We start from the raw sequence: 72,089 nt of genomic DNA on the forward strand, positions 1-72,089 counted from the left end.
TGATAATTACCCGATAATTCTATGGGGGGAAAATAAAAGCCTTTTGAAGCGATCAACAAAACTGTCATTGTCAACTTATGTAACTAATATAAACTTCTACCCAATAAAATAAATTGACTACATAATCTTTTCAAATGTTTTTTTTTGTTTCTGTTAATGTCATGAAAGTGAAATGTTCCACTCTTTTTTCTCATTTTTGCATTATAATATCTCCAAATTGATCACTATTGGGATCCTTAATAGCTACTAAACTCTACTGCACAGACCCCACAAAAAGTTTGGCTTCAATATACGAAATTCTAAACAAAAGTAACATTAAAGTTACTGAGCATAAATGTCGGCCGCCACCCTCCAAATTGTTGCCCTAATCTGCATAAAACATTACATGTGTACCTTACGACACTACTGTAGATAAGTTAGGCTTCATGTCGTGGCCTATATATTGAAGGACAATATAGTTGCCATAGTTTTTCATACATAAACAAATGTCCACGGATATAACATCATTTATTAAGATTCCAGTATGATACTGGTTAAACTAATCAATACCCACCACTATCCTTTGCATGCCTGTTGTCCTTGCCACCACCAGCAGTTGATTGCTTCCTTCACCCAACCATTAGACTTAGTTTCACTTCCACTGCTGATCGTGTGTAATCTACCCATCTGCTACTTTAAGATAATAAATAGCAAAGGGTGTACTACATACTGCAATATTCCCATTGGAACTTAAATTTTATTTCTTTTATAATTTATACTTGCACCCAGTGGATCTTGAACCCAAGACCTTGCTCTTCACCCCCCTTCTTACAGGAGGGGGATATGCCATTCAAGCTAGAGGTTAATGACTCCATTGTGAATTAATTCCAAATTACAATAGCCCTTTCAATATGTTAACAAGAAAAAGAAAAATTCATCAGCAAACTTTGCCAGAATGTCCAATTGCCCCTTAATGTACTGAGCTTATTGTCAGCGCCTTGCCATAGCCAAAATTCTCATCTCTTTCCTCACTGAATGACCTACAAATCTCCCGATTTTGTTCTATTCAGAACAATTGATTGGATCTAAAGCCTTATCTTTCAAAGCGCAAACAACGCAAGGAGAAAGGAAGGGGGTTTTTTGAGGTAGACAATCAGATTATACCTTACATTTGAACTTCTATGGCCATTTTTTGATATCTATTTACCCAAGTAATGCTAAATGTCACCTCATCTCTGTTGTGTTCCACCAAAACTGAAGTAGCTTTTAAATCACCCTTGGATCAAAATCCAATATTGATCTATCGCAAATCCACAGGTGATTTTAAAAGCCATGTCAATTTTGGGGGGACACAAGGGACATGGGTCTTACATTTAGCATTACTCCTATTAACCCACATTTGCAGCCACACCTGTTACAAATTCCATGGACAAACTCTCAGTTTAAAACAAAATAGCCCTAAGTTGGCCAACTATCCTGACAAAACAAATAACACAAGCTCATTCACATTTTCCAACCTACAAATAATGCAGCAACAGCTGTCCTGGATCAGTAATTAAAGCCACCAAGGAGTGGAAGCCTTGTGCTGAACTCTATCTAATGGGTGAAAACTGACAGAGATGGTTTAGTACTGCAGATAAGTTCCACCATAAACACATAAATGGGTAATAATTTATAAAGGATTTACATGTGGTAAATAACAACCACCAACAAAGCCCAAAATTGCTAGTGATGTATTCACATACGGAGCATGGAGAGGTGTCTATATAACCCAGAGCTATAACCTAGTGTATAGTATTGAAACCGAGAAGTAAAATAGATTTTAGTCCTTACATCAGTAAATTAAGAACTTTCAGGACCTAAATTCTAGAGTATCTAAAACATAGTGATCAATATATAATACTGCAAATGGACATAGAACTTAGAAGGAATTATGATATTTAAAATTCTTAAATCCAGTTATACATGTTCTTTGATGGCAAAAAGAAAATGAAACCTAGGTTAATAAGATGTAATTCTACAACTATTTATCAGCAATGCCAGCAAAAAGTAGAAGGGGCAATTTGTAATTCCGAAACATTGTTATGTAATAGATGCCACTCATTACTATTTCGATTTAAAAAGATTATATGTATAATTTCTACAGTAAGTTGCATTAATGCAATTTTAAGTGCCTGAGCACCTAAAGAGCATCCCATGTAATGATATAAACATTACAAATAAAGAAGCAAGCAATGACAAAATTGCCAAAGTTAGGATAGAAACACCAACCAGAACACTTAAAATCTTCAAATGAAATTTCTATAAGTACCAGAAGAGAGAGAGAGAGAGAGAGAGAGAGGGAGAGAGAGTATAAAAGTTTTGACAGCTAAGGGGCCAAAAAGTCTTACGGAGCCATCCAGCGGTATGTCCCCGTCTCTGGTGTCATTCCTTCAGTCTGCACCTCAATGCGGGCAACTCCAAAATCTGCAATCTTGATGGACTTGTCTGCATTAATCAAAAGATTGTCAGATTTCAAATCCCTGTGAATCAACCCAGGACCATGCACATATGCCATCCCCCTTGCAACATCCAATGCCTGTTTGACTGCCAGTTTCAATGGAACAGCCCGATTCTGTCGCTTCATCAAAAACTGCCGAACAGAACCCCCCTTTGCATACTCAGTTACAATGCACCAAACCATTGGTTTCCTACAGGCACCAATAAACCGAACTATGTTGGGATGCTTCAATGTTGCCAGCATCTTTACTTCCTGCTGAAATTGTTGCTCCATCAATTGTGCCTTTTCTGGATCATTTTCTGGCCTCTCCAAGATCTTTATAGCAACATCCTCACCATTATAAGTACCTCTGTAGAGTTTCCCAAAAGCCCCTTGAGCAAAAGCAGCCCCCATATTAAGTTTCCTTAAATCAATTGTCCATTCATCATAATTCTCAAGCCCCAAAGTGGGGAAATTGCTATCCATTAACGCTTGGGCCAGTGCATCATCACTCAGAGCATGTGTAACTCTTCCTCGACGATTAACACTCAGTGCAACAGAGTGGTTGTCAGAAGCACGCCGCCGCAACCCTTGGTGATTCAAAATGCGAGTGTGGGAGTCATTTGAACCAACACTGCTGTTATCTATAGACATTGCCACAGAGCCTCCACCATTGCTTGTTTGCAGGCTTCCAAAACTATCAATGGACATGTTGGAATTCTCGCCAAGCTTATGGTAAAATACTTGTGACAAATCATCATAGTTGTTGCCATGGCTGTTCAGGTCTATTACTCCAGTGAATTTTGGACCACCTTCCAACATTTTCCCGCCCAGGCAGCAAAACCTTCAAGCCTCTTATTTCTTCAACATTAGAAATCCCAAACTGAAAACCCCCTCAGCAAAACCCTAAAACCACAATCATTCCACAAAATTTTAGCACCGAGTCTTGACTGTAATAAACAACAATCTTATATTTGCAAATAACTTAATTCTCTAAGGGTTCTCTAAATTATTACTTTCTGAGGAGAATTCAAATTTCAAAAAACAGATAACACACTGCTGGAACAGAATAAACAAAGGAAGAAGGAAATGCGAGTTTGAATTAAGCACCTCTATCCAACAGTCCATTATTTGATAAACAAAACAAAATGAAGCGTAAGATGCAAACTTCCATATTTGCTCTCCTGCCCTTGGTTCTTTCAGCAGCCAACTGGAGCTTAAGTTTTATTATCTTGAACACTTAATTCAATTCATTCTCATCCACAGCCTCTTTCAAATAATATTCTGAACCCTTCCATTACATGCCTATTTCTAAACCCAGCAAAAGGAACACCTTTTAAATATCATCATATTACCCGTGTTGTTCATAGCTATATATGGCTAGTAAATAAACAAATAGAAAATAGCAAATAAATAAAAAACGGATAGTTCTTTAAAAACCTTTAAAAAAAATTAAAACAAAACCGAACAGAACAATTAGCTCAACAAGACAATCTCATACTAAACGGTCAGGTTTTTGCTACATGTAGGGCCCAAAAGAATTTCCCCCTAAATTCTCATAAACCAAAATGAAAACGAAACTAATCATACAAAAAGACAATCTCATAATAAACGGTCAGATTTTAGCTACATGTTGGGCCCAAAAGAGTTTTCCCTCTAAATTCTCATAAGCCAAAATGAAAACGAAACTAATCATACTAAATAAATAAACCCTAAAGAGCTGAGACACCCGAAGCCCCAAAACGGAGTCGAATTCTCACCAAACCAAACAAAATCACACACGCTGATATGAACCGCTTTCAATATCAAGATTTCACGTCATTAAAGCTTCAATTTTCACATATTACAACGAAGCGTAAACAGGTCCAAAACCATAAATGTAAGAATTTTCGCCAAGCAAAGCACTGGAGAAACAGCATAGAACAAAAATTGAGAAAATCAACAAAACAAGAAGTCCATAAAACACAAAAACAAACCCTAAAATCTAAAATTTTTCTTCTTTTTCTTTCTACTATATCATTAAGAGCCTCAATCGACGAATACTCGCGAAACGTACCTCGATCAAGATGGACCGACCGCGCGACTGCGATTCCGATCGAATCGGAAAGCGAAAACCCAAGATGGACGGTCAAGATTGCACCTGAGCCCTCTCTCTCTCTCTCTCTTGCTCGCTCTATGCGTGGGTATGCAAAATGTAGAAGACGAAGACCGAGACGACCAACAGGAAGAAAGAAAATGGGGGTTTTATCGGTTAATTAATTACTATTTGTTTAGCTTTTGCTATTTCCACACACATCTACTTCTACTTCTACTGCTGTCTCTTATTCTTTTTAGTTTACTGCTCTACTATTTTACCGTGCTTTGTTTGTCTTACGTGGCACGCCTTGTGTGGGAACCCATGGCTGTTCTTGCAGACCGACCAGTTATTGACAGCCACGTGTGTGTTCATTTACTCATCCCGTCCTCTACTCCTCTTGTCGTTTTTACTTAGATTGGAAATCAACGCTTTTTTTTTTTTTTTATTCTCAACATCTTGTTCAAATAGTTTATCTTCAGTTTTAACCCATATAATAGATTTGAGTGTGCTTTAGGTTATTATAATTATTCTTATAAATTGAGGCAGCAGTTTACGTGATAATTATTATATTTGTCATTAAATAATTCGATTTAATTATGAATTATATTGCAGTGTCATGTACAATATTACATCAGTTTTCAAGTTCACACATCACTTTGTCACTTCAACCATTAAATAATTAAAAAAAAAGTTTAAATAGTAGACTTGGCTACGACCAAGTCGACATGGCATGACAGATTGCCTCAGCCGCATTAGCTTGGTCGTAGCCGAACATGTCTCATAATTAAATTCAATTGCAATTGATGTGGCACTTCTACGTGGACTATTATATTAATTTATAAAATAAATATAAAGTACCTCAAGTATTTTGTTAATGGATTACTAAATTAAATCATTAAAAAAAGTAAATAACAACATTTGGGGATTCAATTAAAAATACTATAAATTGCATTTTTATTCTATTTTGTTGATGTATAACCCCTGTGTAACCCTTTCAGGAGGTTTGATTGAAGTGGTGGTCTAACCCTAACGAGTTTGGTCCACTACCCATGGAAATGCTAGACCAATTTCTAAGCTAGCAACTTCAAATGGTGGTGTCACATCGCACTGTCATGCTAGTAAATTGTTTTAGACAGCTACGTCAAGAAATAAGGGAGAGGGTTATTAAATGCTAATGAGTCTTGAATTTTTCTTAAAACAATTTCGTTGCTTTTTGCTATATCATTTTTCTTTGTAATGGTGAAAAAGCTAAACGGCCGCTAACCGCTTAGGTGGTTAGTGGAAGCTATTAGCAAATTTTAATAATTACTAACCACTTAGGTGGTTAGTAAAAGCTATTAGCAAACTTTACTAACTATCTAGGTGGTTATGATTAGCAGTTTTAGTTATTAACAGTAACCGCATTTTCATCCCTATTTCATTGTGCTTCTTGTAGGTTTTTTTTTTATTATTATTGATTGTAATCTTTTTCTCTTTTTTGTTTTTATCATTATATACTAACACTAATTTCACTTTGAGCAATGTTATTTTTTTTTTTTAGAACGCTATTTAGTATATTGTTATACAACCGTCATATAATTGGGATGACGTCAATAGTGAAAATCAATTTGTACAATAATAAGGACTTGTAAAAAAAAAATTCAAGTGTTGATTTTCATTAGCACATCAATTTAGTTGCATATCAATAATATAGTGGCGTACTAAATAATATTTCTCTTTACTTTTTAATCATCATAAATTAAATTGAATGTTGTGTCACTTGAAACTATTATTTGTTTTCCATCATATTTTTACCGAATCTCAATCGATATTGTTGGCATTTATAGTCAAACATTGAATATTTAATAAAAACCGAGAAACATTTCTTGATGTCTACTTAGAGGGAAAAGAGCCTTCAAATACAGCAAGCTGTAAATATAGTCATGGTATCTCGGTAACATTTTGTCAAAAACTCTTTTAACACTATAAATTGGACAAAATAACTTATAAAATTATCATTATTGAGATCGAGTTTTGAAGGCTAATTTTTCATATTTTGTGCCTTCATATTTACATGCCTTTGTGACAATTTGACCCCCTATGTAAATAAAAAAAAAATAGTTTAGATACAAGATATATAAAAATGAATAAAAAAGAAAAAAGAAAAAATTACACTTTACCCCCAAAGTTTCACTCGATTTGCAATTTGACTTTTAATGTTTAAAAATTTGCAATGTACTTCAACAAAGTATCAAAAATTTATAATGTGACCATCCGTTAATAATTTCCGCTTTCTTTTACGGAAATGATAGAAAATATTAATTTGTAGTCGTATTATGATTATTGCAACTGTGCACACCTGATTGAGAGGCCAATTTGGCTACAAGCCAGTCAAAACAACCAAGGTATATTTTTATTAATTTGTTAATTGTAGGATTAGTGTGTGGGTTTGTATTTTGTCTAATTTTTTATTTTTTATATGTAGTGTAAATGATTCAATAGGACTGTGTCGGTGCAAAATCATCTTCCTTTAGAAATGATTCGATATGCAAAAAATGATAGGGAGTAGCAATTCTCACAATAAAATGTTGGGAAGCTCAACCAGCTCAACTTTTGTCTGTTGATAATTTAGTGGCAAGGACGGTAAATTTCTATCTTAGTTTTTTTTTTTTTATAGTTCTTAGTAAATATAAATAGCTAGAAATTAATTGTTTTACATTATTTATTTATTTATTTTTATGTTTTCAGAAAAATGGCACAATGATAGATTTTAATCTATGAACAAATTCTTGTTCAAGACCATGGCTGTGCTCCATGGATAAGGCTGATATCTGCAAACTTCTAGATATGGGAGGAGATGCTTTGAGAAAGGTCAAAAGAAATTTCTTTTGACTTTTTGCTTTTCTTGTAAAGAACTATGAAATTTGTTAGCCCCATATATACATAAAAAAAAAAAATTTAAATTTTTTTTTTTAAAAAAAAAAAGACTATGCATGTTTGCAATATATATATATATACAATATGTAAACATATTTTGCAAATGTCTACCAATATTCAAACTGTCTATACTAGCTCTCATTACCAATGAGATCTAAGGAAGAGCATCACATTAATTGTGAGTTGTGAATCTTTTGGTACTTGAAAAAGACTTTTTGCGAGCCTAACAATCTTTAAATAATATTTTTTCTAATCAGAAAATCTAGTTAAAGATAATTGTGGAAAATAAAATTTAGGTAAGATGCTTCTGATTCATCATATAATACATTTTTTTCCCCAGTGATAACAGTGACTTACATGCTTAGTATTACATGTGGAATGGCGGATGTCACAAGCATTGCAAAAATGCGTAAAACTATATTTCAATTGAGGTAAGGCTGTTTATTTTCTATATAGTATTATGATTATTATTATTATTATTATTGTTATTATCGCGAAATCTAATCAAACCAATTCTATGAGGTGAGATGCAACTGTGGACACCTGATTGAGAGGCCAATTTGGCTTCAATCCAGTCCTGTTTGCAAGCCAGTCAAAACAACCAAGGTATATTTTTATTCATTTTTTAATTTGTAGGATTAGTGTGTGGGGTTTGTATTTTGTCTAATTTATATAGTGCAAATGATTCAATAGGACTGTGTCGGTGCAAAAGCATCTTCCTTTAGAAATGATTCAATATGCAAAAAATGATAGGGATTAGCAATTCTCACAATAGAATGTTGGGGAGCTCAACCAGCTGAACTTTTGTCCGTTAATAATTTAGTGACGAGAACCATAAATTTCTATCTTAGTTAATTTTTTTTTTCTTTTTTAGTTATTAGTAAATATAAATAGGTAGAAATTAATTGTTTTACATTATTTATTTATTTTTATGTTTTCAGAAAAATGGCACAATGATAGATTTTAATCTATCATGGGAAGAACAAATTCTTGTTCAAGAACATGGTTGTGCTCCATGGATAAGGCTGGTATCTGCACACTTCTAGATATGGGAGGAGATGTTTTGAGAGATGAGTGTCTTAAATGAAATTTCTTTTTACTTTTTTGCTTTTCTTGTAAAGAACTATGAAATTTGTTACTCCCATATATACATAAAAATAAATAAATAAACTATGCATCGATTGCGCTATATATATATATAATTAAAATTATACAATATGGAAACATATATTGCAAATGTCTACCAATATTCAAATTTTTTATATTAGATTTAATCACCAATGAGATCTAAATAAGAGCTTATCACCAATGAGATCTGAGAAAAAGCATCACATCAATTTGAAGTTGTGAATGTTTAGGTATTCGAAAAAAGGCCTTTCGATTCATCCTATAATACATTTTTTGCCTTGGTGATGGCAGCAACTTACGTGCTTAGTATCACATGTGGAGTGGTGGATATCACAAGCTTTGCAAAAACGCCATCGACTCTATTCCAATTGAGGGTAAAGGCTGTTTATTTTATATATAGTATTACGATTATTATTATTATTGTGAAATCTAATCAAACAAATTCTATGAGGTGAGATGCAATTGTGGACACCCGATTGAGAGGTCAATTTGGCTTCAAGCTAGACCTGTCTGCAAGCCGGTCTAAACAACCAAGGTATATTTTTATTAATTTGTTAATGTGTAGGATTAGTGTGTAGGTTTGTATTTTGTCTAATTTTATTTTTTATTTTTTTCATATATAGTGCAAATGATGCAATAGGACTGTGTCGGTGCAAAAACGTCTTTCTTTAAAAATGATTCGATATGCAAAAAATGACAGGGAGTAGCAATTCTTACAATAGAATGCTGGGGAGCTCAACCAACTGAACTTTTGTCTGTTAGTAATTTAGTGGTGAGGACAGTAAATTTCTTAGTCAAATTTTTTTTTTTTTTTTAGTTATTAGTAAATATAAATACCTAAAAATTAATTGTTTTACATTATTTATTTATTTATTTATATGTTTTCAGAAAAAAATGACACAGTGATAGATTTTAATCTATCATGGGAAGAACAAATTCTTGTTCAAAACCATGGTTGTGCTCAATGGATAAGGTTGGTATCTGCACACTTCTAGATATGGGAGGAGATCCTTTGAGAGAGGAGTGTCTCAAATGAAATTTCTTTTCACTTTTTTGCTTTTCTGTAAGGAACTATGAAATTTGTTGGCCCCATATATACATAAAAAAAAAGACTATGCATCGTTTGCACTATATTAGTTTATTTTTTATTTTTTATTTTTTATAAGTAATGATTATATAACAAAAAGCGCAGAGGAGTGCGACTCTAGTACACATGAAGTAGACAAGAGGAACGCCGAACTAAAAGAAGAAAACAAAACAATAAAAATCAAAATAACTAATCACTAATGGAGCGAGCCAAGCTGCTGTCCAAGTGAAAAGAGTATAAAAGAAGAACGTTGTGAGTTCCTCAAACAGTCACTCATAATCCTTAAAGCATTTTGCATTCCTTTCTAGCCATAAGCACCACATGAGGCAGAGAGGAACCGTTTTCCACACAATAACACTCCTATAACGACCTCCTAACCACCACAATCAAACAAACCCGCCACACTACAAGGCATGACCCACGACAACTCAAACCGACTAAAAATAGCATGCCATAAAGAACATGCAATCTCACAATGAAGAAGAAGATGATCAATTGACTCCTCATCTGATTTGCACAAGCAACATCTATTAATCATAATAAGGTTTCTCTTTCTAAGATTGTCAATAGTAAGAATCTTCCCTAACATTGTTGTCCAGATGAAGAAAGCCACTCTCGAAGGGGCCTTTGCATGCCAAATACTCTTCCAAGGAAAAAGACTAGCCTCTTTGATTGCAAGAATATTATAGAATGATCTAACATCGAATTTCACCTTACTAGACGGAACCCACCAAATGTTGTCCTTCCCTTTCCCTTGTCATTCTATGGGAATACAGCAAAGTATAGAACGAAGCTAGCATTTCCAGTTTCCAATCGCGAACCAACCGAATGAAACTAACATTCCATTGAAGAGACCCACTTGTAAAATCCATGTTAGTAGCAATAAACGCCTCCTTCACACTAGCTATGTTGTATAGGCCTGTAAAAACTTCCTTGAGAGTCGAGGCTCCACACTACACATCATCCCAAAATTTGATTCTGGACCCATTACCTAGATCAAATCTAGTGTGGTTAGAAAACAACCATCACCCCTTACTAATATACCTCCAAAGCCCCACCCCATGCGACATAGATGTGTCAATGGAGTGCCAACCACCCCACTCTGAACAAAACTTGGTGTCCACTGCAATTCTCCACCAGGCCTCTCTCCCATGCGTATAATGCCAAAACTACTTCCCTAACAGAGCTCGGTTGAACACTCTCAGATTTCTTATCCCTAACCCACCTACAGAGATAGGGGAACAAACCTTGTCCCTACTAACCAAATGATACTCAAACTCTTCACTTAACCCACCCCATATAAAAATCACGTTGAAGCTTCTCTATGTGCTTGGCCACAAAAGTAGGTAAATGGAAGATAGATAAAAAATAAATAGGAAGATTCGAGAGAGTACTCTCAATAAGAGTGACCCTACCCCCCTTAGAAAGATACACAAATATTTCAAATGCAAAGAGGCCGTACTACAAGCCAAGACACTAGTCAAATCACCCACATTATCCACATCGCCTATTGGAACCAAAACGGATTTGGCCAAATTCACCTTCAAACCAGAAACAACTTCAAAGCATACAAGTAAAGCTTTAATTGAACAAATTTGATCAAAATTCGCCCCCACAAAAGACCAAAGTATCACTTGCAAACAAGATGTGAGAAATGTTAACCCTCTCATACAATATAGCTCCCACTGAAAAGCCCAAGATAAAACCACTCTCAATAGAAGCAGCAACCATCCTGCTAAACACCTCCATAACAATGACAAACAGAAAATGAGACAAATGATCAGCTTGCCTCACCCCTCGAGAGCTTCTAAAGAAATTGGAAGGAGTGCCATTAATCAAAATGGAGAAACGAACAGTCGATATACAACGCTTTATTCAAGAAGACCATTTCTCACCAAACCCACACCCCCTGAGTAAATACAAAAGAAACTTCCAATCAATATGAACATAGGCCTTCTCCATATCCATTTTACAAAGCAGCCCTGGTTCTCCAGATTTGATACGACTATCCAAGCACTCATTCGCAATAAGAACAGATTCCAAGATTTGCATACCATTAAGGAAGACATTATGAAGCTTATGGATCACCCTATCCACAACCCTTCTCATCCTATTAGTGAAAACTTTTGCAATAATCTTATAGATCCCACTCACCCAACTAATAGAATGAAACTCCTTAAGCTCATAAGCTCAGGCACCTTTGGAATGAGAGAGATAAAGTAGCATTAAGGCTCTTATCAAACTTACTACGAATATAAAAGTCTGAAAAAATGCTATAATGTCATCTTTGATCACTTCCTAGCAATCTTGGAAGAAAGCTATAGAGAAGTCATCCGGACTTGGAACCTTATCTTTATCCATGCCTTTCACCACCTCCAAAACCTCCATTTTCTCAAAAAGGAACTTCTAGCTGAGAGACCTCACCCGCCTCCAAAGAATCAAAAGCAAGATCATCAAACCTAGAGAATTGTCTTGAAATCACAATTTCAAACGGCCTTTTAGAGCATGTTTATGATTGTATTTGAGAAATATAGGTTTTAAGTAAAAAAAAACTCTTTTTGGCAAAAACTTAGTTTCATTTTTATGCTTTGCCAAAAGTGTATTTTGATCATTTTTAGGCTTTTTGTACCCTTAAAAGCGATTTCAAATTTTTTTTACCAAATATGTACTTTTTTCTTCAAATAAATTTTTTGAGTGATCCCTCAACGCTTAAACGCACACCCAAATAGAAAGGTTTACTAAATAATATGTCTCTTTTTCAATATACTATGTGATTGCTAATTAAAAAATAAATGAAGATTTCTAATATAATTTTTTAATAAATTTATAGATTTGGAGTTTAGAGGAAATTTTTGTATATAAAAAAAAAAAAAACAGAGCAAACTTTTTTTCTTCCTCAATGGATACATCTTATAACAAAGTATGAAAAAAATGTCGTTAACAGCAAATGGTTGTTCCTTTCCTGTCAGCTTGACTGTTGAACCATAGATATACAGTAGACTCAGTCCTCTCGTTCTCCAATCACAAGCTCTTACAGAGAGAAGTACTATGGCGGTGATTAATGCTTCCCTTCTTAGATCCCTATTCTCATTTCGCATTTCTTTATTTTTCTTTAATTAATTAATTTTCAAACGCACATTTGATTTTGATTTGTGTGTGTCGCAGGACTCGTCGGGGACGACGCTGATGGATCTTATAACAGCGGACCCGGCTCCGGCTCCGGCTCCGGCTTCGTCCGGAATTCCGGCGGCTGCGTCGATGTCTCCTTCGTCGGCGGCTCAGCCTACGGCGCTGGGGAAGCCGGCTGGCGAGAAGAGGTCCAAGAGGACCTCCCTTATGCAGATCCACAGCGACACCGTTTCTGCAGCCAAGGCCGCTCTGAATCCCGTCCGCGCCAACATCATCCCCCAGAAGCAGAAGAAAAAGGTCGGTTTGGTAGCTGAGAAAGTGTGGGAAAGTCCCAATGTGTTTTTAGTCTCTTTCTGATCGCTGAGAAAATGATGCAACAGATTAAGATAATTGAGATGAGACAGGATCACTGATTCGATATTTATTTGTAAATTAACGGTTTGGTTATTTTGAATTGGTGCTTAATGCAATTTGCTTCGTCTTTACAGCCCGTTTCGTATTCGCAACTGGCGAGGAGCATTCACGAACTGGCTGCAACGTCTGATCAAGTAGGATCGCCCTCTTTCTAATAATTCTCCTAAGCTGTTCTTTGTTTTGATTGGAAATTCCCTAATTTTTTGCTGTTCTCTTTCTTTACTGTGAAAATTTTTTGTATAGAAAAGCTCTCAGAAGCAGTTGGTGCATCATGTGTTTCCCAAACTTGCTGTGTACAATTCCGTTGATCCTTCATTGGCACCATCTCTTCTCATGGTATGAGTCTTCTTCTCGCTGTTTTCTCCTCATTTTAGATGTCATTTCTTGTTTCTATCTGTTGTAATTACTTCTTCATTTTAGCGTATCCTTTTTTTTTGGGGTAATCTTTGTCGTGAAACATAGGTCAATAGAAGTTTCTTTGATTGCCTATTCTGTCTGTTGTCGCGTGATACAGCCATGTTGAAAAACATATGGATATGGTGTACTATGAACTACTGTTCTATGTATTTTGGTAGGTTTGAACTTTCTGGGTATTAGATGGTCGAGGAATTTGACTATCTCTTGGTGCAGTGCTGGGATCTTTATACGGCATTTATAGAATGAAGTTTAGTAATACCTTAAGTTTGACATAACATGATCTTTTTAGAACATTTGGTTTGCTGGTTGTTTTAGTGTGATAGCTCTGGGTGCTAGTGACTAAATGGGAATGAGATGAAACTTAGGAAGAAAAAATGGGCATGAGATGAAGTCATCCTCTTTTATTCTATTGAAACCTCAGGCTATATGTAGTCACTTGGGCCATCTACTTCATTAGGTTCCAAATTAGTGACTTTTAATGTTGAAGCTAACCTCAGATGCGTTCTGTGTCTTAGTTTGAGATTATTTGGGAGTGAGTAGTTTGTGTTAAATCTTATTACTGCATGTTGAGGAGGTTGTGTTTCCGTTGAAAGCTTTTAGCGAGTTAGCATGCCTCCTAAGGTGAGTTTCTTTGTTCTAGATAGCTTCTTTGAATATGTTCCTTGTGGTGGAGGCTGTTATAAGGAGGAAACATATTTTGGTTGATTGGTGTTGTTTTTTTCAAGTGAAATTGGGACATGGTTGATCATTGTTTGCTGCTCTGCTTCATTGCTAGGAACTTGTTCCCCTGACTGCACTAGGTATTGTATCTCCTATGTTATGCCCAGAATGGTGGTTGAGCTGTTGGTCAGCTGGGAAGAAAAGGTTTAAAGGGCATAGGAGATTTTTTGTTTACATAGCTTTCTTGTTGTGCTTAATTTGGTGCATTTAGTGCTTCTGGTGTGCTGGCTGAAGCTTCCAGCATATCTGCCTCTCTCTCTCTCTCTCTCTCTCTCTCCCTCTCTCTCATTTTATTGATTGTTATGGATTTTAAGAGCTGGTTAGTGCTTACCTTTATCTATTGTCGTCACTTTTTCTTATTCTTTTGCGGGATGACAGCCAGGGGGGAGGGGGTATGGGGTTCTCCTGTATTTCCTGTGTGCATGGGTAACAACCCTTAGTGCGTATTCAGAATTTGAAGAGAGAATTAAAATTTCTAGGAGCGGCAAACAAAATATGAACAAAGGGTTCACGGTTAACAAGGATGAGGAATATCAGTTCTGCCTGTCATTCTAATGCCCTTATTTATGGATAGCACATAGGAAATCGCTGGTGCCACTTGATTTGGGAAGTGGAAAAATTGTGTATGATGCCATGCTGAATGTATAATTTCTTATTGAGTTTACACTACTAGCAGCTTTAACATCTGGCATTCATGTCTTTACCTTTTCATGGAACGGAGCAATCTTAATTACTGCCTAGATGATATATGTATTCTCTCTCTTTTTTCTGGCAGCTCAATCAGCAGTGTGAAGATAGGAGTGTTCTACGGTATGTGTATTATTACTTGGCCAGAATTTTATCAGACACTGGAGCACAAGGTTTAAGCACAGGTGGTGGGATTCCTACACCAAATTGGGATGCTCTAGCTGACATTGATGCTGTTGGAGGTGTGACTAGAGCTGATGTTGTACCCCGAATAGTAGAACAGCTTACAGCAGAGGCCTCAAATGCTGATGTTGAATGTAAAGTGGTTTCTTACTTTTAACCTTTCTTATTTTCAGCTTCTTGTTTCTCTGATTATTTCATCTAGCTCTTAATGATTGTTTATCCAATTGTTTGAGTACTAGATACCTGCATAGAATTGATTAGAGAAAAATTACCACATAATCTCTTTGTTTTGAGGGACACTCCATGGACAAATTAATTTATTGTAATATTTTTGTCTGTGCTTAGTTAGCTATCTCTCTTTATTAACTGCAAAATATTATAATCGAGCAATCTTTGAGTGTTGAGTGTTGATTTAAACTCGGTCTATTTAGGAATTATACATACAAGGTGCAATTATATAATGGATGCTAACTGATATCGTACATATTTGATATTTACTTCAGTTTATTTCTAAGCTTAGGCACCTGGCAGATAGATTGGAATTGGCGCTCTTGTTTTTTGAATGATCATCGGCTGTGTGAATCATTTGCTTGTTCAGAATCTAAAAGTCTTCTCAAGAATTTCCTTTGTTTGTTTGACAATTGATTTGTGTGAATTGTAATATAGGTTTGGTTCTAAGTTATGGTTCAAGATAGAAGCCGTTGCCTAAACGGAGAAAATGATTGCATTTTCTTTTTGAAATGTCCTTAACTGGTTGTTACTTTTAGGATTGGATATTGACTCATATTTGAAGTGGTTATAGATAATGAGTTGACTTTTTCATCCATCAATTTTGAAGTTCACGCACGGAGATTGCAAGCTTTGAAGGCTCTTACATATGCTCCTTCAAATAACTCTGATATTTTGTCCAGATTGTACGAAATTGTATTTGGCATATTTGATAAGGTTTGTCCTACTCTTATTTCTTCAACAAATATTTACCTGGAGAATGCTACTTTCTTTCTTATTCTTTTTAGTTAATAGAGATTAATATGTTTATAAAGGCGGAACCATGTTTATCGTTTCCACACTAACAATGTGTATGGTTCTTGGAGGGATGTGTTGTGTGGTTTGTCTTCTAGCTTGAGGCAACATAGGGATGTTTGATGAGTGTGAAAGGTAAATGGTAACTCGTGATTGAAAGAGACTGATTTTGTTATTCATGAATGTCAGAAGCTTTTGAATTGAGAAGTTAAGGTTTAATACCGACCAGTTGAGTCTTCTTGGATATGTATTCATACTCTTTGCCTTCCTAGAACACAACTTTGATATCTATTTGGGGAAATGTGATTCACAGGATCCAGGGGATGTGGGCTTCATTTAATGGAAGACATAGTTCGATAAAATATATGGTGAACAACTTAGGTATGCTGATGTAATCAGAAGTTGTAAAATAGTTGAAACACATTGAGCACCAACACCTGCTGAGTTGTCCATAAAAACCTGGGTTCCTTGTTTAATGTCACAATTAGGGTAGTGGTAGGCTCTAATTCGCTAAGACCCTTGAATGCTAAATTAGGACACATGTACCTGCAAAAATATGTGACATCTTATAAGCTCAGAATATGAAAGTCATGTGACAAACGTCACTTTGTGATGGGAAATAACTATGTAGCTGAGGAGAATGTTGAAATGCTTTTTTTTTTCGTTGAATATTCTTTTGTTTGTTACATTGTCCTAGTCAGAAGAAAATAATACTTTAATCTTCTTGTCTTTAATGTTCAGAAATTGATTTTCAGGTCGCTGATGGCCCACAAAAACGTAAGAAAGGCATGTTTGGAACTAAAGGTGCTGATAAGGAGGTAATTATAATTCATCTTAAATTCCTCCATTTGGGCTATGTCATTGTTTTGTGTGTTTCTTGGGACTTGCTAAATACCAGACTGATTATTATATCTTGCCAGCAAAAATGGATAATTATAGTATCTTGAGATTGCTAGCACCGATTATGACATGCACTTTGTCTATTCAGTTTCCCTGTGAAAGTTATGACTACTGAAAATGGATTACTGTAAAAATGTTAGTATGTTAATTCAACATTGCAATAAGTACCAAAAGGAGTCTGACTGCTACATATAGAACTTTGCTTTATGTGTGTGGAAAGTAGACTTTTGATTTGGTTTTCTATTACAGATTCTTGCTAGCTTTACTAGCTTAGGTCTGCTTCTCTTATTGAGTGGATAGGCAAACATTTTCATAGGCAACTTATGCTTTCCATTTCTTTGCTATACTTATTTTATAAGAAATGCTTTACCTGCTTAGTTTTTGAGTTTGGATCACTGGTTGTACAAATTTTAAGCATTTTTTATTTTTTTATTAGTTTGTCATTCGGAGTAATTTGCAATATGCTGCACTAAGTGCTTTGAGAAGACTTCCTCTAGATCCCGGAAATCCAGCTTTTCTGCATCGTGCTGCACAGGGGTAAGTTCTTCATTCTGGGCATTCTATTTTGATGGCATAGAGTTGTTGCATGGGAGCATCCTTTTGATTAGTTTCATTGTGCTGATGATGTAGCATATATGACAATCAAATGTTGGAAATTTGATTTAATGTACATTGATCAAGTTGTTTTCTTAATCTTCTTTTTGAACATATAGTTAAATTTCTTTCATCATTTTCCCTTAAATTTTAATCTTTTATAGGTGATTTGTTGTTATGGTTGTTATTGTTACATTATTTGTTTTTGTATCTTTTTGAATGTTTTCAATCGTCAGTGTGAAGTTAAATTATCTGTCTTGACTGTTTACTTGGTGTCTAAATTTGGTTGTACTAACTGGTTTAGCATAGATTGGTGAAGCCTAACTTTTCTTTGAAGTTAGTAAATTGTACAAGGTACTGAAGTTTTCAGAATACATCATAATATTGCAGATTGTTTTAATTTTTTAACTACCTATTAAGCAACTTTATGATTATTTGACTAGAAATGGTATGTTTAACCATTCCTCCTTTGTTTCATTTTCTGTTGTCAATAACAAGGGAGTATCATGTGGTTACAGGGTTTCATTTGCTGATCCTGTTGCTGTGAGGCATGCATTGGAAATCCTCTCTGAGTTAGCTACAAGAGATCCGTATGCAGTTGCAATGGCCTTAGGTTACATATTTAACTCTTTTTTTTTTTTGATAAGTAAACTCTTCCACATTCCCATGGCTTTTGCTGTCATGAAAGCATATTTGTTTCCATGATGTAACATTGGAACTAAAGTTTTATTGTTGTAATGTATTCTTACACTGTACTGCTATGATCTTTCTGCAGGAAAGCTTGCACAGCCTGGAGGTATTCTCCCAATCTGCATCGTTTCTCAGCTTTCTCCTTTTCTTACCATTATTGTAGATAGCTTTTGTTGTTTGAAGTTTCATAATTGAATACTTGAATATTTTTTTATGAAGTTTCTGGGTTTTGATTCCATATAATCCAAATCAAGAGAAAATGTAGTTACAAATTAAAAGGCTCTCTTCCTAGTTTGAGGTCTATGTGTATTTCTTCCATTGTTTTATCAAATTTCTTGAGTTGTATGGTTGCTAATTAGAAACACTCATGATTGTCTAACCCTTCGTTTCTGCATTCCGTGTCAGTTCTGTATAGCTATGGCATATCGATCAAATATGTTGCCATTAACAGAAAGGGATCCGAGTATAATATGAAATGAGAATCAATTTCTTTGACAAGATTTTATAGCATAATTCATCATTTTTGCTTGACTTTGCGGCCATCTTTTTGATCAGTGCCCCTTAATATGGACTTTGTGGAGGGAAGAGAATAATCAGATCTTCAATATAGTTGAGCTTTGTTCGAATTAGGTGAAATCCATTTTTTTGAGATCATTGTATGATCGGATGGCTGCATATGGCAGCATCTGTCTCTTCTTTTAAAGACGTTATTGATCTTTTGAATCTATAATTGCAATTTTTAGGAGCCTCTTTCTATACACTCTGCATACATGAGGTTTCTTGTCATTCAAATAATACTTCTTACATTAAAAAATAAAATTTCACCAATAGTATTGGTTACTTGGACAATGACTCTATTGCTCTTTCAAGAATTGCTTCTTCTGCTGCACACATAAGAAGGAAAGAAGGCTTAGTCTATTATAAGATGTGTGACATAATGACTTTTCAAATGAAAGAATTTTGAGTCTTAAGTTCACTATGTGAATATAAAATCTCTGTTTTTTGGTTCTCTCTGCTAAGCATGTATATTTTTCTCTATATGGGTTTACTTGCTTCTTCTAGAGGGAAGTTACTGTTATTATATTTTTATTTTTATTTTCTGGGTTGACGCTTGTTGAGTAACCTTAGCACATTTGGGTATTATATGAAGCAGGTGCTTTGCAGGATGTTCTCCATTTGCATGATGTTCTTGCTAGAGTTTCGCTAGCCAGGTTGTGCCATACAATATCGAGAGCTCGAGCACTAGATGGTAAATAATTTAAATTTTTATATCACACAACTAGTATTTCTGTCCCTCAATGTTTGAAATGGTTGGTTTGTTGAAAATTTTGTGTATAGAGAGGCCGGATATTAGAGCTTTGTTCAGCTCGGTGCTCTATCAACTCCTTCTAGATCCTAGTGAGAGAGTTTGTTTTGAGGCAATCTTGTGTGTATTGGGAAAGCATGATAACACAGAGAGGTTTGTTTTGTTATCTTAAAACATTTTTCTACCTGCACTTCTCTGCTGTGATATTTTCATCTTTCAAAGGGTAATCACAGCATGGCAAGCAGTTTTTGTCTCATTTCTGCTGGGATATAGTCTTCCTTACGTTTGCATAATGTAGGACTGAAGAACGCGCTGCTGGGTGGTACCGTTTAACCAGAGAGATTCTCAAGTTGCCAGAAGCACCATCTGTGGCATCAAAGGAAGCTACCAAAGATAAAGCTCAAAAGACCAGGCGTCCACAACCCCTTATTAAACTTGTTATGAGAAGGTAGAAACATCTCTTTCTCTCTATCTGTCAAATCTGGGGATTAGTTTGTCAGTGGCAGTCTTTCATATGCATGGGTTTCATAATTTTGAAGTTCACTTGTTTTTTAATTCCTGCTGTGATTCAGGTTGGAGACTTCTTTCCGTAGTTTCTCTAGGCCAGTGCTTCATGCAGCTGCAAGAGTTGTGCAGGAGATGGGGAAAAGTAGGGCTGCTGCTTTTGCTTTAGGCTTACAGGATATTGATGAAGGAGTTCATGTTAATACATTTGCTGAGACTGTAGACTCGCATGATTCAGATACCAATGAAAACCTGCACCCTGAAGGTATTTTTATTTTTTTATTTTTGCTTTCTGGTCTATGCTTTTATTAGCAATTATTTATATAACATCTTTATGGCACCTGAGTATCAAACTGTGATGTTCTCATTTGAATTGGCCCTAAATTGTTTTGGTTTGTGAAGGTTGTATATAGTGGTCATGGTCCATTACTGGAAATGTTTTTGGGTCAGTTTTGTATGGATCACTTGGTTTGTGCTCCATACTGAAGTTTAATTCCATTTGACTCTGAGGAATTTGATGTCAGTTACTGATATACCTGTGTTGCAGATTAACATGTCATGGAGGCAGGGAAACTAATCTTTCCAAAGTACTACATTTGTCTATAAATCAGCTTTCCCTCTTCCCTTGTAGTATCATTTTTTTTTGTGTCAGCAAGTTTATGTATTATTTAGTTTGCACTTAGGTTATGTTATCTTTGGGAAACCATAATGCTTTGAAAATATGGAGTTTGGCTCCTTTGTGTTTAATGTGGTGTATTTAGAAGCCCAATCCAAGGGTGTGGTAGTGGAAAAAACCCTAGAGGTTAGGGAAAATCTCCATCCTCAACATCTCAAAAATTGCCTCTCTGATCTCTCACCACCAGCTCCGACGACGGACCAAAACCAACCGGCTATCTTTAGTTGAAGGTTATGGTTTGTTCAGTACTTTCTTCACATTGTGGATAATTATGTTAAAATTATTAAATCACCACTTGTCCCTGATAGAAAGAGGTAAATTTAATAATTTTTATTCTAACACTTCCCCTCATGTGTGGGCTCAAACTCACCCTTAATTAGTGGGCCCAACATGTGGGATATTTAATTGAAATATGAGGTGAATTACAGAGTCAAGGTTTGAACTCAAGACCTTTGGCTCTAATACCATGTTAAATCACCAATTGTCGCAAAAACTTAAGTGAATAGGAAGAGGTTAATATAAGATCCTAAGAAAAACTGGCTATATCAATGAATTGGAACACTCTAGAGATTATATCTGGCATAAATTTGCTATTGATAAATAAGCTAAACTTTTATAGTTTGAAGAATTCTTTCTGCTATCCCCGCATGCACTTTTAAATAGTCAGATATATGGTTCTAATTTAGATTTCAATATTGACATCAGGTTGGGTAGGATACGTATCTTTGATTGAAGGATCATTTCTACAATAATATCTCATTCTCAGTGTATGTTACTTAAACTAATTTTTGGTGACGAAGTGTTCTGGATTATAAAGTATGACCTATATTCTTCATCTCATTCTCTAATAATTCTGTTTGAATGATTTTTTTGTTTGTTTGCGGGCTTGATTAGTGTATGTGGTGGATCATTATCTGATTGCATTCCATTTTCTCTCTCTCATAGGTACCCGAAGAACCTCTTCTATATCTAATGGAACAGGTGGCAAGGATACAATTGCAGGCTTATTAGCTTCATTGATGGAAGTAGTGCGTACAACTGTAGCATGCGAATGTGTATATGTTCGAGCAATGGTAATCAAGGCTCTGATCTGGATGCAAAGTCCACATGATTCATTTGGCGAACTAGAATCAATTATTGCATCAGAGCTCTCTGATCCAGCTTGGCCAGCAACACTATTGAATGATATCTTACTTACCCTGCATGCTCGTTTTAAGGTATGTAATTGGACATAAGTCATATTTCCTTTTGAAGCCATTCTTGTAATGCATTTATTTGATAATATTTAACTTCACCATCTTTTTCCTGTTGCTTTTTATAACAAACGGCAACATTTCTCTTTTATTAATAAGATATCTAGGTTACATTGTGAGTAGTGACTAGATATCATTTCTGAGTAATTAAGAGTCCTCGTAACTGGTGGAAGCTGGTTGTACTGATTTATAGTGGCCTTGATAGTCTCGGATGAATTCAAAGTAGTTATATCATGAGTGAGTTTTCATAACTTTATCATTTGCTTAAATTGCTACTTTTCTAGTTGTCCAGCTATTGTTTTACTTCATAGATGAATCTTAGTCTTTAGTGTATACTATGTGAAATATTCGTTGTCTTTAGATTAATTCCCCAACTTTTGTGCAATTTTTTTAATAATTGTAATTTTTTGGCTTGTTAGGCAACTCCAGATATGGCTGTCACTCTTCTTGAAATTGCAAGGATTTTTGCTACTAAAGTTCCTGGGAAGATTGATGCTGATGTTTTGCAACTACTATGGAAAGTAAGTTTTCATGCAATCCTCACCTAACATAGTTTAATCCCTTTCTTTGTAATTTTATTGTCTGTACATTTTCTAGTGCTTTTATGTGTTTAATGATATAAATTCATGCTTTTATTTGTTGGAAGAAAATTGATGAGAGATTCCCGTGTACTAACTCTATACCTGTGATTTTATTTTTTATTTTTTATTTTTTGTCTTGAATGAATTTTAATTGCTACCCCAAACATAAAATTGATGAAAAATATGAATGATGCAACCTAGGGCTATTCTCTCTCTCTAGGGGGGGGTTGGGGTTTGACATGTAAATTTTACTAACCTAACCTTGTGTGCTCACACTTTTCAAATTTTATATTCTGAAATGATAACACAATGAGCAATTCTGTATTGAAGATGTTAAGGGACAGTGCCATAAATAATTTGTTCAGCTTATAATTTTTTGGTGTATAGCTCCTTATTATAGAAGGATGTTTGAAATCCTTTCCCCATTAAGCATTATTGTACGCGAGCCAGCTGAATGAGTATACTTATGTCTTCTTCATCTCAAAGCAGTAAAATAGTTCAAATTTTGAGGACAGCCAAACACAATTCAAGATTTCCCACTGTGAAATTTTGCATGTTGATATGGTTGGTTATTCAAACTTTCATCTCGTTCATGCATATGCAATTGCTGGTAATAAATTGATCAATGGTCAGCCTGTGTGACGCAGTTATCCACATGGGAAAAGATGGTTTTAAGTCAATTGAAATGAAAGAAAGCATGGGGCTGAACTGGACACCTTTAAAAGGATTATGTAGAGCTGACTAATACAACTCCCTTATTAGTTAAAAAAATTATCTGACATTGGACAGATTTAGGAATCTGTCTATGTGTGCTTGTGGTGGGTTTTAGGATGAGGAAAAAATAGGCTTTCAGAATTTAGTATGGTAAGGGGAACACTTTAGGGTTTCTAGAAAGAATTAGTTATGGAAGGATACGGTGTTTATGGAGGGAAAGGAATAATAGAGGCTTTGAGATTTGGAGAGGACCTTGGAGGATATTTTATTCATGTATCTTTGGACTACGGCCTATGTGTCCCCTCTGTCGATTAGCTTTGATGATTTCTTTGTTCGTTTTTCTCTTTTTAGTTGGGTGATTCCTTTTGTATACTTCCGGTGTACTTAGTGGCGCTTTATGCTTTTAATAAAAGGGATTATTACTCATAAAAAAAAGAGGCGCAAATAGGTTTAAACACAGAATGATAGGTTCTACTGTCATATCTTTTCTTGTCTTTTTGAACTTGCCTCATGTCATTTTATTTAAATCTCTTCTGTATTAATGCAACATTTACTTTCTTTATTGACCTGGCTCATGTCTTTTGTTTATGATAGTTGCTTTGAAAGTACCCAGAAACGATGTTCATATGTTTTATGATTCTGTTTCCAGACATGCCTTGTTGGAGCTGGTCCTGATGGAAAACACACAGCTTTGGAGGCAGTCACCATAGTTCTTGATCTACCACCACCACAACCTGGGTCAATCTTGGGGCTTACATCAGTGGACAGTGTTTCTGCATCAGATCCAAAGTCGGCTCTGGCATTACAAAGGCTAGTACAAGCAGCAGTAAGCATCTTATTTGATCAATAGACCTTTTTATTCTATTAATCCTATAGGCTATAGTTCTGACTATGGTAATCGCTGCACTGATATGCTTGAGAACTAATATAATTGCAGGTATGGTTTCTTGGAGAAAATGCAAATTATGCTGCTTCAGAATATGCTTGGGAATCTGCAACCCCTCCTGGTACAGCATTAATGATGTTAGATGCAGATAAAATGGTCGCTGCTGCCAGTTCACGTAACCCTACTCTAGCTGGTGCATTGACTCGACTTCAGAGGTGCGCTTTCAGTGGCAGCTGGGAGGTATAAATTCCTTCCTGAGTGGTCCTCCAATGGTTAATTGTTTACTGCATGTATCTTGGGATGACAACTGACTAGTTTTCCCTTAGGTCTTGCTTCTAATTTTTCTCTCATATTTAAAAATGAAAATTTAACTATTTATGTTCAATTTGTATGTTAATAAACACGACTTGCTCCATATTGAACTAATCTATATAAACTTCAATTTAAGAGGTTAATTGCCCTGATTGCATCAGTTTTTTTGTTCTAGATCAGTACTGTTGTTATCAAGATATGTTTTTATTTTATGTATACTCCCGGTGTACTTTGGGGCGCCTTTACACTTTCAATAAAACTGGCTATTACTTATAAAAAACAAACAAGAAGATATGTTTTTATTCTAGACGATTATACTGCTTTTGTTCTTTTTCTTTTTTCTTATGTGGACTGATTTAAATGGATACTCACAGATTCGTATCATTGCTGCTCAAGCTCTTACAACAATTGCAGTCAGGTCTGGTGAACCTTTTAGGCTACAGATCTATGAATTCTTACACACTTTAGCACAGGGTGGTTTGCAGTCTCAATTTTCAGAGATGCATCTCAGTAATGGTGAAGATCAAGGGGCCAGTGGCACCGGCCTTGGAGTTTTAATAAGTCCTATGATAAAAGTTCTTGATGAAATGTACAGAGCACAAGATGATTTGATCAAGTAAGAACGGATGTTTTTATATTTCTTTTTCTTGATGAATTAATTTTCCTTTTCACTACTAAGTTAAAATGTTTCTTTTCTTTTACAAACATGAATTAAAATTCCCCTGTGGATAAACAGGGAAATACGGAATCACGACAATACTAAGAAAGAATGGACAGATGAAGAACTCAAGAAACTATATGAAACCCATGAGAGATTGCTTGATCTTGTTTCTTTGTTTTGTTATGTGCCAAGAGCAAAGTATCTACCTTTGGGGCCAATAAGGTACAACATTTATCCTTGCGGCATATGTGCTTGAATGGACTGATAATAATCCTCTCATAGTTGAAAAATTAGAGATCAATGATAGGCTTAGAATTTTTCCTTTTATTGTCTGAAGTGCTTTATCTTAGGAAACGTGCAGAAGTGTGGCATGTAAAGAACTGTCTCAGTGGAATTTGGGAGTTGTACGGGAGAACATCCAATTGGATCTTAGTTGTCGTGTGTACTTGGACCATCACCTCCACAAAATATAGATTATGTCCTTTTTTTGAAAATTAACAATGTCACTCTGACATTTTGTCATTGATTTGCAAATATTTTTTATGCAAGTTCTACCATTTGAGGATATGATCGAAACTTGATGGTTTGATTAATTAAATCTAAATGCTTTTTGGTGCAATTCATGAGTTGTTACTTAGGCTTTCAGGCAAGAAACAATATCACCGATTGGTTAGTGCTAATTGATATTTGCTGTTGATTTGGTGCTATAGTCATGCAATATTTGGAGCAGAAAATGTTCTATAATTTTGACTTCAATGTGTGAAACTTTATGTATTTGCTTTCTACGCACCATAAGGGGAGATTTCAAATTGAAGTTGGAGCTCCATCTGTATGTGTAATAAAGAATTCCTGGTTATAGGACCTGTATCTTTAGTTTTAGAACAATTAAGAGAAAAACTTTTAATTGCTTAAAATCTGGGCTACCTTTCTACGAGATGTTTAATTAGAAAATTTCAGTGAGGTAGAAAATGAAGATGAAGAAAATAAAATCTACGCCTAGAGAATAGATGATGATGATACCCACACGTGGTTTCTGCCGTCACTCTCTTTCTCTTCCTCAGCTGCATATATCTAGCTTCTCCCAATTCCTTTTCTTGATTTTACAAGTTTTACAATTACTGTTCAAAAAAATGAGAACTGCATAGTATTTAAAACTCTTACAGTTTTCCTTTTCAAATGAGAAAGCTGGGTGGTTCCATAACAACAAAACTTGCAACCTTGTTCCTTGTTCATCAAAATGAATTATTGCTAACCTTTTGGAATGCATGCTTTTAGAAAAAGGCATGCAAAAAAGTGATTCCTCAACAAAATTTCCTTTTATTATTCATCTAGGCTTTGGGGGTATATGTTGTTATTGTAATTTTGATGAACACTTCTGAAATTACTTTTTTCTAGTTTTTTCTTACTCTTTGAACTGTTGTTCTTTTTCTATTGAATGAGGGATGCTCTTATATATTTCTATTGTACTAGGGTTGCACCTCTCTACCCTTTTTCAATGACATTAAATTACTCATCCAAAAAAGAAACTGCTTCAGTTCTAATCTGTTCTGGCTGGTATTTCTGTATTTCATGTTTAATATAATTTCCAATCTTTTCTTTTCACATTTTTTATTGTTGCTTCTCTCCCCCTCCCCCTTCTTTCATGAAATCTTGGACAGTGCAAAACTTCTTGACATCTATCGCACACGGCACAATATAAGCGCATCGACTGGTTTGAGTGATCCTGCTGTTGCTACTGGAATTTCTGACCTTATCTATGAATCTAAACCAGCCCCTGATGAGCCTGATTCACTTGATGATGACCTAGTAAATGCTTGGGCAGCAAACCTTGGTGATGATGGCTTGTTGGGAAACAATGTACCGGCTATGAACAGGGTAAGAATTTAGTTTGTCTGATTATTGAGCTTAAATTAGCAATTTGAACTCTATGAGGTATTCCATATCTTTTTCCTTTTACTGATTCTCCTGTATACTCCCATGTACTTAGCTTGTGGCCCTTTGCACTTTTTACTTATTTCCATTATTTTTAGGTAAAGGATATGGATTTTTTTTTTTTTTTTTGGATAGGTAAGTAACTGATATTATTAAAAGCGTGTGGCGCCCCAAAGTACACTGGAAGTATACAAATAGGATCACCTAACTAGAAGGGGAAAAGCGTACAAGGAAATCATCATAGCTAATCGAAATCGGAAAAACATATGTTACAGTCCAGAGATAGAGAGTATGGAAACAATAGGCTAAAGTGTCCTCGAAAGACCTCTCCACATCCTCGAAACACCTATTATTTCTCTCTCCATATACACCAAAAAAAGCAAATAGGCACCATCTTCCAGACTGCAGCACTCCCCCCCCTTCCTGCAGACCACCAACAGGCTAGCAACTCGAAAACCCGACTAGGCATCACCCATGATAACCCAAAACGGCTAAAAAAGGTACTCCACAAAGCAGACGCCACCTCACAATGAAGAAGAAGATGATCCACCGTCTCCTCACTCTTCTTGCACATCCAACATCTGTTCACCACAATCACATTTCGCTTTCTGAGATTATCTAAGGTCAGAATTTTCCCCCAAGCTGCCGACCACACAAAAAACGCTGCCCTTGGGGGAGCCTGTGTCCGCCACACGCTCTTCCAAGGAAACCTCCTCCCTTCCGAACATGCCAAGGAGAAAAAGGGAGATTTGACCTTGAAAGTACCTCTTTTGGAGGAGTTCCACCATAATTTATCTTCCGACCCTCTTCTTACTCTAGTAGAATGTAACACCTGAAAGAAGGAGGCAAAGGCCTCCACCTCCCAATCATGAGCCTCTCTCGAAAAACTCACATTCCACTGAATGGACTCACCTAGCATCTCCACGTTATCCGCAACTGAGGCATCCTTCGCACATGCAATACTAAAAAGGATCGGGAAGGCTATCTTGAGAGCTGAATCTCCACACCACCAATCATGCCAAAAGCTAATCCTAGTCCCATCCCCCACTTCAAATCTCGTAAAGCCTTTGAAAGTTTCCCACCCTTTCCTAATATTCTTCCATAACCCCACCCCACACGTCCCTCCAGGCTCAACAGAACACCACCGTCCCTATAAACTTCCATACTTCGCATCTACCACAACTCTCCACCAAGCATCTCTTTCCGACCCATAATGCCACAACCATTTCCCTAAAAGAGCGCGGTTGAAGACCAATAAGTTCCTAATACCCAACCCTCCTTCCTTGATCGGAGTGCAAATCTGCGACCACTTCACCAAGTGGTATTTGAACTCTTCGCCTATCCCTCCCCATAGAAAATTGCGTTGAAGCTTCTCAATGCGCCTAGCAACACTCACCGGAATAGGGAAAAGAGACAAGTAATAAGTGGGCAAATTAGCAAGAGTGCTCTTGATAAGGGTGACCCTACCCCCTTTCGACAAATACAACCTTTTCCAGCTGGCTAACCGGTGTTCAATCTTCTCGATAACTCCATTCCAAATATGCTTGGACTTATAAGAGCCTCCCAACGGGAGAGCAAGGTACTTCACTGGCAAAGTAACTGCCTCACACTCTAAAATACCGGCTAATGAATCCACTTGCTCCACAGTCCCCACCGGAATAAGCATCGTTTTAGCCAAATTAACCTTCAACCCTGAAGCAGCTTCAAACCACAAAAACAAACTCCGCAAGTAATGTAACTGGGCAGGCCTAGCATTGCAGAAAATCAAGGTATCATCGGCAAATAAAAGGTGAGAGACTGTAGTGTTGCCGACTTTGAAGCCTTCTAACAGCCCCCTATGAACCGCTGTCGAAATCATCCTACTCAAAATCTCCATCACAAACACAAACAGCAAAGGAGAGAGAGGATCCCCTTGTCTCAAATCCCTGGAGCTGCTAAAAAAACCTTTGGGAGACCCATTTACCAGAATCGAAAACCGCACCGAGGAAATGCAATGTTGAATCCAAGAACACCATACCCCTCCAAAACCACATCTCCTTGGCACATACATCAAGAAGCCCCAATTCACATGATCATAAACTTTTTCCAAATCCATTTTGCAAATGACCCCTGGCTCCCCAGATCTCAGCCTACAACCAAGGCATTCATTAGCAATCAAGATGGGATCTAGAATCTGCCTACCTTTGATGAAAGCATTTTGCGACTTGGAAATGATCTTATCCAACACAACCTTCAATCTGTTTGCTAAAACCTTGGCAATAATTTTATACATACCTCCCACAAGGCTAATCGGGCGGAAATCTTTGAGATTGGTGGCACCAGGAATCTTCGGAATAAGCGAAATGAAAGAAGCGTTGAGGCTCTTTACAAACATCCCGCCAGCATGGAAAGCACTAAACACCCTCATAATATCCTCCCTCACCACATCCCAACAAGCTTGGAAGAAAGCCATAGAAAACCCATTGGGGCCCGATGCCTTATTGCCATTCATCTTAAACACGACCTTTTTAACCTCTTCCTCTTCAAAAACTCTCTCCAACCAGCTAGCCTCTTCCTCCAAAATGGAATCCAAAGAGATACCATCGACCAAGGGCCTCCAATTGTGTTGCTCAGTAAAGAGCTTTTGATAGAAATCGACAATATGCTCACTAATCTCATCTTGATTCGAAGAAAGATTATCCCCAATCATCAAGGTCTCTATCGAGTTAAATCTTTTGTTAGAGTTGGCAATGGAATGAAAGAATTTGGTGCACTTGTCCCCTTCCTTCAACCAACACACCCTAGATTTCTGTCTCCAACTTATCTCCTCCATAAGAGTACACTTCTCTAATTCTCTAACAACCTCGGCCTTCCTCACTAACTCCTCCTCGATCAAAGCCCTACTTTCTTCGTGCTCATCAAACACCCGAAGATCTTCAAGAAGCAACCTCTTATTCCTCTCAATGTTACCAAACACTTCCTCATTCCAAGTCTTCAGATTCAGCTTCAGGGCCTTGAGTTTGCAAGCGAAAACAAAGCTCGGCGTACCTTGGAACTCATAAGAATCCCACCATTGTTTCACTAAGGCAACAAACCCATCCGCCTTAAGCCACATATTCTCAAACCTGAACGGCCTTTTCCCCTGGGATACCTCCCCCAACTCAAGAATGATTGGAAAGTGATCCGAGCAAAGACGAGGAAGCCTCTTCTGCCTCACCCCAGGAAACCAAGCTTCCAATTCTGCAGAAACAAGAAACCGATCGATCCTAGACCATAGCGGAGGATCTTGAGAAACTGACCAAGTGCAAGCACCCCCGACAAGAGGAAAGTCCATAAGCCCTTGTTTAGAAATAAAATCAGAGAAGCTCATCATAGCAGAATCCAGACTAGCTCCTCCTGATCTTTCACTAGGGAATCGAGTAACATTGAAATCTCCCCCTATACACCATGGCAAGTTCCACCAACTAAGAACACCAGCCAACTCGTCCCAAAGGAACCTTCTATCCCTATCAAGATTCGGACCATACACTCCTGCAAACGCCCACACCGAGAGATCTACCACATTCTTGAAAGACACGGCCATGGTAAACTCCCCTATACAGACATCGATCTTCTCCACCACCCTAGTATACCACATGATTAAAATTCCACCCGAGGCTCCACTCGAATCCAAACAACACCAATCCACATGATTCCGCCTCCATAAACTGCGAACAATGTTTCTAGACATACTCCGTATCTTGGTTTCTTGAAGGCAAACAACATCTGCCTTCCAATCCCTAAGCAAATTACTCACCCTCAAGCGTTTGTCCCTCTTATTCAACCCTCTCACGTTCCAAGAAAGTATACTTATCTTCATAAAACTCCGACATTCCCCCTCCCCTTCCTGTTACCCCGAGTCGAGCTCCCACTTCTAGCATCATAATTCCCCGAGCACTCCAAATTCCTCATCTCCCTTTTCCCCTTAGTGCCACTACTTGAATTAGTTACCATTCCATTATTTCGGCGCTCCTCTTCTAGAGAAGTTAGCAATGCTAACAGCTGCAGCTTATGACCCACATATGAAATCCCCAAGATCGGATAAATCTCATTGGCACACTGAATAACCCAATCTGAGTGTCCTGCCGCACCCCCTGAATTAGGATCATAACTGTTCAAAGGCGAAGGCCTCTCTGTTCCACTTGCCCCTGTCCTCCCAACTTCCTTACTTCTAGCGTCATCACTGACTTCACCCCCAGAACTCATAGCTACCATCTGACCAGCCCCTCGAGACTCAGTCAAGCCTGAGCACCTGAATCCTAGATTAGAAGGATCACCATCCCAATAGGAACAAAAAACATTCAACCCACCATTATGCCCTTGTTCCTGCATATGACCCAGACCCTCACTCGCCTGACTGTTAACCTGTATCACTTCGCTGGCTGACCAGGGCACCAAAATACCCTCACTTACTATATCTGGCATCACCAGCATCCTCTGGTGCAAGGTAGCGTCCCCACTACCCAGAACCACCTTCCCCGGTGATCCTCCAGCTCCAGACGCCTCCTCGGGCTCAACCCACTCAAGATTCTCACCAGCGGCAATCAAGAGATTCACCTCCGGCGCTGTCTAGTTTGACAGAGACTTCCCCCTATCCGTAATCACGACCGCCGGAGCACTGGGTTTATTGCCGACCAGTTCTGTGGCACCAGCGACCACCACGAAAGGCCTTTCCGGCGTTGTCTAACACGAAACAGTCTTCCCTCCGGCCTCTCCGGCTTTGTCTGGCACGACCTCCAGAGTACAACAGCTACTTCCGGCCTGAATCGACGTTCTCTCCCCACCAGAAGACTCTTCGGGTCCATCAGTAAAAACTTCCACTGAAGCCGGCGATATCTCCTCTGTGCGAGCCCCTATTGCCGCCGACGTCGATGCACGTGGGTCACCTGCCATGCTCCATCGACAACCCTCCGGCGAACCGATCGATCTTAACGGGTAAGAGGACCCCGTGGGTCTTACCCAGTTAAGACCTGACGAGCTTGGGCTGGTCTAACCCAGACCCAGGCCCACCTTCCTACGCCTATACACAGCCACCACTTTCTTTTTGCCCTTAAGCTTTCTTGTGGGCCGTTGGCCTCCCCCCTTGGACCTATCCTTCCCCTCCAGATCATCACCCTCCATATTCATCTTCTTGGGCTGGGCCTCCCCTTGCTTGGATGAAATCCCTCCTGCCAGACCACAGACGCACGCCCCTCCAGCCCATGAATAATCATTCTTCTCTCCCAGATATTTAATAACAAATTCAATCCTATCTAGACCCACGTCAATCTCCCCTCAGCTTACTCAACGACTCCTTCGCATTAATTAGTTCAGTTTTCACACGAAACCAGTGCTGCACTTCGAGCCTACCTACCCCCTCCCATCCCTTCATGTGATCAGCTCCAATTTCCGATATTGTCAGCTTTGCCGAGGAATTCAAACTACTCGCCGGAGCCCAGTTGCGAACAGCCCGTGGCTCCCCTGCCTTCAGGTTGCTCAATCCCACCACGTCAGAGGATTGGTTCTTCTTTGGTCCCTCCACGCCACCCCCGCCAATCTTCGCCTTAATACTTGCCTTGTGCGAGCCCAACTCCTTCTCCGTGTAAGCATGGAATTGCTTATCCTTATCTGCAGCGGCCTTCTTCAACCATTTAGGTACCCTGGCAATCGGCTCGGAGTAATCAACAAAACAATCATCTGCTGGTTTCAATGATGATCCCAAAACTTCCGCAAAACTCCTTCTTCCCGCCGCCTCAAACTTCTTCTTATCTACCCTGACCTCCCTGACCTCGCACAGGGAGGACTTAGCTAGACGCACCTTTGAGATGAAACGTTCCTAACCTTGTCCAACTCGTCCTTCTGGTACAATAATCGAACCTCTTCTCTGCCTACCATCAAACTCTTCTACCGTCAGAAAACGCCCATTCCTGTTGGAACATTTCTGCGCTATTATCCGTGGAAACCCTGCTCTGGATTGGTCCCAAAAAACCTCAGACGTTTCCACTGCCACCAAGTCTTCCACAATGCGCACCAACCACATCAACTCATCCTTTTTCAAAAAAATGGATTTTTGCAACCTACTGCTTCTTTCAAATATCCTCACCCCTGTACTTTTTATCAGCAACTCAAACTTCATGGACTCCACAGACCACCTTCTTGCATCAGCCATAACACCAACCGAACAACTAAACAATCTAGACACCCAAACAGATCACACGCGCCACCCACACGCCTGCACTCAGGCTGTGTTGGATGAGAGTGAAGAGAGAACGAAGCTCTCAGGCACTCTCAGTCATGAACAATAAAATTGGCAAGAATCGCAAACTACAGATCAAATTGGCACTCTACATATCATTACTCTAGTTTCAACACAATGTTATTAGCCTCTTTTGGGTGGATTCCTTAACTGTGGATCCTAGAATTGCAAACTATGGATTTTCCTCTTGATAATTATGGATTAAAAAACTAAATGTTGCCACCCCTGTATTATTCTTGAAAATACTAATTCCTAAGCATCCAAGTGGTCAGCCATAATAATCTATGATGGGGCTCTGCCACATTAAGATTGATATCATCAATCTATACATAAAATCATTGGTCTTTATTCAATAGATTAAGGACTTCACTCAAGAGAGAATTGAGTGACAAGTACGACTCTTAAGCGTTTATTTACATAAAAAATCATGCTCTTTTTCCTCATGTCTCCCATTCAAATATAAGTAAATATTTAAGTCATTTTCCTCCATCCTTTCAGTTTGTAGATTTATTAGATTGGCTTGTATCTATAAAGTCCCCACCATTTTAATGAAAGGAAACTTAGAGTTTTGTTGGATGTATTTGTCTTTGATCATGGCATGGGCGAACTGTGTCTTACATAGGTTTGAGAATGGCCTACTTTATTTTCTGAATAAGTCTTGTGCCTAAAGAAGAATCCTGTACATACCAAATTTGTCCTTGATTAGAAGGTACAAGCTGAGCAGGAACTTATTTGTACAATTCGGATTCTAGTAGCCTTAAATTTTTATGAGTTATTTGGCATCATCTGCTAAATATTTGCAATTATATAACTTCTCTTTGATTTTGGGCTGCTTATCAATAACTTGAGTGAAATGATCATTTCATCTCTCCTTTGTGTTAGGTTAACGAATTTCTTGCTGGTGTGGGAGCTGATGCTCCTGATGTTGATGAGGAGAACATCATCTCTAGACCTTCAGTTAGTTATGATGATATGTGGGCAAAGACACTTTTAGAAACTTCAGAATTAGAGGTATGCGTTCTGCCAAATCCTACTTAAATTGGACTTAACATGCAATACCTTTGGAGCTTGGCGTTTGTGTCTCCTGTGATTTCCTAGAGAATAATTATTCATCTATTTTGTTTTTTGGATGACAGGAAGATGATGCAAGGTCATCTGGGACTTCTTCACCAGAGTCAACAGGATCAGTTGAATCTTCCATATCATCCCACTTTGGTGGAATGAGCTACCCTTCATTGTTCAGCTCACGGCCCACCACATATGGGGCTGCACAAACTTCGGTATGACTACTATTTCTTTTCTTTCGTTCTTACTCTTTTTCATATTAATCGTCTCCTTTATCTGCCAAGCTTTTAGTACCAAGGTGTTCTGTGCTTTTAGGATTGATACAGTGCATAGTAGTTCCAAGTAATATAAGCATGAACATCCAGGTTGTTTTGTACTGTAAGGATAGTACTTTTGTTCGTTTTACATTTTGGAGTGTTGAAAGTGGAAAATCAAAAGTAATATGAAATGAAAAAATAAAATAAAATAAAAGTTTTAGAGGATGAAGCGTAAAAGATTGACCCTAAACTGAATCTAGGGGGATGAAAATTGCTCATCTCATGAGACCCCGATTAAGATGGGCCTGGCTTCCCTGCTTCTTATTCTTCATGAAAAGTGGTGTTTAATCTAGATATGCAATTCATTTGCATTTTTGTGTATATGGTTAAAAGTAGCAGTCAGGCCCAGATTTTATAATTCTAACGGAAAGCCAATTTTTATCCTCTTCGGCTAGAACACATTTTCTTTTTCATTTCAAAGATATTCTAGTTGTGACCCACTAAGTTTATCTAAAACAGGAGAGGTCTTCAGCAAGCAGGTTTAGCAATCCTCCCACTGGTGGTTCCTCAATTTATGAGGGTCTAGGTTCTCCGGTTAGTTTCATTGCCTTTTCTCATCTAGTTTTGTACTTTTCGTATTGTATGATACCGACTTTAAATTGTTAACGCATCATCTTCTTTTTTTTTTCTTTGTTTTTGTTTCATCAGATTAGAGAAGAGCCTTCATCATACACACATGAATCTTTTGAGAATCCCTTAGCTGGGCGTGGATCCCAGAGTTTTGGGTCACGAGAAGAGGAACGAGCTTCATCTGGAAATCCAAAGGTCGGAACGGCACTATATGACTTCACTGCTGGTGGAGATGATGAGGTTAGTTGTCTCCTATTGATTATCTGGATTTTTGACTAAAGATTTCTAGACGAATGATGGACGGTCTGGCCTTCCAGCATATCTGCATGCACTACCTTTTTTTTATGTCAATTGGATTGCTCATCTTGCCATTTGATATTTTCATTCTTGTGTTCTCTGAAAGTTAAACCTGTTGGCTGGTTGGTTGCAGTTAAACTTGACTGCGGGAGAAGACGTAGAAATTGAGGACGAAGTGGACGGCTGGTTTTTTGTAAGTATATGGAATTAAGGATCATATTCAGGGAAAGAACCCGGATTTTTGTAGTTTGTTAGTGGCAAATGTGTAGATTGTAGTTGAATATGCTTGGAAAATGTTGCTAAGGTTGTCAAGTCTGTGCCTAATGTAATGCCACGCTTGTTACAGGTGAAGAAGAAACGCCCTGGGAGGGATGGCAAGATGGCTGGGTTGGTGCCTGTTCTCTATGTCAGTCAATCTTGAGTTCATTAGTGTATCTAGGCTATACGACTTCATGAGTGTTTATTGAGATTTTCTTCAGCAGTTTAACCCTTATCCTTTTTCGATCATGCATCTCCCTAGAGTTTCATTGGGGTGAGATTAATTTTCTTGAGAGTTTCATACTGTCTTTTTGCTACTTTACCTGGCACACCAAAACACCCAGTTTCGTGCTACTGTGGTCTGTGAACTATCCTCCATTTTCTTGGGCAACGGATCATCAGTGAGACTCTGGGTTGCAGCAGCTTGGAACACAATTGGAGACCAATGCGTAGCAGAAAGGTTCACATCACTTGAACTATGTAATTATAACTATGGGTTTTGTTAGTAAAAGACAATATTACTTGTCATAGTTCTCTTTTGTCGTACATTTACATTTCGGATTGCTAGCAATTCCGGCAACAAATGTGAGTCCCTATGAGGCTTATTTACCCGAATAAGTCTTGGGCAGCTCGCTCTCCTGTTTGGACAAGTGAGCTTTATATGAGCTCTCTCACATTTCTTACTCAAATTACTAGCAATTTGGGCTGCAAAATGCTGAGGATCTAGATTCCGCCCATTTAGGTTTTCTAAACATCTTGTATATGCATATTCTCTCTTTCCATTTAGCAACAAGAAACCCCCCGAGCCTCTGCCACCCTTGGCACACTCCAAGCTATCATCTTTTTCTTCTTGTTATGATGTGTGCCGGTCATTCTAAATGAACGATCCAATAAAATGTATTGCATCTGGTGATATTGCACTGAATCTCAATCCCTAAGCCACAATAACTTATACTTTAGACAGCAAAAACATAAGAAAAAAGTTAGTAACAAGCTATCCATGCTACCCATCACGTGTGAGTAACTAAAACCCTGTTAACTTAGTTACACTAAAAATATTAATTTGTTTTCCATGAATGTAGAATAAATGAAGAAAATCAAAACCAAGAATGATTTTTGTTTTTAGTAAATAGCCATATTAAGGTCTCAGGACATGGTTTAAGTGTAGACTCTTTTAATTCTTTCACATTTGATGCTATCCTTCAGACGATTAAACCTCTACTTGTATTCATAATTTTTGTTCGAAGATCTATCTAATGTATTGGTTATTGATCTTATAACGGACGGTCTTTCTCTTGTCTATGTGCCATGCACTAAATTTTATCCCTTGATGTGCTATTTTATGAAATTTATTACACATAAGAATTATTGTTCTTAATAATCTCACACATCAATACAACTTTGGACATTTTAACAATCAGGCACATGATAACGTGCATTGGTTACTAAGTAAATGCTGTAGACTAGCCTTGTCCATGAACATTTTTTTGGCAATGAAGGGTTGCTGCTGCACTCTTAGGATAGCAGTGATTCATTTTCTCTTTGCACATGATAGTCAGGAAACAAATTGTGGAGTTGATGCTGTGTACTTTTTTGCATCTTTTGTGGCATCATTGAGTCCACGTGCTTTTGCCTAGGTTTGGTACTCCAAATTGTCCTATCCTACGTAACAAGGCACTTTCCCTCAAACCAACAAAGTGTATAAATGAAAGCATACAATACAAGTACCAAAACATAAATGCAAAGAAGAGAGAGGCTATCAAAAGGACTAAGATCCTCTTCCTTTCAAATCGGTTAGTTGTTTTTAGGAGGGGAGTTGTCATTTTATTTTATTTTGAACAAAAATGTTCTATTACAACTAAATGGATCCTCTCTATTTCATTTGAAATGGAGAGGATCCTTCTCCCCATCCAAAACAAAGAGGCTACAAAATCTATCAAGGAGGGCAATTTTAATGTCTAAAGGTAAATCCAGCAGGGGATATATATATATGGGAAACCTGTTAGTAGAATTAGTTCTAGCAACTCAATAAAACAATGTTGTAAGCATGGCAATTCACGCTCTTATCAATCTTGGTTACAATCCAGCTGTTAAAAGTGCTGAGTAGACCAAGAGTATTAGAAACAATGGGACAATTCTCCAATCAATAGTATGGCGATTTTTTAAAAAAGACTAAATATGACAGATAAGAGGAGAATATGCTAATTGTATGTGTTTGGGCAATTTTAGTTGCAAAAAGGGCAACAAATGCCTCTCCTACATTTGGGTCACATTGGCGACCCAATGTAGCGATGGCAAAGATAATGAACTCATTTGAGAAAGTGTAATGGCAGCCAATGCAGAGAAAGAGTTCCTAATAGGGGTGAAAAGGCGGCCCGCTAACCGCTAATCACTTTTAAAGGCGGTTAGGAAAAACTGTTAACTGTTAATTGCTTTTGAAGGCAGTTAGGAAAAATCGCTAACCGCCTTATGATTAGTAGTTTTAGGTTTTTTCAAAACCGCTAACTGTTAACTACTAACCGCCTATATATATATATATATATTACATGAAACGAGGTCGTTTTTGTGTTTAAAATTTTAAATATATATATAAAAATGTATAAAAATCTAGAAACAATGTCATATGTAGTATGCTATTATCGTATTACCATAGAAATGACATCATTTTGGGATTTTTTTTTTTTTACTTAAATTTTAACTGCTAACCGCCAGTTAACCGCCTAGGCTATTAGCAGTGGTGGTTAGTAGATTTTACTAATCATCTAGGCGGTTACAGTTAGCGGTTTTAGCCAATAACCACTAACCGTAACCTGCCTATTCACCCCTAGTTCTTAATGACTGCATCAAAATTAATTTCAATGTTGACCCTAAGGGAGTGAGAGACAACAAGAAGGTTTGGGGGATTTTAGGGCTTTTAGATGGGTGAGGCTAGAGGAAGAGATTTGTTTTGGAGGCAATTTATTATGAATTGAGTTAATTTTGGTCAGCTAAAATAAGGTCAAAAGAAGTGGTTGCAAAAATAGTTGAAAATAGATATGGGAGGCGCCCTCGATATTTAAAGCTTTACAAGGCTTGATAATGATTTTGATCCAGGCCATCTAAAGTCAGGTAACAACATTGTACTCTGAGATAAGAGATTGTCTTATTCGACAAAACAAAACGGCCGGTTTGACTCACACATACGTACATATTTGAAACTTACATAAAGTCAAAGCATCTATGAAGTTAAGCAATTCGTTTCCCACTGTGGAGTCGACCAATATGTCTATATGAGAAAGTGAGAAATTGATCTTAGGGCAGGCCTTATTGACGTCGGTGAAGTCAACCCACGTGTCCATTTTTTGTTGGCCTTCCTCACCAAAACTACTTTGGATACCTAGTTAGGGTATTGTTCCTTTATAATCTCTGCCTATAAGAGCTTGTCGACCTCGATCGGCAACTACCTAGTTTTGCTATGATTCAAAACTCCTTTTTTTGTCTCGCCAGTTTGGCCGATGGGTCAACATTTAGTTGATGGGCTATGATCTTGAGGTCGATTCCAAGCATGTCATTGGGCATCTAGGAAAAGACATTTTGTGCAAAAAGGTTACAAGTGACTTTCTTAGATCCATGGCTATCTTAGAGCCGATCCGGACCACTTGCTTGGTTTGGGATTCTTAAGGCCACACCTCCAATAAGGTAATAAGACTATATAAGTCAACAAAACTCATTAAATTTAATGCCGCTTACTATTCAAAATGGCATTAAATTGTGTTATGCCGCTTCTCCTCAAACAGCATAAATTAATGCCATTTCCATCCTTTGCGGCAGCAAATAAATTTCTAACTGAAATGTTAATGCCGTTTGAGAAACGGCATTAACTATTTGGTGCCGTTTATATATATAGTCTAAAAAGGCATTAAAAAAAGGGCATAAATTGCAGTTTCTTTGGTAGTAATAGCTACATAGGTATAAGATTATATAAGTCAATTATAACCTGATTCATTTAATTAAATGGGTTGGAGTCTTCAACTTTACCTAACCCTAAATGTTGCGTGTCGATTCAGCATAAGTATAAGATTATATAAGTCATCTTAGACTTGGCTTATTTAATTAAATGAGTCAGACTTTAAACCCTAATTCATATTGAGTTCGTGGGTCCTCAGTAATTTTTCTTTTATTTGTAGGGGTGTTGGGGAGGGGGATGATGGATATATAGAAGAAAGGCATAAAGATTTACTGACCTTCCAGCCCTTGGGGATGGAGAAACCATTGAAGATGAAATCATTAATGGCTTCCCGGAAAGCTCCTTGGAGCGGCGGAGCAAGCCTCATGACTTCACATGCTACGTTCCATGAATATCTCATCTTTTGAATATCATCCCAGGTCAACAACTCCCCAGGTTCTTTGGACTTGGCTATCTCCATTTTCTCTAAACAAACACAAAAACAAGAATCAAATGAATGTTCAATAATTGCACTCAATTAATTAATTAATAAATGTTCTTTGCCGGCTTAAGGGAAGCAAATAAAAACAAACAAAAAATAAAATAAAAAATAAAATAGAATAAGAGAAATGCTATATGCGCATGGCACTTCCCCAAGTTATTTTTTATTTTTATTTTTTAATATGGGCAGATCCAAGAATTAAGGAACATTAATTTTAGTGGACACAAGTACTTAATTAAGATAGCTAAATCTGGTCCTATGGGCCCTCCCAAAATTAAATTTTGGGAGGGACCCGGACCTCCTAAAGCTAAAGGGGTTTAATTAAATATTAGCCTAGTAAAATAAAAATATAATATGCAACATTTCTTGTAAAATAATTATTAGAGTAAATATTAAGGGTAACTTCACTGAATATCTCATCTTATTGAGGTCGGTGAAGTCAACGCACATGTCCATTTTTTGTTGGCCTTCCTCACCAAAACTACTTTGGATAGCTAGTTAGGGTGTTGTTCCTTTATAATCTCTGCCGATAAGAGCTTGTCGACCTCGATCGGCAACTGCCTAGTTCTGCTATGATTCAAAACTCCTTTTTTTGTCTCACCAGTTTGACCGATGGGTCAACATTTAGTTGATGGGCTATGATCTTGAGGTCGATTCCAAGCATGTCATTGGGCATCTAGGAAAAGACATTTTGTGCAAAAAGGTTACAAGTGACTTCCTTAGATCCATGGCTATCTTAGAGCCGATCCGGACCACTTGCCTGGTTTGGGATTCATCAGGCCACACCTCAATAAGGTATCCATCGGTTCCCCTCGTTGGTTTTGGGCTAGTGAGGGACACTTTAATGCCTAAGTTGGTTGGATGATTTTTATGGAGGTAGTAGGCTAAGAGAACGAAAGGTGTATTGATCAAGTACCTTTGCTTAGGATTTTGATCCTTTTTTATAGAGTTATTCTCCTAAACAAAATACTAGTACTGAAACATAAATGCAATGAAGAGAAAGGCCCATCAAAACAAAAAGGCTACAAAATCTAACAAGGAGGGTAATTTTTATTGTCTAAAGGTAAATCTCGTAGGGGATATAAATATATGGAAAAACCGGCGGTAGAATTAGTTATAGCGGCTCAATAAACAATGTTGTAAGCATGATAGTTCACGCTTCTATTGATCTTGGTTACGGTCCGGCTTTCAAAAGTGCTGAGTAGGCCAAGAGTATAAAAAAAACGAGGCAATTCTCAGATCAGTATTATAGTGATTTTTTTAAAAAAAGATTAGAGGAGAATATGCTAATTGTATGTGTTTGGGCAGTGTAAAGTGCAAAAAGGGCAACAAGTGCCTCTTCTACATTTGGGTCACTGTGGGGATCCAATGTAGCTATGGGCCTATGGCAAAGAGACTGAACTCATTTTAGGAAGTGTTAATGGGAGCCAATGGCAGAGCCACCCCTTTGTGCCAATTTGTGCAAAATAGTTATATTTAGAGAAATAATTAGTGCAAAAATATAACGCGTCTTATAATTGATATAATAATTGTCACTCATCAATAGAAAGTCAGCTAAAGAGATTTTCAGCAAACTCTTTATATGGTTTATATTAATTATATTTAGATATTATATATGAGTCACTCTACTCCTTCAGCATATGCTTCGAAATAAAAAGTTTAAAAAAATTTACTATATATAGTAAACTTTCGCATATGAATTTTTTTTTTTTAATTATTTTTTCCTCCCTCTTCTCTTCTCTCTCCTCTCTTCTCTTTCTCCTCATTCTCTTCCTTTGAGAAATAATATTTAAATAAAATAGAGGGTGCATAATAAAGAGTATGTTAAGAGTGTGTATAAAAAAACTAAAAAAGTAGTAGTTAAAATAAAAACTTTGTACCATTTCACTAGTTATTTTAATCAATATTGTTAGAAATGTTCTAAAAAAAACAAATGAAACTTTTAGACTTTTGGAGTTAAACTCAAAATATCTCAGAATTTTGTATTTTTGAGAAGAGAGAAGGAACAAATTAAATATTTCAGAATAATGTGAGAGGGCATACTCTCGTTTTAATAAAGCTTTTGAAAATTTTGCCTTATCAATTAAGCATACTAAACGCCAACATATCATATCAAATTCATTATACATAGATGTCTTCAGCTACTCACCATGTGTGTACTTGTTGATTAATTTGCTCGTCACTTTCCCAGCATTAATTAAAGGTGGTGTCTGATCTAATAGTCAATTGCAATAGGTTTCATTGTTCAAATTGCAACCAATCGAAAGAGAGCATCTAATAGTCAATTGCAATAGGTTTCATTGTTCAAATTGCAACCAATCGAAAGAAAGCCCCGATAAAATTTACTTGGTCGATCTTAATTGCTCCGATGCCTATCTGAACAAGTAAGCCTTGTAAATACGACCTTTCTTGTAGGCCCGCTCAGGCTGATTGCAACTTGGTCAACAAAACAATAAATGTTGCAACAATCACAGATTATCAACACAAAGGTGCCACAAAATATAGTTAATTATTCTATAACCATTTTACTTTTCCTTTTTTTTGGGTCTTTAAAATATATATATAGGGGAATATATAAGTCACACGTACAGGTGGCTGATGTAGAAGCCTTCAATACAAGACAAAAACAAAAACAAAGGACAAAAGTAAGAATATTAAAAAAAACAAAAGACAAAGGTTGGGTTGTCTGCTTTTAATTGTATGGCGAATGATAAAGAACAATAGAACATAATTAAACCTAAAGATTTTTGACTTTTGAGAGGCGTTGACTCCAAGCTGAAACACTCAAGGTTTGTGAGGGTAAAGGCGAACAGGGAGGCCTTTTGCAGGAATGGGCATGGGATCAACCACGATTTTCTCATCAGGAATCATCTTCTCCCACTTGAACCTTTTCACTAAGTTGTGCATGAAAACAAGTATTTCCAAACGGGCGTATTCTTTTCCTGGGCACATCCTCGGCCCTCCACCAAACGGAACATATGTGTACGGAGCAGGTCCACTTCCTTCAAATCTGCTCGGATCAAATTTCTCTGGTTCAGGGAAGTAAGCTGGATTCTTGTGGGTCGAGTTTGCACTCCAGTACAACTGCGCGCATGCACAACACCAACAAAACTCATTAAATTTAATGCCGCTCACTATTCAAAATGGCATTAAATTGGGTTATGCCGCTTATCCTCAAAAGGCATAAATTAATGTCGTTTTCATCCTTTGCCGCAGCAAATAAATTTCTGACTGGATTGTTAATGCCGTTTGAGAAACGGCATTAACTGTTTGGTGCCGTTTATATATATAGCCTAAAAAGGCATAAATTGCAGTTTCTTTGGTAGTGATAACTGCATAGGTATAAGACTATATAAGTCAATTATAACCTGAGTTATTTAATTAAACGGGTTGGAGTCTTCAACTTTACCTAACCCTAAATGTTTCTTGTCGATGCGGCATAGGTATTAGACTATATATAAGTCATCTTAGACTTGGCTTATTTAATTAAATGAGTCAGACTTTAAACCCTAATTCATATTAAATTCAGGGGTCCTCAGTAATTTTTCTTTTATTTGTAGGGGTGTTGGGGAGGGGGATGATGGATATATAGAAGAAAGGTATAAAGATTTACTGACCTTCCAGCCCTTGGGGATGGAGAAACCATTGAAGATGAAATCATTAATGGCTTCCCGGAAAGCTCCTTGGAGCGGCGGAGCAAGCCTCATGACTTCACATGCTACGTTCCATGAATATCTCATCTTTTGAATATCATCCCAGGTCAACAACTCCCCAGGTTCTTTGGACTTGGCTATCTCCATTTGCTCTAAACAAACACAAAAACAAGAATCAAATGAATGTTCAATAATTGCACTAAATTAATTAATTAATAAATATTGTTCTTTGCCGGCTTAAGGAAAGCAAATAAAAACAAACAAAAAAATAAAAAATAAAATAGAATAAGAGAAATGCTACATGTGCATGGCACTTCCCCAAGTTAATTTTTATTTTTTATTTTTATTTTTTAATATGGGCAGATCCAAGGATTAAAGAACATTAGCATCTGGGCGGATCTAAAAGGAAGATAAAACTAATATATATATATATAGTGGACACAAGTACTTGATTAAGATAGCTAAATCTGGTCCTTTAGGTCCTCCTAAATTAAATTTTGGGAGGGCCCCGAACCTCCTAAAGCTAAAGGGGTTTAGTTAAATATTAGCCTAGTAAAATAAAAATATAATATGCAACATTTCTTGTAAAATAATTATTAGAGTAAATATTAGGGATAACTTCACTTTAAACTCCTAGATTACCACGCGATTTGAGAAGCCTCTCTCAAACTTCAAGACTTCTCAATTTGGACCTCTAAACTTTTATCGTAGTCAAATTGAACCTTTTCGTCATATATAGCCATTAACTTTTCTGATTTACCCCTAAAAAGACCAAAATATTCCTAATTTTTTTTTTTAAAAAAAAAATTTATAAAAAAGTCAGGGGTATAAACATAATTGTTTCACTTTTAACATTTAAAATTTGACGGAGGGGTTCAAATTGATTACAATTGAAATGTTTTGAAGTTTAAGAGGACCTTTTCAAATTATTTGATAATTCAAAGATCTAAAGTAAAATTACCCATAAATATTACATACTTATCTTTCATTTTACTCTCATATTTCTAATTAAGTTGATATGGCATAGTTCAAATCTACTTTTATTTTTTATTTTTTATTTTTTAGAAAAAGAGCTTTTAATCCTATTACATCAATTTAATAAAATAAAAATAAAAATAAAAATAAAAATAAAAATAAAATGAAGATGAATATTTATAAATACTCATGTGCTAAAGTGGCCGGTGTGAACGCGCATTGGTGGGGATCACGGGTCACCAAATTTACAAAGTCACACGTCGGTTTCATTCAAGTCTTTTTAATTAAAATTCGATACAAACATGAAAATATTTTCTTATATTCAAACCAAGAATGATTTGATAGTATGACTTTATGGCATGGTTGATCCAGACAGGATATTGACTCATCCCCGTTCATAGTACCATTTTTTTTCCTTTTTTTAAAAAAGGGTAAAATATTCGGTTACTATAATTTATAAATAAAATAATTTATCAATTTAATTAGTTAATTAATAATTAACTTAATTATCAATCATACCCTTTTAATGATTTCCCCAATTATAAATTGTCTTATCATTTTGTAAAAAATAATTATAATAAAAGCTATAGTGTTCAAAAAATAAATATAAGAATTTGAAGTAATTTCACTTTAGATTTTTGAACTATCACGCGATTTAATATACCTCCGATTTTCAAACTTTGAAACCTCTCAATTTGGACCTTGAACTTTCAATTATAATAAATTTGAACTTATCCATCAGATTTTAAACCTTAAAAGTGAGACAATGACATTTATACCCATGATTTTTTTATAAAATTTTAAATTTACCCTTAATTTTAAATTAAAAATAATAATAATCACAAAGTGACCCACGGTTGGGCTACCTTGTGACCATTTTTTTTCAAATTTTTTTAGTAAAAAGAAAATTGAAGGATAATTTTGTCTTTTTAACAGTTTTAACGGCAAAAATTGATGGGGTAAGTAAATTGACTACAATTAAAAGTTTAGATGTATAAATTGAGAGATTTCAAAGTTCGAAAATATGTCAAATCGCGTGATAGTTTATGGGTCTAAAGTAAAGTTACCCCAAACACTTTTTATAGGTCAACTCGTTCGAACATGTACTTCCAAATTTACTTTTTAAATTACTAGCAATAGTTTCAAATGAAAAAAAGAAAATCAAGTAAATTATAGAGAAAATAGAAAAAAATTACCGTTGTAGACTCCGTCGTAAATATGAGGAAGCTCGGCAAGGTACTTGACAATGAAAGTGCAAGCAGCGCTGGCGGTGTCGTGGCCGCCGATGAGCAAGCCAAGGATTTTGTCGGCGATATCTAATTCCGTCATGTGCTGGCCATTCTCGTCGGAGGCCAAGAGCATGTGAGAGAGTATATCTTGTGTTGGGCTTGCTTTGCCCTCCCCCAAATCAGCCCTTCTCTGCTTGATGATCTTCAACAGCTCTTTCCTGATGAAATTTGAAGCCTTGATCCCACGGTTGAACGGCGTCCCCGGCAGGTCAATTGGGACCGATATGATTCCGGAGGCCAAAGCATTAAATGGGTCGGCAAATCTTGCTATATGGTTCGGATCTTCAAGGCTAAGAAACAACCGGCAAGCCAACCAAAAAGTATACCTACATATATATATATATATACACACATATATTACCAATCAATATTAACTCAATTACATAAAGAAAATCCGCGTTTTTCAATCGCATGCAAAGGAGCGTTTGTATTTATACAATCGCATGATTAGCTGCATTTTCAAATCATAAACACAAACGTACCCAAATTTTTGTTTAGCTTAGTGATTTCTAAACGCAACCTTAATTTATTAACTATGCACTTAGAGCATATTTTGGATTGCGTTTGAATGTCTAAAAGTGCTTTTAACTTTCAAAATGCCTGTTTGAAGAAAAAATTACTCGTTTGGTAAAAAAATTAAAAGCGATTTTAAAGGTTAAAAAAGTCTAAAAATGGACAAAACGCACTTTTGACAAAATCTTAAAAATAAAGCTTTTACCCAAAAGCTCTTTTTGAGTTAAAAGCTATATTTCCTAAACGCAATCTCAAACAAGCTCTTAATAGCTAGTTTAGTAAAATTATTTTTCTGACCTTCAAAGTCGTGTTCTAAAAATGCAATTAACCCTTGCGGTTCAAACAATTTTTTTTTTTTTTTTTTTTTTCAAACGGTTTTTGTAGTTTTATTTGAAAACGAGTTTTTGACCCGAAAATGTAAATTTTTTTTTTTTTTTTTTCACCACTCAAAATTGACGGGTTATATGACGTATAAGATAACTGATTTGACTCTAAAAAAAGGTGATAGAATATCTATTTGTCAATAATATCGTTTTTTTTTTTTTTTTTTTCCCTTAGCCGTGTAAAAAAGCTGGAACGAAAAAAAATGATAGAATTTAATTATTTTAATTCAATAAAAAAAAAAAAAAGGTTATTTCAATTGCTACCTTTTTGCAAGTGGAAATACAGTAACTTCCTTTTGGTTTTCCCAACCGGAAGAAAAGTGTCTCTGTGCAATGGTGTCCATGATGCTGATGTATCTATGCAAAGCTTCGGGCTTAAGGAACTGGGGAAGCAACTTTCTCATCTTCCTGGCCTCTTCATTGGAGCTGGTTTGATTGGAAGAAGGGAATATTTTGTTAACAGATTCAGGCCACCATGCAACTACAAGCTTGTTCTCGTTGGAAAACAAGAACTTGTTACAGGCAGCGCCGCAGAAGACGGCGGCCGGCTGCCCAAGAAGAGAGGTTTTGAAGATTTCCGACGAAAACTTTGACATGCGGTCGAAGATAAACTTTTCCGGATGGCCTTTCCAGCCGGTGGACAAGAACTCGAGGCTCTCGCCGATCATGGGGTACCCGGTTTTCCCCGGCGGAAGGTTCGGGCTGGTGAAGTGTGCCCTGTGCTTGTAGAAGAGGGTGAAGAGAGAGAGGGAGACGAAGGAGACGAAGAGGAGGAGGAGGGAGAGGTAGAAATGCTCCATGTTTCTTGTTTTCTTTTTCTTTCTTTTTCTTGTGTGTGGGAGACGCTATGGCAAGGAATGAGCATGTTTTATAGGCATTTATGCTTGTGATTGGAGTGGAAATATTACCAAAGTCAAACAATTAATGTTTGCTCTCACACTAGAAAACTAGGTTGGTAAAGAAAGAGAATTTTGGAAAAATACCATTTTCTAGAATTTGGCCTAGGTTATAATGTGATGTAGCTTCTTTAATAGCTATTTTTTTTTTTTAATAAATGACTTCAAATTAAATCTTGGCTAGCTATTGAAAAATATTTAACACGGTGTTTTTATTTTTTATTTTTTGACCACCTAAGTTAAATCCAGAGTGGGAAATATAATTCTTAAAGTTAAAACAATTTTTTTTTTGGAAAAAAGTTTTATTTTTAAGTTTTTTTCAAAAGTATGTTTTAGCTATTTTTAGAGTGAAAAAATTCAAATGAGTGCTTTTGAAACATTTTTTTACTAAACAAATAAACTATCTGTGTTGATTTGTTTGGACACAACTTTTTAAATACTAAAAGTACTTTTAAAGTTTCAATACTCCATAAGACAATTTCAAACAGGCTCTTAGAGCCTGTTTAGAGTATGTTTAAAATTGCATTGGGAAGTAGAGTTTTTAAAGTCAATCAGAGTTTTTTATTTTTTAAATAAAAATCTTCAATTTTAAGTTAGTTTTTCCTAAAAATGCATTTGACAAAAGTTTAAAAATAAATTTTTTTTTGCTAAAAACACTTTTTGACTTAAATTTTCAAACACAATTTCAAACATACATACTCTAAAAAAGTCAAAAAAAAAAAGTACTTTTAAATTTTTTTACCAAACATGAAAAATACTTTTTACTATTCTTAACACAATCCTAAACAGCCTACAATTTCTTTTATTAGACTGTCTAAATTTCTGTGCTATACGTGCCTAACAATAGGATCTGATCAACCCATATAATTTTACGCAAAAATAAAAAAAAATAAAAAAATAAAAACTGCAACAGTACTATTAATGTTCCAATATTTGATCTATTATTTTTTTTTTTTAATATTAGAGATTAAAAAGTAAAGCTTTTATTCGATGGAGTCTGTAATTTATGTAAGGAAAATGAAATATTAAAATGTGGCAAAGAATGTGTGAACGTGCATTACTCGTGGATTTTGCGTGTATGCAGCGCCTGTTATTTTTTCTTTGGCGGAGGTCAATTGTTCATGTCGTTGGAAAAGAAAACCATGGAGGGAACCTACGAGGAAATTAATGAGCCTAAACATGGAGCTCGTGCACCTCGTGTCGCGGAAGTCAACCAAAAAGCAGCATTTTAAAGCCAAATCGTGCTGCTGCTGCCTCCCATTTTAGTACTTAAAAGCTTGTGATTTTAAAATTTTGCTATTTCAGAAAAACACATTTTTATGCGATTTGAAAAATCAAAGTTTTTAAAAACGCAATCCCAAATAATTTATTTTCTGCTTTGAAATTGCACTTTTTGTGTATAAAACCGCAATCTCAAACGCACCATTTTTGTCATTTAAATCATTTCAACAATTCTTATTTAATTCTTTTAAAGATGGATAATTAGTGAATAACGACCAGGTAATTAATGAAGTTAGTCACATAATTATAACTAAGTTTAACTTTACTCTATTAAACTTTCTCTTTTTTTTTTTTTTTTAATAATAAGAAGTAGAGAAAAAAATCACTTCAAAATTAGGTTCCACATTCCACCTTAATTTTAGTATGGATAAAGTTGAAGAATTTTTTATTTATTTTTAATATATATATATTTTTAATTTAGTCTATTAAATTGATATATGCTCTTAAAATATGCAAATTATATATATATATATATATATATATATATATAATAGAACATGTAAAATTTGTTCATGAAATGTCTTTAAGAAAAAATATCAATTTAATAAACTGAATTTCTTCTAATTTAACTTAGAAAAAGGCATTATTCTTTTAATATTATATTAGATTTTAGTGTACAAAAGTTGGCAGTTGGCAGTTATTCTTATTGCCTTCATTGATCATCTTAAAAGATAAAATAATAATAATAATAATAATAATAATAATAATAATAAAAAAAATTGGGGGAATTATTAAATAAATTACCTACAAAATTCCTTTATATACCAAAATTTGTCACTAGAGTGATATCTAGAATGATGCTATTGATATCTATAGTGGGGGTGGCCAAGCAGTGGGCCACCCATAGAATATTAAGAAGTTTTTTCTTAGAAAAAAAAAACAAAACTTAAACCGGCCACTTTGAATCTTTGACAAGACATTTTCCAAAATATCCCCACTTTGTACCTTACAATACCGAAATTATCGTTTTATAATTATTAAAATTTAAAAGTGGATTTTTACGTGGTCTTTCTGTGGGCAGTGGTTGGTAGGTATACCAGTTGAGTCTCCAATCAATATTATTCCATTAGGGTACGCTACAAACTTTAGAATCCCATTTCATGAATAATTATCATATCACCTTTGTAACAACAAAGTCAATAATAATAATAATAATAATAATAATAATAATCAGGGTCTGGAATAACAATCTATGTCTGATGAATATAAAATTATGACTTCAAAAAATATTATTTATTCCATAATAGATGTCTTGATTTAAAGCACTAGCAGTAATTTTCCTTTAATTTTTCCTAAGTTTAAGATACAAAGCTACTTTCTACTTTCTTAGTTAATTTGTCCACATCTTTTAGTGGAAGAAAAGATTTAAAGTGTAATTTTTCAACGTTGCCGTGACCACCATTAATTAATTACCATACAACATTATCTCTAATAGTATTTAAGAAGTCTAATATTACATATGCCAGCCAATGATCAATTAGCTATAGTCAAAGCCAAAGGTCCTGTCTGAACAAGTGGATCAATATGGATCCTCCATTTTCAATATGATCATTCAGAGACAAGCCATGTGTGAAACGAGGAAAAGTTAGGTTAGGTTAAAATGAAGACAATAATACATTCGACAAAATGTACGTGTATATGCTCGACGGTTCGAGGTTGACTGTTATTGGTTGTAAGAATGTGCCAAAAACAGTGGCTTTTTTATGCTAACTTTTAATTTCTTGCTTTGTATGATTGTACTAGTTTCGTGTCGTGATTATGTAGACTTTTTGCAAAGTAAAAAAAAAATCCCAATAGGCAATAGGGCGTGCCATGTCATGGAATATTTTTAATGACAAGAAAAGGAACCTCTACACGAATGTTGCTTCTTGGAATAAAAGTGTCGGCCTTCAAGAAATTTACATCTAATCACATGTAGCACGCCTTTTTGTTTTCTCTAATCTTACTTTATTTAAGAAATGTTTTTTATGTCCTTAAGGGGGTAAGTTCAATCTGTTAGAGGTCATGCTTGATGATTCATGAAGCGAATGTCACTAGATTGAATTGTGACATGTAAAAAAAAAAAAGATTTTTCTTTGTCAATGCTATATTTAGAAGGTATTTTTTGTTTTTGTTTAAAAAAGTTTTTTCACGTGACGTAAAATGAAAGTAATTATGTGTGTTTTGGGTTGTTTATTAATTAATTGATGTTTTTGTTTTGAAAAGAGAAAATAAAATGGATAAGGAAAAAAGTGTTATCAAATAAAGTCTTTTCTCCAAATTGGATTGAATGAATTTTTTTCAACTCAGTCTATTAAATAAACATGTCTTTAGAGCATGAAAGTTTGTGTATTTTTAAAAAGAGTAATGCTATATACCAAACTTTTATCCAACTTTGTTGATGTGGCCCCTTGAATTTTGTTTAATGACGCTTTGACAACGACTGCGTGAATTATTATTATTTTGAGAGAAAGACCTTGGGAATTACTTGGAAAGAAAGATAATTCATTTACCAACCATGGTTACCAGATTTACCAAACACCATTATAAAAATAAAATATTTTTCATTCCCCACCCATCAGGCAACTTAATAGCAAGGATCTAAAAAACATTAGTCAACCAATTAACTATAACTTTCCAGAAAGACAATTTGAAAAAACATGGTGGCGTTTTAATCTAGCACTGAGCTATAAATGAAGAAACATATTCAAAATTAAATTCGTCAATTACAATAGAATAAATTAAGACTAGTCATGAAAAAATAAATTATAAATTACATTTATAGATGATTAAATTTTGTTAATTAATTAAATTAATTTTTGTTCAACTCTATTTTTTAATCTTTCTACTCGTGAACTAAAATGTTGACTCCCTCCATTGCATTGGATATATGGTGGCAATTTGAAGCAAGCAATCCATCTTAATAACTTGTGTCCACATCTTTGATGTCTCATTCACTTACTTGTCTACTGCTTAGTTTGAGAATCAATGGCAATCTAGAAGACAGATTATTTTAGTACATAAACAAATCATTTATAGTTTCAAAAAACTTGATTCAAGGATGTTGGTTGAATTACAATTTTACAAAGTTAATCAAAATGACCTAATCTTGTACTGCACATATATGGTTGTGCCAGGTTGCCCTTTAGCATAAATTTTGATTAAAGTTGATAATATGTGTCATAATCAGATTGATTTAGAGCTTGGTAGTTTTATTTATTTATTGAGGTTGAAAGATCTTGTAGCTGGCATAACTTAAATGCCAGGCAACATAAATATTTCTTTACAAGAATCGTGGAGTTCACAATTGATTGCTGATTCGTAAAAGAAATAATAAAATAAGTATCACTAGAATAATAATAATAAAATAATAAAAAAAAGCAACCCATGTCGTTGTTGATGTTGATCATAGATTTATTTTTGGGTTTCAATCTGTAAGAAAGAAGCTAAGGTCTATGATAGATATAAGACTAGACTTAGGTTTATTATTTGAGTTGAAATTCTATTCCATTTCCTTAGGACTATATTTTCTAAATTAGGATTAGATTGTTTTAGAATTAGAATTAGGATTAATTAGAGTTCTTATCAGTTTAAGTATCATTACTCTATTTAAAGAGCATCTTGTTGTCAATAAAATAAGGGAAATGCTAGGTGTTCTTCTAGTGTTCTCCCAATTGTGATGTTACTTTTAAAATCAGCAATAGATTAAAAGTCAATAATGATAATCTCAAGTTCAACGATAATTTTAAAAGCCACATCACAGTTGGGAGGACATCAGGAGAACACTAGAAGAACACCTAGAATTTCCCATAAAATAATCAAGGAAAAAAAAATTATTTGTGAAAGCTGTGGTATTTTCTCGCTCTGAGTGGAGTCTTATGATAGCTCATACTCAAAAGTGTTGAAATATTGAATAAATGATTAAATTTAATTATTTTTATCCACTTAAGTTTCTGAGATAAGTAGTGATTTAAGATGGTATCAGAGCCAAAGGTCATGAGTTTGAACCTTGACTCCATTCATCCTCCATTTTAATTATATTTCACGTGTTGAGCATCACCTATTAAAAAGAAGTTTGAGTCCACACGTGAAGAAAAATGTTGAAGTATTGATTAAATGATTAAATTTATTTCTTCCTATTGGCTTACGTTTTAAGGATAAGTTGTGATTTAACATAAAGGAGCTATGAAAAAAAAATTTGAGGGTGGCCGAAACCACCCCCAATAGTTTGAGGCCGCCTTGACCAACCCTATTTTTTTTTTTTTTTTTTAATTTATTTATTTATTTTTAACACTTTACCCCATTGGCATTTTGAGGAGTCCCGGATGATTAAAAAAAAAAAGTCACTAGTATTTCATCTGAAAAGACGGAAAAAGTTAACGATGGGCTAACTTACTAAATTTCGAAAGGACGTGAGAATCGATGATCAATTTTTAAAGGTATTTTGCTACTATTTTTTTGGGTACCCATTTTAGTCAAAATGCTATTTTTTGTTTTTTTGTTTTTATTGATTTATTTATTTATTTAAAGGGTGACTTGAGCAATTCCAACCCGTGGGATGCGGTCTAGTCAAGTAGTAGGTGTAGACAACGATATACTAGTTTTTTAGTTTATAATAATATAGGGATTAGACTAATTAGGCGTGGAAGTATGCACAAAAGTAAGATTAACATGCAAAATGCAGATTCTCCACAGTAGTAAGAGTACAGTACATAATGATTAAATCTATTGTTGTTAATAATATAGGGCTAGAGTTGACTAGGCCGGCTGATGTGTTTTGTGGCCTAACTCCTAAGGTAATAAATTTAAGTGACATTTTAAAAAAAATATTAATTAAATTTTTTAATTTATAATTTTTATTTAAAAATAATTTATTATTGTTTCTTGCTCTTAGTTTTGTTTCAAACATGTAGAATTCATCTTTACTGCAAGACGTTTAATTTTCAAATAATGATATATTGTGTGGTGATCTACATATAATTCATTTTATTACAAAAAAAAAAAAAAACATATAATTCATTTTATGTACAGTTTAATTTGCGCAAAACAAAATTTAATTTATTTCAAACATTATTTTAACAACCGAACTAATCAATATGCTAGTTTTAGGTTAGAGCAATATATATATATATATATATATATAACAATGCTTCTTCTTTATTTATTTCATTAAAAATATAGTTTTTTTTTTTTTTATTCAGATCTGATCTATATTTTATTTAACTCTTTAAATGTTATCGTCTCAATTAATTTTCAAATTTGTAGTATATTTTGGGGAATTACGTCATGGCACAAGTAAACAGATAGAACCATCGTATCCCCACATTCACATTTATTTATTTATTATTTTTAATGTTTTTATCTTTTGTTTGGCTTATGAGTAAATATTAAGAACTAATTTTATTTTTTATTTTGTAAGAAAAACTAGCAATTCGAGGAATTAAAAGAGCTATTGTCAAAGGAGGAATGCCAATTAATGTTGCCGTTGTCACGTTGACAACGCACTCTTGGACTGGCGCAGGCGCAGTTATCGTGGAATTCAAGGTGGAAGTCACTGTCTAGTTGGTATAATGGTAATTATCCCAGTCATGAAAACCTAAGTTTGTAATGGTCGTATTCATCCAAGCATATGCCACCGATCGTGCAGTTTGTTTACGCAGGAATATGGGAGAACAAAATTTAATGTTGGAGGTCAATGCCAAACAAATTGTGGAGGCTATCAACTCAGCTATGGGCACATGGAATCGTTTTGGGCATCTAATTGAAGATACGAGGCGTATACTACTCACTTTGAGTCTTAGTTCTTCTCGAAGCAAATGAGGCGGCTCATAGGATGAAGAAAATGACGACTACTAATGTCAGTGATAGAATTTGAAGGGGTACTACTTATAATTATATTGATAATATTATTTTTATGGAACAATTAACTTTATCTCAATGATTATTTGCCAGAAATATTATGCTTCACCTACGATTTATTATCAATAAAATTCACCAATTTAGTTTTCACAAAAAATAAAAAAATAAAAAAATAAAAAACAATACAATGTTATTGTCAAGTCATGTCTTATTATATGGCCCAGAACGGAGGATAACGACTATTAGTCTTTTTTTTTTTTAATTTCTTTTTCTTGTATTCATATTTCTACTTGGAAAAATGTTAGATTTATAATTTTTTATTATTATTCGTTATATGAATTAACAAGTGATTGAATGGTGTTAAAATTATTTTAGTAACCGACATCATTTCAGTCACGTGATGACACATGTCAAAAAGTTGTAAGTTTAGTATTAGTTTTTCTATCATGTTTCTTTGGTTTCCAAATTCCTAAATCAACGTAATACTCTGGATTTGGCTTGCCAGGATCTATTGTAATTACTTGAGGAAATTACATTTACCTATCTCTAATGATTGCTTTATGTGTAATGTTCCGTTCAATGTTTTAATTTTTGTAATACTTCCACAATTGACAATTGTCATTGTGGTTGAAATGTCTCTCCAAAAATGTCAAAAACAGAAAAACACAAACAATGAAAAAATTATAAAACTTAGAAAAGCGAAAAAAAAAACAAAAAATAATTCAGGAAAAAACAAAAGTTATAAAAAAAAAAAGAGAAAAATTATATATAAAAAAAAAGTAAAAAGGAAAAATTCGAGAAATTGTAGCTTAAAGTTTTTTTTTTTTTGTTAGCAGAAATGGTACATTGCAATCTCAACAGAAGATTGGAGGACAATGCAAACAAAGAGTTACGCTATATATATATATTTTTTAAGAAGAACATATTCATTCATTGAAAAAAGATTAAGGAGAATTGCTACACATCTCAAATTGTTTTTTTTAAAGTTGGTTCCCAAATGATGTGTCACCATCCCATGAGTTGGTGACATACTTCCCAAAATAATAAATTTCATAAGATAGTGACACATCATTTGTGAACTAATTTTTTGGATGTGTAGCACTCCTTAAGATTAAAAGGATAAAGCTCTCTTTCAAAAAAAAAAAAAAGGATAAAGCTCTGATAAATCATAGTTAAAACTGTGAAGTTACAACATCATAAAAACAAACATAAAATCTTACAATCAAGTCCTATCTATGACTTTAACATCCGTTAGCCCATGTCCAAACTTTAGTTATAGAACGTATGTAGACTCAATCTAATACATAGCTAACCCATATTTCTATCTTTTATTTTCCTGGCTATAAGAGCAAACCCCTCACACCGAAACTAATGATCTTCAACTCAAAGGCAAGGACAAAAACCTTCATCCTTAATATTGCTTATGAAAACAGATTTAAGGAGAAGTCAAACCCTTATTCAAAAAAATCAACAAAAACATAATACAAAAAACCAGTAAACAGCTACAACAATTGAGTCAAGGGAGGCAAAAAGTCCAACCAATTTTGAGGAGGCGAAGAGCGACGTAGTATAATGAAGGGCGGACGGAGGTAGTGTAGCATAAGCAAAGGGATGGCTCGATCAATTGAACTAGTTGGAAAAACCAGAAAAATAAAATGGAAAAAGAAAGGAAAATACAAGAAGGGGAGTGGGAGGAAAGAAGAGGGGAGTAGGGGGGAGGGGAAAGCAGAGCTCCCTCCTCCCCACAAGTCTGGTTTTTTTCTCCCTACGTCTAGAGAGAAAACCTAGGGCCGGCTCTTGACGGAGTTATACTAATTTAATTTTACTTTCATATTGTATTATAAGGAACTGTTTGGAATCCAGACAAAGCCCAATTTTTACAAACACAAATGGGCTAGCCATTTAATGCAAGAATTAGGCCCGTAAGACAAGAAATGAATGATTTGGGCCAAGCTTTGAGCTTAGATCTGTTTCATTAGGCTCTCTCAAGCCCATGGGAGTTGTGGTTTAGATGGTAATTATGTGTATTAGCACCCTACCACGACGTTGATATCCGAATTCAAGAAATTTAAATTATCAATAATTTTCAAAGCTTAAGCTAATAAATAAATTGTGAATTTAATTATTTAATTAATATTTAAAACATAGTGGTAGAAGGTACCAACCTGATTGGCTTGTATCTATGATTTTTTTTTTTTCCTTCCCTAAAAACAAGTTGATTTAATTTTTTTTCTCGGGGTTGTATCATTTTCACGCCAATTACCTTGTAAATGTATCCACGGCTTAGTGACCTTCTCAACCATATTATATTACATGAAGGCAGAAAATAATTACATATATTTTGCATATAACACAAAAATTCTACTAAAAAATTGACAGAACCAGGGGAAATTGCAAGTAGGGTTGGCAAAATAGGTATCTGGCAAATAAACAGGTATCCATTTATCCTATATATGTAACTATTCTTTATGACGCCTAGAAGAACTTTATTATAAAAATACGTATATAGGATAAACGGGTCGTAAACGAGTCCTGTAAGGTACATGTTTTGTCAGCCATAATTGCAAGTGAATATATATATATATATATATATATATAGGCTTGGTCTCTTAGAATATTATCAACTTACACTTGCAAGCAAACCCATCAACTTAAATCTGTAAATAAGCAACTATCCATTACTAGCATCAAGTTCAAACTTCATCCCCATTGATCACCAAGGCATGTGACACATGGAGATAATTTCTTGGAGATGGAAAAATGCTCGAGTTAATTCTTTAAATAATCAAAATAACAGCTATTTTTACTAAATTAACTAATCATATTATCAACATATGATTGAGGTGTTTACGAAAACAAGCAAAATAAAGAAAGGGAAGATGTTGGTTCTGTCTAAAGAAAAGTTATTGAAAGGAAGAAAAGTCTAAGTATGTGAATTATAAAGGCTCCATCAAATAGATATTGATCGAATTGAAGCATTATCAAACAATTTTCCTTGTTTTCACTTCTCTTAAAAAAAAAAAAAAAAAAAGAAAAAAAGAAAAAAAGAAAAAGGGAAAAAGAATATCGACCTCCTTTCAAAATTATTATCAAACAACTTCTTTTTTCTTCACTTTTCTCTAAAAAAAATATAATAAAATTCAAAACTCATTTTTATTTTATATTAGATCAATAACGTATTACTATTTAAACAAAAAATCTAACAATAAAACTATTTGGTAGTTGGATTGTGATTATATATAGTTGAATTGATAGATTATTGTGATTATATATTTGATGTTGGATTGATAGATTATTTTTATATAGATTATTGGATTTTGGATTAGTTGGATTATATAATACAACTCGTATACCAGGTGCCGACCGGAGAAAATTGAAAAAAAAAATTCCTGCCAACTTTAATAACGTGTCAATATTTGGGTAACGTGTTAATATCTGACATGTTATAACCCCTTTGTAACGTGTCAAATATTAACACGTTACCAAATGGTAACGTGTCAATTTTGACACGTTACTAAAATTGAAATAGTTACGTCCAATTTTATAACCCGTCAAACACGTTACCATAGACACGTTGCTAAACTTTAGTAACGTGTTAACACCATATACACGTTGCTAAACTTTAGTAACGTGTTAACACCATATACATGTTACTAATGGTCCGTGACAAAAAAATTGATTTTTGTAGTGACTGCATGGCACGTGATCTAGACTCTCTCAATTTCAATGATTTGAGCTAACATGGAAGATTTTTTTGCCAATTAAAGACCGGTAGTTTGAAGGGAATTGAATGTATCAATTAAACGGTATTTCACGAGGGCAACGTGTAAATGAGTGATAATTGAGGAGGGTTAAGTGTAATTAAAGGTATTAGAAAAAAAAAAGAAAAAGTGTAATTAAAGGTTCAATTTATTCTTTAAAAAATTAATAGAGAAAAATATAGACATTCCCTCAAATTAAATACTCAATTTACAATATCTCCCGAATTAAGACGGCATCAATGTCCTCCAAAGTCCAAACTATCAATTTTATTTTTTATTTTTTATTTTATTTATTATATATTTTGAAAAGGTGACTTCAACAATTCCAACCCGTGGGATGTGGTTAATTCAAGTAGTAGGTGTAGACAATGATATACTAGTTGTTTGGATTATAATAAATATAGCATTAGACTAGTTAGGCATGGAAGTATGCACAAAAGTTAAATTAACATGCAAAATGAAGATTCTCCAAAGTACATAAATGATTAATCTATTGTAGTTAATAATATAGAATTTGACTAATTAGGGGTGGAATGGTTGGCAATTGACTAGGCACTATGTGTGGGTATGAAACCACGTACGAATTGAAGATCCAGTGCAATATTCTTATCCTATTAATTCATATCTATGTGAACCTAGAGAAAGGTGCAACCGTTCCGCCTTGTACTCGAGTAGCATGAGCCCTATTTGCTTGAACTGATCGAGCTTTTGTATGGTCGAACAGGTAGAATCCTTTTTTGCACGAACATATCCCTTCTTTATTGCAATGCAATAAGGCAAATACCGTGTGAGTATCGAATCGGATCTCCATTCTTGATAATACCCATTGCCTAGGGTAACAATTTGTATTCGTGTGTCAAATTCAGGTTGATTTGATGCATAGATATAATATTATATAGGTCAATCATGACTCGATTTATTTAATTAAATGGGTCAGACCCATCAACTATATCCCACTAATTTCATGTTGGGTTCGCGAGTTATGTCAAGAATTGTTTGCTCTAGCTAGTGTCTCGTGTCGGGTTCTTGTAGTGTCGAAGCATGGGTATAAAGACTATATAGGTCAATTATAACCCGATAAATTTAATTCAACAAGCCAGATCTCTCAACCCTAATCTGTTAATTTCATGTTGGATTCATATCAAATTTATAATCGGTATCAAAGCTGTTATAGGTAGGGTTTGAAAGTTGGTTTCACTTTCATAAAAAATAAGTCATCGTAAAAGCCTATAAGGCCATCATGAGGATGTTGAATTTTTAAAGCACAAATGGTCTTCACTAGTTAGATGACAATGGAAGATGCATGCCACATCTTGCATTGATTATTGTATAAATATCTAAAGATGACTTGGAAAATGGGTTTTTACCAACTTCCACATACAAACAGATTGATAAGTATGGATCACTATCCATTCATAGTTTATCAATTTTTTATTTTATTTTATGTTTTTATTTATTCTTTTGTTTGACTTATGAGTAAAGATTAAGAACTAATTTTTATTATATATTATGTAATAAGAACTAGCAACTTGAAGGAATTAAATTAAAAAAAAAAAGAAAAAAAAAAAGAAGGAGTCTAAGGAGGAATGCCAACTGAAAATTGGAAATGTTGGCGTACTCAACGCCATACTCGCCTGGCGTAGTTATTGTGGAAATCTAGCTGAAAGTCACTGCCTAATTGCATAAATGCAGTGATAACTACATTTTTTTTGTCTAAGTGCTAGTTTTGACAAATAGGTTTTGAATTGTAAAAGTGATTAGTCATTCTAAGAAATTAAAAAAAATATATATATTTTTTTCGTTTAAAAAAATTGATAGAATTTTTTAATGTGTTAAATAGGGTGGACAAACTATCTCACTTGAAATGTTGGCGTACTCAACGCCGTATAGTTATAGTGGAAATCAAGCTGATAGTCACTGTCTAATTGCATAAATGCAATGATAACTACATTTTTTTTTGTCTAAGTGCTAGTTTTGACAAATAGGTTTTGAATTTTAAAAGTGATTCAACATTCTCAACATTCTAAGAAATAAAAAAAAAATATATATATATATATATTTTTTCGTTTAAAAAAAATTGATAGAATTTATTAATGTGTTAAATAGGGTGGACGAACTATCTCGGTTGAAATGTTGGCGTACTCAACGCCGTATAGTTATTGTGGAAATCAAGCTGGAATTCACTGTCTAATTGCATAAATGCAGTGATAACTACATTTTTTGTCTAAGTACTAGTTTTGACAAATAGGTTTTGAATTTTAAAAGTGATTAATCATTCTAAGAAATAAAAATAAAATAAATATATATTTTTTTGTTTAAAAAAATTGATAGAATTTATTAATGTGTTAAATAGGGTGGACGAACTATCTCGGTCACTCCAAAATGGCCAAACAAAGAAAAGAAAAAAAGGATATGGAAAGTATTGCGACTGAACATTTAACATCTAGCAGGTGTGAGCGGAACATGGTGTAAATGCTCTTACATTTAAGGAATAAATATATTTTTAGTCCTTGTGATTTGGAATTTTGACAAATAGCTTCCTAAATTTTAGAAAGTGATTAATCACTCCTTATGGTAAACAAAAAATAACAAATTAATCATTTCCATTAGAAGAGTTGACTTAATCCGTTAATATGTCATATTTGGACGAATTAAGGCCGGCCGGAATTGAGGAAATGAAAATGGTAAGGTGATGGCTGGTTTGTACTTCCAAGTCAAATTCTAGAGGGGTCAATAAAGGTGAAGCTTATGCAGCTCTTTGGCCAGTAAATTAGCTTCCTCTCTTGGGTTAAAATCTCTGTTATTATTATGGCTGTTAAATGGCCTAATTCTATCTCAGATTAGAGAATCAAGTCTATTAATATCAAAGTGGTAAAAAAAAAAAAAAAAAGTCTATTATCAGAGACATTAATGATCAGCTCAGTTTAATAAAAGCTAGAGATTGTTTGGTACAAAACTTCTTAAACAAAACGAAAAAGAAGTTTAAAGGGATGAAATAAAAATAAATATTTTAAATATTTGACTTCGATCTCACTTTTATATCACTGTGACATTAGCTTATAAGCTAATAGAATGAAAATTGGATAAAAGTTAAGTATATAGCATTACTAATATATATATATATATACTTGAAGGAGTAATTTTAAATAGTTAACTATCATTTTAGTGAGCTAATGTAAGGGTGCCTATCAATTCTTTTACGGAAGAATATAAACTACATTACTTTCCTTTTCTTTTCTTTTATATATTTTTCATTTATTTGTATCCACAAACGACTTTTCTTCAGAGCTGAATTATCTTCATGTGATGACAATAAAAAGATATTGTATTGTATTAAGGGCATGTTTGGAATCCAGACAAACCCCAGGTTTTACAAACACAAATGGGCTAGCCAATTAATGCAAGAATAGGCTCGTAAGACAAATTTTTTGACAAAAAAAAAAAAACTATTTGAGCCAAGCGCTGAGCTTAGATCTGTTTCTAGAGATTGCCTTACTTTGGGATGGTAATTATGTGTATTAGTAGCGGTCACAACATTGATATTATATTAGGTTATCAGTTATTTCAAAATTTAAAGTTAATAAAAAAATTATGAATTTAATTATTCGATTAATATTTTAAAAAGTATCGGTGAAAGGTACCAACCAAGTTGGCTTATTATCTCCATGAACTTTCCCAGTTTTCCCTAATAACAAGTTGATTTAATTTTATATTAAGGTTGATTCATTTTCAACCAATTAAGTTGTAAATGTATCCACGGCTTTGTGACCTTCTCAACCATAATACATGAAGGCATAAAATAATTACATAGATTTTGCATAGCATATAACTTGAAAATCCTACTAAAAATTGGACTCTTTTAATTAATTGAAAGCATATAGATCAGGGACGATGGAATAGGCGGCCGGAGCCATGCCCCTCCCAGTTTTAAAATTTTCCTTAAAATATATTTATATAGATCCCAAAAATTAGGTTTGATCCGTATCGAAGGCTTAATTCCTTATTCATGTTTTGTCCTCTCCTTTCCTTAGGGAAATCCTAATTCCGGCCCTGATTTATAAATCATCAATTGCATAGGTTCTTAGAATATTATCAACTTGCACTTGCAAACAAACCCATCAACTTAAATCTGTAAATGAGCAACTACCCATTAGCAGGAAGTTCAAACTTCATCCAGTTTTACTAAGACATGTGACATATTGAGGAAATTTCTTGGAGGTGGAAAATTCCTTCACTAGGTTTTGTCGATTTGTAAATTCTCTATGAGTTAGCTAAAATAACGAAAATTTATATATCATTTTGAACAAGTTAAATCTTGAAATGATGAAAATAACATTTATTTTTACAAATTTTTAACTACAAAATTATCTAACACGTTGTACGTGCACAGTCTTGTAAAAAGAAAGCAATAATCATATTTGTGCTATCACTTTAAAATGACGCTAAAAGTGTATTAGTTTCATATGATAAAGAGCTAATGTGAAACTTAATTAGAATCCATGAGTGCATTTGTAATCCATCCACTATAGGTGGGATGTGTTATAATTTCTCTCATTTAAATCTTTGACGTCCTCATTTAGGCAACATCAGTATCATTCCAATACCACATAATGTTGCTAGGTTATTCTGATAACATTTGTAACAATTTAGAAAATGACCTATATATATATTCTATCATTCTAAAATGATTAGTTAATTTGAGATTTTCTTAAAATTACTTATAAAGTTTAATCTAACCTAATAAGAAACTGAGCAATTATATATGAATGCCTTTATATTTCACCCACTCTACCTCAACTACTCGCCTTCCTAACGTAAGACTCGAGTGTTAAAAAACAAACAATATAAAGAAGAAAATGAATTGAAAGGAAGAAAAGTCAGAAAAAAAACAAAAGAGTAAGTTCTCTTAGAACTAAATCAGTAAGTTAATCCTTTCTCTTTCATTCTATATTTGGTATTGAATTGATTTTCCTGCCTTCTCTTCCTCAGAAGTCAAGACGGTCGATCACGGGGCAGTTAATTAGCAACTTTTAACATATTGTAAAGCATATGTTAATTGATGTTTAGCAAGGTCCTCTTGACCCCATGAGGAATCATATGATGTTTAGTATAACACCGAAGCATTTTGAACATGTAAGCATAATCTGCAATAATCTTACTAATCTTGTCATGTATATATATACCGATGACAAGTCCAAATTTCGAGGATTAATTGACCAAAATAAAAGTTCAGATACCAAGTTGACAATAAATCCAAAAATTGAGGGGGATCAGAATATATTGTTTCGATATTTCATAATAAGACAATATTAATGATTTAATGTACACCAACTTTCGAAGAAAAGAAGATATATATGTAGAGAAGTGTTGAAATACGAGAAAGAGATAAAACACAGACACAATATATGACTTTGCTAACACGTTAGGTTTGGATTTCGATTTGAGAAAGGATTTCGATGGAATCTATATAGTTTTTAAGGTCTAAATTAACGAGGGTATTTTATTTATATTTAAATATTAGTTAAATCATATTTATTTTAATATTAATAATATAATTTTTTGTTGAAACATTATTTTTGTTGTTTTTTGGAATATAAAATTACTAATTAAATTTTTATATTCAGATTTTTCTCATATATCATTTTCAATGGATCGTATAATTAATTCATTTAATCTTTTTTGTGACATCGTTGTTCTTATCAATTTTTTATTTTTATTTTTTGCATAAGCAATTGTAATAGACATTAATTGTCACCAAAATTCTATAATCAATACATGCATTTGGTCAAAAAAAAAAAAAAAAGTCTTTTTTTTTAATATCTAATTTAATATCTTAATTGGATCACTTTCTTCTATGAGACATGCTATTCTTCTATATATCTCAAATTCATCTTTTTTTTAATAAAAAAATTTAAATTCCCAAGAGGTAGCTCAATCGGTTAGGACCACACTTAATGAAGTGGAGATCACTAGTTCTAATCCCATCCCCCCTCTTATGCGGACATGTTAAAAAAATAAAAAATAAAAAATAAAAAAATTCACCTTTGGATCTGTATGAACTAGTGGTGGATTTAAAAAAAGTATGGATGGAGATGGATGTAGAGTTGAAAAAATAACAAATCTCTTATTCTATTTGTCAAATTTCTTTTAAACCTTTTAATTTTGAAAACAAATCTAAATTAACCATCAATATCATTCAAGACTTTCTAAGTGTTTAATTCTATTTTTTTGTATAATGCAAACATTATAAACAATGCATTCGAGATTTCCATGAATGTGAAAATATGACTTTCATAAAAAGTAAACAAGTGGGACAAGTAAAGAATTGTGAACGTTAAAGAAATTATGAACGTTGAGACTATGAAATGTGAATATATAATGCGACATTTAATTAGTAATTATTGTTTTTTTAACCATAATTAGAGACTATTTACTTACTTTTTATCATGTTAAAAACTTAAAAACAATTTTATTTAATTAAAAAGCCTAATTCATTGTATAATTATAAATTATTCACCTCAGGCTTAAACCAATCGACCATGTGAACACAAGTTTAGAGATATCAAATCAAGATCTCTCTCTCATTAAAGGTTGAATACACACTACGCATTCAATCAAAACTTTTCTCTTTAAAGATTCTGGTTATCCACACAAGAAGAACCTTCTATCATGCAATTGCAAGGAATAGGATTCTTCCATTAAAGGTTGATTACCAGTTGGTCGAATGGGTGAGCTCCGGTTTCATGTGGGGTTCAAATAGGTTTACCTTAATCTGTACCTCTTTTGCTTCTGTAATCGCCTTGTGCGGCCCTTTAAAAGGACCAGATCACTCGTTTGATATATTTCCTATCTTATGTAATTATTTCTATACTGTTTTAGTTTGTTTTGGGTCTGTTGTTGGAGAGCTCACCCTTTTTTTGGTTTTAAAATCACTCTCTTTTCTCTTTTCGAATCAAGAGTGGTAAGAATCTTCCTTTGTAACTCTTTTTCTTATTCAATTAAATGAAAAAAAAAAAAAAGAAAAAAAAAAGGTGAGCTCCAAGATCTATCCGAAAACTTCTCTCTTTAAATTCAGCCAATTGCTGCATAAAGAGTCATAGAACCATCTATCAAATAATAAAAACTCATAAAAAAATTAAATTAAAAAAAGAAAAAAAGAACTCATCAATCAATGGGGTGGCAAAACAGGTAATCGGGTAAACCCGATTAAGACCTGCTAAGACCCACGACCCAATTACCTAAGATACGAATACGACCAGTTTAGCTAATCGGGTTAATGGGTCTGACACGATTATGACACAGAAGATACCCGGGTACCCCGACACGACCTGTTTAACATTACCGGGTAAGATCAAGTAGACACGACACGACCTGACACGACCCATGCACTAAACAGGTAATTCGACTCGGGGGGAAAAAAAAAAAAACATGTAGCTAAAATCCCTAAACATATCCTTTATGTTTTCAATTATATATTGTATACAAATAATTAAAGTAAATTGACTATATCATTTGTTTGGTTGATCTGAAATCTAAATAATCTGCATGCATAATTATATACTAAAACCCTGGGTTTGCAACACGGAAAAAGGATTTATATGTTAAGTATAAAAAATTTATTACTACAAAGTAAATATAGTCTAGAAGGAACAGAACAATGATTGAATGATATACATCCATACATATCTGTACTGGTTTTTAGTGAAATTACAAAGTGCGTGCCTAAGTATTTTAGAGGTCATCCAATAATCAATCAATCACAATATATTATCTCTATTGTGTATCAACATGTGCTCAATCAAATATTTTCATTGAATTTCACAAGTTAACTCCCCAAAAATACAAGACCCAAAACACATCAAGACCAAATAAGCTCCAAAGTCCAAACAAATGCTCAAATAATTTCAGAACTTTAAGCATCCTTAACAAACATCAATAATGAGGATTAAAAGTGCTGCTCCCACTGGGAATCCTAACAAAACCCATTACAGTTCCATCAAACTACTATACTACTGAACTTTTACAAATTACAAGTTCCTTTCCATATAGGCAATAGTTAACATAGTCCATCATCATTAGATTCTAAACAAAATAACTAAATAAGGTTTCCAAGACCCATCATCATTAAAGTCATTACAAAATATAAACTAAATAAGGTTAACATTTTAAGAAATATTAGCAAATTGTGCTCTAGATGAATTTGGAATGTCACAAGAATTAACATCAGTTGTCAAAATTTCTTCTTCTATGCTATCCAACTTAATTTGTGCTATATCAAAAAAAAAAAGAAGAAAAATGAATTAGTATTATTATAGTGTAGTTAAAAAATAATACAAGTAAATGAAGAAATTAAATATGCAAATAAATAATAGGGTTAAATACTCCATACCCCCCTAGGGTTTCCCAATTTTATTTTTTCCTCCCTGTAGTTTCATTTTTATCATAGGAGGTCCCTGTAGTTTTGATAAGTGACCAAATTAGTCCATTCGTTAGTTGACCGTTAGGACTGACACATAGACCAATCAGACGTCGACACGTGGCACATATTTAATTTAAAAAAAAATTAAAAAAATGTTTTTTTTTTTAAAAAAAATGTATTTAAAAAAAAAAAAAAAAGGAAAAAATTGGTCGGATATGGTGCCACTTCTAGCAATGTGGGTGGCTCCTACCACTCATTCCAGGGCAAAAACCACCCCCATGGAGCCCTGTGGTGGTTTCGCCACCCCCAGTGCTTCGGGTCGAGCCACCCCTGGTGCCCGTGAGGGCCTGCCCACTCATCCCCGTGATGGCCACCCCCCAATTTTTTCCCTGCTTTTTATTTATTTATTTTTAAATAATTTTTTTTAATTTTAAAAAAATATATTAATTTTTTTAATTTTTTTTTTTTAAAAAAATTAAATATGTGCCACGTGTCGACGTCTGATTGGTCCACGTGTCAGTCCTAACGGTCAACTAACGGATGGACTAACTTGGTCACTTATCAAAACCACAGAGATCTCCTGTGATAAAAATAAAATCACAGGGGGAAAAAAATAAAGTTGAGAAACCCTAGGGGGTATGGAGTATTTAACCCTAAATAATATTACCTTGATCTCCATACAACCAATCTCTAGTGCAAATTAATGCCTCAACAATATCAGGCTTGAGTAAGCTCCTATATTGATCAATCACACGTCCACCAATACTAAAAGTGGATTCTGAAGCAACCGTAGATACAGGAATACTCAAAACATCACGAGCCATTGTAGCTACTTCAGGATATCGAAATTCATTTCCTTTCCAAAATGAAAGGATGCCAAATGAATCATTTACAACCACAGACCTAGGTTCCTCCAAATAAATTTCCAATTGACTCTTTTGTGAATTAACATCGACTCCACCAAATGCCAAATATTCCTACATGAAAAAGAGAGAATATAAACATAAATAATTAAGAGTATTAAAAAGATTATATACTAAGTTACTAAGTTACTAAAAATATTATATACTAAGCTACTAAAAAGATAAGAAATCAATAATATTATAATATTATTTACCCCTTCCCAAGGTAGTGTTGCGCGAGTTACTTGGGGCTGCTAAACAGTTATGGAGCTTGAACTTGAAGATATAGAAAAAACACTATACTCCATAAAAAGGCTCTTTAATTTATCACTAACATTCACATACTGTGTAGAATTCATAACTCCATAGATCTTCGTATAGTAATAATTTACAAGATGAAGCTTGTAACGAGGATCTAAGATAACTGCAACAGCCAACACTTCACTGAATTCCAACCAATATTTCTCAAATTTTGAGAGTATTTGAGTTGCCATTAAACTCTTATGCTCATCTTCACTCACAACGTCTTCCTTCAAGCTCACATAAATCATGGCAACAACGGGAAAGTATAAGTTGGCGGTGGGATACTTAGTACCAGAAAAAGCACATATAGCTTGGTAAAAGCAAGCTAAAAAACTTTTGATATTATCCACATTTTCCCACTCAACTGCAGTAGGACAATGCTTATAGTTTTTATCAGTCATCTCCAAATAACTAAAAGCACACCTATAGTGAACTGCACTCTCAAGCATCAGATATGTAGAATTTCATCTGGTTGGCACATCTTGTTTTAACCCTTTATGACTGTCCAATGACATTTGATTCACTGCTTGAAGAAAACTTTGCTTTCGGACTTGTGATCCCCTAATATACTTCACGCAATCTCGAACCTTTTAGATAGCATCATTGATCTCTTTCAATCCATCTTGCACTATCAAATTAAGAATGTGAGCACAACAACCCATATGAAAGAAATCACCATCACAAGGAAGGGCTTTTTTCATGTTCAATTTATCTTTTAAGAACCCAACACAACTATCATTGGAATAAGCATTATCCAATGTTATACTGAAAATCTTGTTCTCAATCTCCCACTCTTGTAGCAAGTTATATATAACATCAGACAAAGAAATACAATTGTGTGGTGGGGGCATAAATGAAAAGTTTAACACCCTCTTGGTTAAGACTCAATCTTTGTTAATAAAATGTGCAGTAAGACAGATATACCCATCAGTTGCCAAAGAAGTCCACAAATAAGATGTTAAACAAATCCTCTTATGACAAGCATTCAACGTAGATTTAACCATTTGTTTCTCCCTTAAATACATTTTAACCAAATCAGCCTTATCAGTATTTCTAGAGATAAATGGTACATCAGCATGCAAGTATTGATGTACTGCTCTTACACCATCATATTCAACATATGAAAAGGGCAAATCATGCTTAATAACAGCCTCAACCAACAATTCTCTATATTTTTTAGGATCAAATTTAGAGTCACTTACCCCCAGAGATCCTACTTTTCCAGCTAAAAGCATTTGCCCAACATCACGACTGTTTCTCCCTCCGCAATTTTTACTATGCTTTATTAAATTTTCAGTTCCATATGAACTTTGAGCCCTATATTTATTAGCACACATCTTGCATTTTGCCCATACCTCCGGGTCATTTGGATCAGCATTAGGAATAATGTCATAATATTGCCAAACATCTGAGGTCTTCCTATGCTTCTTTTCCTTTTTCTTATTCCCCATAGAAAGAGAGTCATCTCCTAGTGAATTTACTTCAACAACATCGTTGTCAATTTCAAATGACTCGAATGCATCTTGAACAATTTCTTCATTAGTCCTCTACACACATAATAATTAGTTAAAGTATATGCTATCAAGTAGTTTAATAAGATTCAATGACTATATAACAATTACTTGTAAAAAATTTGGTGAATATTAAATGGAAAGCCTTATTTTGCCATTGATGCACTTTACAATGTTTACATCATTCAAACACTTCAGCAATATTTCAACTTTAGAAATATTTCACTTTGATTATCTACACAAAATGTTTATCAAATTCTAGCCACATCTAAGCATATTCTGAGCACTATATAATCAACAAAGTAGAGGCAGATTAATAATTTAATACTTACTAGTCTACTAGTCTAAAAACAAGCATACCAAATCAATGAAATCATGCCTATAACTCTCTAGTCTCTACCCAGCCAACAAACAGTCTAAAGACAACCAAAAAATGCATTATACATTATACAAATCATACATTATCAGTATTTACGGTGTACACACAAAAAATGCAAAAAATGCAAAAAAAGAAAAAGAAAAAAGACAACCAATAAAATCTAAAAAAATAGTAATAATAATAAAAATCAAAGCAAGAGATAGAGAGAATCAGAGACTTACCGCCATACCGAAGAGTCAGAGAGAGAGAGGTGCGGCTGAGTCAGGCTAACGGAGAAAGAGTGTGACCGTGTGAGTGAAATTTTTAGATGAGAGAGGGAGATAGAGCCGAGAGGGAGAGGGACAGCCGGAGAGGGAGAGACGAGAGATAGTCTGGTGAGTGGTGACTCCGGTCGCCGGTTTGGGTGGGGGGGAGCCGGCGGCTGCAGGGGTGTGAAAACCACCCTTTTTAGATGAGAGAGCCAAGAGGGTCCGAGGGAGATAGTCTGATAGAGCCGAGAGGGAGAGCTGAGAGGGAGTACCGGAGAGGGAGAGAGGAGAGAGAGTCCGGTCAGCGTCGCCGGTTTGGGTGGGCCGGTGGGGGGGGCTGGCGGCTGCTGATTGCTAGGCTAGTGGGGTGAGATGGCAGAGTCGTGAGGTTGAGGGGGAGAGTCTGTCGTGTTTAGGAAATTAGGAATTAGGAATTTAGGATATTTAGGGTTATTCTTACCGAGTTGGGCTGGGACTTAGACGCTTGGACCTGGGTTTTTTTTTTTTTAAAAAAAAAAAAATTAAATAAGTTAACGGGTCTGGCGGGTCGACCCGCCAGACACGAATTTAGCCGGGTCTTAATCGGGTAGACCCGATTAAGACCCGAACCCGATAAGCCCAAACCCAATACCTGCTAACTTCGTATCGTGTTCGTGTCGGATTCGCAGGTCGTGTCAAAATTGCTAACCCTATCAATCATCACTCTCTCCGTCAAACACTCATGATTTGACAGTGAAAAAGAGGCTTGTTTGTCTCTATCCTCTGTATATCTTCCCCAATAGTCAGAGCTGTGGTCCAGAAATCTTTCTTAATTATTAAGAAATAGGATGGTCATCACGATCATTTGATTTGGGTATAAGAAAAACGTATGGAGAATATTGCCAACAAGATGGAGATTTTTCAAAGCAATTAAATACAAGTATTAATTAATGGAGTTATATATATATAAAATATCTTTTAACTTATTTAAAATAGTGTAAAGTGTTTATAAACATTTAAAAAGGCACATTAATTTAATATAAGTTAATAAATTAATATTAATGGCAATAAGAATTTAATGTATCTTTTTAATGTTTATAGATACTTGGCAGGATATTTTCTTTAGACTAATTTAAAGGAAATTTATGTCTATATATATATATATATAGGATTAGCTCGATTTGTTGAATTCTTTGAGTTTGGTTCTTAATAAATTTCTTATTCATGAAGAAAAGAAAAAAATTGCTCCAAGAGAAACCAAGGACCCATGTTTCCATTCTCATTAAGGACATGTTTGAGTGTATGTTTGATGGGTCATCTAAAA

The 72,089-nt window shown here is 34.8% G+C and overlaps 3 protein-coding genes across 3 annotated transcripts in view; 1 reads left to right on the forward strand and 2 right to left on the reverse strand.

Annotated features, from left to right (window-relative positions):
- LOC132184213 (serine/threonine-protein kinase STY13-like) overlaps window positions 1–4,706 on the reverse strand; it is a 5,818-nt gene extending 1,112 nt beyond the window's left edge. The window contains exons 1-2 of the mRNA XM_059597755.1: window positions 4,515–4,706; window positions 2,370–3,364 (exon numbers count right to left, since the gene is read on the reverse strand). Of these exons, the coding sequence (XP_059453738.1) occupies window positions 2,370–3,280 (911 nt within the window). The 5' untranslated portion in view covers window positions 3,281–3,364; window positions 4,515–4,706. The remainder of the gene's footprint in view (window positions 1–2,369; window positions 3,365–4,514) is intronic.
- Window positions 4,707–12,578: 7,872 nt separating this feature from the next.
- Window positions 12,579–36,538, forward strand: LOC132183886 (uncharacterized). Its single transcript, XM_059597351.1, has 27 exons — window positions 12,579–12,720; window positions 12,832–13,092; window positions 13,284–13,343; window positions 13,453–13,545; window positions 15,122–15,350; window positions 16,055–16,161; window positions 16,995–17,057; window positions 17,576–17,676; window positions 18,252–18,346; window positions 18,509–18,529; window positions 19,577–19,672; window positions 19,762–19,882; window positions 20,028–20,177; window positions 20,302–20,498; window positions 21,855–22,126; window positions 22,582–22,683; window positions 24,107–24,283; window positions 24,395–24,583; window positions 25,030–25,271; window positions 25,392–25,538; window positions 26,975–27,191; window positions 34,384–34,512; window positions 34,638–34,781; window positions 35,343–35,417; window positions 35,532–35,693; window positions 35,884–35,943; window positions 36,097–36,538. Exons 1-27 carry the CDS (start codon window positions 12,715–12,717, stop codon window positions 36,169–36,171), a joined length of 3,591 nt encoding a protein of 1,196 aa, XP_059453334.1. The 5' UTR covers window positions 12,579–12,714; the 3' UTR covers window positions 36,172–36,538.
- Window positions 36,539–42,942: 6,404 nt separating this feature from the next.
- Window positions 42,943–48,071, reverse strand: LOC132184488 (beta-amyrin 28-monooxygenase-like). Its single transcript, XM_059598138.1, has 4 exons — window positions 47,513–48,071; window positions 46,260–46,678; window positions 44,053–44,240; window positions 42,943–43,519 (listed from the first exon to the last, which is right to left on the reverse strand). The coding sequence occupies exons 1-4, from the start codon at window positions 48,046–48,048 to the stop codon at window positions 43,220–43,222; spliced, it is 1,443 nt and encodes a 480-aa protein (XP_059454121.1). The 5' UTR covers window positions 48,049–48,071; the 3' UTR covers window positions 42,943–43,219.
- Window positions 48,072–72,089: the final 24,018 nt, after the last annotated feature.

This window comes from Corylus avellana, chromosome ca6 (assembly GCF_901000735.1).
Source record: "Corylus avellana chromosome ca6, CavTom2PMs-1.0".
NCBI lineage: Eukaryota > Viridiplantae > Streptophyta > Magnoliopsida > Fagales > Betulaceae > Corylus > Corylus avellana.

Bases quoted from the DNA above. Each gene is read 5' to 3' on its own strand.
- LOC132183886 (XM_059597351.1), top strand. The intron at 20,499-21,854 runs GTATTTTTATTT...TCTCTCTCATAG, and splicing joins TGAAAACCTGCACCCTGAAG to GTACCCGAAGAACCTCTTCT. The intron at 22,127-22,581 runs GTATGTAATTGG...TTGGCTTGTTAG, and splicing joins CCCTGCATGCTCGTTTTAAG to GCAACTCCAGATATGGCTGT.
- LOC132184488 (XM_059598138.1), bottom strand. From the start codon at position 48,048: ATGGAGCATTTCTACCTCTCCCTCCTCCTCCTCTTCGTCTCCTTCGTC. The intron at 46,679-47,512 runs GTAGCAATTGAA...ATATATATGTAG, and splicing joins GTATTTCCACTTGCAAAAAG to GTATACTTTTTGGTTGGCTT. The intron at 44,241-46,259 runs GTAATTTTTTTC...GTGTTTGTTTAG, and splicing joins TTACGACGGAGTCTACAACG to AGCAAATGGAGATAGCCAAG.